Genomic DNA, 71,051 nt, shown 5'->3' on the forward strand with positions numbered 1-71,051 from the left:
CTGTGAGTGCAATTTGTATATCTTTTCTCACTACTCTCACTACATAATCCAGGATTATCAGCGTTTCCTTTCAATACATGAGCCATTGGATAAAGCCTAGTAACTCTTCTAGCAAGGACTTCATCTAATTTTTGTTCCATATACAGTCTTGATATTTCAGTTGCCAACCCATGATATTTTCCTTGATTTATGTGTTCCTATATGCACCAAGATCCCCTCCTATCCTTCCTGATTTTCTCATGCATCCAACTTTAGCTTTCTCAATATGGTGACTGAACTCACATTCTGTGACTCACATTATATGTCCATATCTAGCTCCATTTTTCACATTACTCACTTATTCAGGTACTTTTGCTTTCAGCTGACGATTGAAGAAACACTGCCTATATAAACACTTCACGTCGTCACTACATTGTGCCATATTTTTCATGTTAATATAAAAGTAAAGAAAGTGGAGCTTTATTGATTAATAAAGTTACAATTAGTTGCCAAGCTGATAGTATTGTAGGAATATCTTCTTGCAATCAAAATTTAAGCATGTTCAATCTCTTTTTTTTTTGATATTTTACTTGAACTCGTACATCTGAACCTAACATGTAGCTCTTTCTGTTTATATTGTGTTCAATTTGATGTTAAATGCACTTCATGGAACTTAAATTCTTTGATGTATTAGGTTGTAAATGCTGCTGTGATAGTTGATCCTTCATGTAGGCATATTATCGCAAGTGCTTGTGACCAAACATGCCCAAGGTCTACATTGACAAATGAAACTGGCTCAAAACTTGTCAGTTGCATTGAACGGGAGGCAAATACCACCTCCACTCAATCTGATGCAGATGGACTGGCAAGCAGTAAAGAACGGTTATTTCCAAATTTCTCACCTGATAAATGCAGTGACCTGTACTTTGGCGTTTCTTGTCTAAACCCTTGGGGATGGGCAGAACAAAGACCACACCATCAACACTCTGAACATCAGTGTGGAAACAACTATCCCTGGCATCCTTTGAGGCATGCTGCTCTTATTGCTATTGAAAAAGCTGCTGAAAGGGATAGGCAGCTATTCCCCAGCATAGGATCTTCAAAGAATCTGTCTATTCTGGATCATGATTTAAAGTTTGCTTCTGATAGCAGTTTGGCAAAGCGACAGAAGACCCAGGTTTTGAAAGTGAGCTTTAATCTTTTCACTTGATCTTATGTATGACATTTGGTAATGTCTTGATATGGACCATTACTAACATCATTAGAACTCACTTTTCACAATAGTTTATGGAGGTAAATGGCTGACAGCATTTCTAGTTATATTTCTGCATTCTGTCTAAGGCCTCAGATCCTTTTTTTGTTCGTGTTCCATACTTACTTGTTGATTCCCATATTGTTTGTTGACTCAATTTTATTTGATTATATTCCAGAACGAGCACAGCTTAGTCAACAAAGATGGTACCAATTCTTTGTCTTCTGAAACAACGCGACCTTATCTATGCACTGGTTTTGATATCTACCTCGTATGGGAGCCATGTGCAATGTAAGTTCCCAATCCATTTTTTGAAGCTTATACAGTAATCTGGCATGAAGCATATTGCAGTTCACTTGTTGAGCAATAGTCTTCGATTGCCTGTGAATGATTTCTGTTAGTTTCAGTCAAATCTTTTTGTTTTTCATCAAGATCAATGTGTTTCAGACAAAATATCATGAACTTATATACAAATTGTAACGACTTTATTATCATTTCATTGAACATTTGCCCGTCAGTATCTGTATGATCCCCTCTGTTAAATTTTTAAATGAAGATTGGAAATATGCTTTGATTCTTCCATATCTTGCTTTTACTCCGAGGCTTTAAATGTGAATTGGATGATTGAGTACCAAGAATGCTAAACAATTCTATTCTAAAAACTAAATTAACGCTCTGGTCATGTCATGCATGTCCAAACTGATTCTTTTCCAATTTTTATTCCAGTACACTATTTTGGCTCCTAGCCTTTATCTGAGTTTGTCTTTGAATATTTTGCCTTGTATATGTTCTGATATCTATGTCTTAAATTGCAGCATTCACACATTAGGATCTGTTCTGATCTCTCTTTATATGTTCTATATATGAAGGTGTGCAATGGCACTTGTCCATCAAAGAATTCAGCGCATTTTCTACGCCTTGCCAAATCCAAATGCTGGTGCACTGGGTAGTGTCTACAGACTTCAAGGAGAGAAAAGCTTGAACCATCATTACTCTGTATTTAGGATTTTGATACCTGAAAAAGCCCTTTACCAGGTAGAATCAAATGGTTCAGATGACTGTCCATTACAAAATTGATGACTGGTAAATCTTTTTTTAGAGAAAGGAGGGAAGAGCTATCTAAAGAAAATTATCAGGTCCAAATACTTGGGAATACACCAACTTTGACACACAGCCTCCTCCAAGGAGAGGTATGTGAACATTAAGGCACATCTCCAGTTCACAGTTTCTGACAAATCATTGGAACCTTTGTATTCTTTTCAGGTGTTATGGTCACCATTAATATGCAAGCAATTATATATTTCCCATCTTTATCTAGACAGTTTCTCCAGGGATGACAAGTCGATATATTATAATTGAATAGCTTCAGCATTTAATACGAACAATATTCATATCTTTTGCATAATATGATAGCCGGAAGCTTTCAAAATCCAACTGCTTCTTTAATAGCAAACCAATCATTTACTTATTTTATAATCCTTTTATAGCATGTATTGGAAGGGAACTGGTGAGTGGGTTTGGTAGGTTAGGTGGGACTGGATAACCTCACTTGAATTATGAGGAAGATATGACCACCTAATGATATGAAAATTCTCAGTTCATTTCTCGGTTTGTGTCATTAAGAGGTCGTGTCATCTAGTGGTTTATCATCATGCTTGCGCCCTATGATTTACATCATTTTTTTTTTTTTGGTTTAACTGAATGTCTAAGACTGATCGATTTTCAGCTTACCTAAACATACTGAAACTGCTCAAAATGGTGGTTTCCGACACTAATAATAAGTCAATAAGAAGACATTACCGGCTTATATTATCACCTAATCATTAACTTAATCCGGATTTGTCCTTGTAAGTTGTAACTCGCCCAACAACTTGAGTTTATGAATCTACTAACTTGATGAGACACTGGTAGATCGACCACTTAACACAGAGTTCAACCACATCAGGCATCACTAAGATCTCCCTCCTCTCCTTGCTAAAGCTGCCCTTTGTATTGTTGAGGGCTGGCAAAGTCATTACATAAGCCATGATGGGATGATGTGGTTGATTAAATGGCCTCCACATTGATGTCAGTGGTCCTTTACATCATTCGGATCAGCAGAGGAGATGATGATCTAACACCAACCCGTCCCTTTCATGATCCTGCCCCACTAGGCCATACTTTGTAGAAACTACTGCTCACAATCGGTTTGGCAATTGGTAGTTGGCTCTAGTTCGCACGAATCAAAGCAGTCTGTTAATAGGAGGATTAAATTCGAGTGAACCAAGATAGATTCATATGTTTGTTTAGGCCAAGTCATTGTTGAACCAAGATAAACCTAACCAGTTTGACAAGAGTTCCAGTAGAAGGTTGCAGCTGACGGTAATAATCAGCTTGATCCTTTGATGGTGTCAAAGGCTGTGCCCTGTACTTCACCACAATTTGATAGGAGAATATGGAGATGATGCTGACGATTTGAAACTTCACCCGGTTCATAATGATTGACCTTAGGCTCGTGGCAGCTCAATCCATTTCCTAAGTGAGTTAATGGAGTTTATGCTTATAGAATATGGGGACTTGTTTGTAGGTTGCGTAAAGGCTCAATCAGAATGCTGAAACTAGACTCATATAAGAAAACTCGAAAAAAAGAAGAAGAAAAAGACAATTGGAGACACTATAACAGGTCGGCAACTGAGTCGAGCAAGTGTTGCATCCGAGCTGGCATGATCAAAGTTCCTACTTCCTACCTAGTTCCGGCCATTGTGACCTTGTTAGATGAGATCCGAGACCTTGCGTTCATGCACCGACGCAGTCTGCATGGGGCCCCAGTGACACGAGATCCTTGTGTTGATCTAAGTGGTTGTCAAATACAAACAAACATAAGGTTCCAAGGTTGGTTAAGGTCCTGAAACAAAACCATAAAGCCTAAGTAGAGCAGCAAAGCTGGCAAAGTGTGGACCGCCATGGTTCGCATGAAAATAACAACAGGAGGATGATGAATGTTACCTTGTGAGAGATCCAAGGTTCGCATAACAGCCACCACGACGGCACCGCCATGGCCACCGGGCTCGTGGCCTCTATTAGTATTGCAGGTTGTGAACCCTTCACCAAAATAATAGCCAAAAAATCACTCTTATGAAAGAGCAACATCCTTCCTTAATGTTCAGAAAAAGGATGGCTTAGCAATGACTCCAACAGCCTCTAACCGAGCTCTCCTAGGCTTGGAATTTTTTTCACCTTTGGAGATCACTGAAAGTGAAAGATGAAAACAAACCCCAGAAGCGAACAGATGCAGAAGTTCGAATTTGAAAACTTCGGTTGTATACCACTGAGGTGGTAGTCCAGTGGGAGCGTGGCCTTACTTCCAACCAAGTGGTTCCGAGTTCGAAACGCACGGGCGTCAATTAAATTATGGAGACCGTATGCTCCCTGCTCGGACACGGGGTTTGGAAGGGCGTATCGCTCTGCTGGTAGCCTCGGTGGTGCCAGGTGTGACGTACTTATACGTGGTATTCGTACTGGAGCCCAGAGGGGTAATCGAGCCGGGCCACGGGTGGGGAGGATTTGAGTAAAACCGGCCGAAGTGCCCAACACACGGTCATTTCTGCCCGCATCGAACATTCTCCTGGCGGGGTGGAGGCTGCTACGCTGGGGTAGGCTTGTCCCTTCCTTCCCCCTTCTCCTTTTTTTAAGAAAAAAAAAAAAAAAAACTTCTGCTGTATCGCATGACACTTTGGCAATTGGTATTTTTAACAAACCTCAAAGTTTAAAACAAGTAGGAAATCCCTTTCTTTTTTCTTTTTTTTTCAGTTATGAAAACTTGTGGCAGGAGCAACAAACAGGAGTTTTGGAGCAACTAAATTTGTTCAAATACAGTTCAGTTTCCACATGAGAAAGTTTGTAGTAGAATGGTCTGTATTCGCACATATTTACTTGCAAGTGTGGAAGAAGAATCATCATTCATGGGGGGGAGAAAAGCAAAAAATTAACAAAGATATTGAAAATCTTTACGAACATTTCCTTGCCTATTAACTCTCCATGTTTCAGTCTAATAAATGGAAAATGATAAATTTTCTTTTTTGAGAAGAGGAAAACAGTAGTTTCTTTTGCTTCACAAAAAGTCTGTTCAAGAAACAGAAAAACTAATTTTTGTTCCAGTATTTATTTTTTTTCCGTGCACCCATTTATCTATTTGGACTACTCAGCACAAAAATAGAGTATTTGAAAGACTAAAATTCCTACTAGAGTGCAAAGAGAAATACAAGTGAGCATTTCAATCCAGAGCCTCATAGCTTGATCACTTTCTTTTTCAGTAAAGATTTTACGGTGACAAAAACATACAAAAGCAAACAATTCCTTCCAAAAACCCAGGCAAGAACAAAATAAGCGAGCATGAATTTGAAATAACAATAAGTAGAAACTTCTAAACTTATCTAAAATTTACACCGGTTTTTTGGTCTTCGAGGAATATGCCTGCTATTCACTCATCAACTGAAAAAAAAACCCAAAAGTTATGTTTAAAAATTCTGTGTGGAATTTGTATATTGCTGTTTTCTTCTTAAATGAAATAAAAAAGCTAATCCAACTCAAACATGGTTCATCACTTTGCTCTGCCTCCCCATCATCCAAAGAAGTGTCCTTCTTGAAAAAAGATGGTGGCTCCTCCACCCAAGACTTTATACTGTTATTGCAGCTCCCAACCTCCACATCCAAACCCATCTCACTGCCACAACCCTGCAATATCAAATTCCGACACCGTCCTCGAGCTGCCTCCACGCTCTATCCTTGGCACAGCACTTGGTTGATACAGTGGCAGCTGAAAAGCGGATGCCCGCCTTGGAAAGTCCTGAGCAATCAGTTTCCCTTTCTTTGACCGGAGCCAAGTCTTTGAAAAAGAGAAGCTCTCCTTCTTGTGTGCATTAGCACTGATGCTGGCGCTTCCACCATAACCACTGGATTCTGACTTGCTTGGTGGATCGAGTTCTTTAAATCTCGCACTTATGGAACGACCATGCTCAGGATTTGTGATGCATGTCTTTTGTTTCTGCGGTTTAATGGCTACTTGAAGCAGAGAATTCTCATCCACTACATATTTGTATGATCCCATAGAAAGACACCTTCTTTCGTTCATATTATTGCTGCCGCTGCTACTACCTTCTCCCCCACCAGCAACAAGATCCATATTTTTTAACTTTCCAAGCTTAACAGGAACCACCTTTTCCTCTGAGGCCTCTGAAATAGCTGAGCCCAAGTCTTCCTTGTCCCCTGTTTCCCATGGTTTTTGAGAACATTCATGGCTAGAAGTCCCAAGACCATCTTCTCCAGGAAAATCCATGGGCGCCTCTAGCCCTGACTCCACTCTATCAGAAGCAAACTCTCTTCTTGAGCTCTCACCCCGGGACTCGAGAGAAAAACAAGCAGGACTGCAGCCATTGCTCGGAGAGAATCCCGGCAACAAGTTTCTTCTACAGAGAGGGCAGGTGGAGTGGCACAGGAGCCAAGTATCGATGCAGTCCAAATGGAAGGCATGGCTGCACTTCGGGAGCAGCCTTAGCTTGTCGTCCGCCTTAAATTCACAGAGGCACACAGCACAGTCAAATGGGTCCCTGAGGCCTATGATGGCTTTGTAAGGGAAGACTGGCAAGCTATCTATGAAGCTCTGGTCCACCCCTGAGTCATGGAGGTGGAAGAGCTGTTGGAGTTGGCCTTGCAAAACTGTGGCATTGTCTCTGTATTCTGGGCTCCTGTCATTTGGTCTCCGAACGTATCTGACGTATTTCACAAGGAGGTGGAAGAGCCCGACAAGGAAGCCCATCCCTGCTAATAACAACATTACGAGAAAGATGGTGGAACTGATCTTGTGCCCTGAATCAGTTTCTGAATTAGAAGGCAGTGGAGCAGCAGGAAGTCGTGGCTGCGATGGGTGTGGAATTGGAGAAAGCAAGTCCTCCTCTTTGGTACTTCCAAGCATAACAATGTCCATTTTTTGCACTCGCGCGCGCGCGCGCGCAGAGAGAGACACGGAGAGAATGAGAGAGAGAGAGACTCACCAGTCACGGAGCCTCATCGGTTTTTGGGAAGCCCAAACAAGCGAACGTGGACAGCTTTCGGGCTCTCATATCATGATGTGGAATCCAAGGTTGAGTTCTTCTCCATGGACTGCAAGAAGAACAAGGGAAAAAAAATGAACATAAATAAGGAAGGGAGAGACAGGGAGAGGAAAGAGATGAGACCCTTTAAGGTGGACGAACGGATGGAATGCCAGCCGATTGGAATAAATGAATGAGCCCATTTCAGTTAAGGAGGAAATAGCAAGGAAAATAAAAAGAGATGCAGGAGGATTAATGGGCTGGGATGATAAATAAGCAAGGTTTTAATACTGTAACTCCAGTGATGATTAGATACAAATCCTCAAGGGGAGGTGAATACTAGGCGGTGTTATTTACCAAAAAGTAGGGGGAAAAAAATCTGAGGCAGTCTGTGTGAGATACAGTCTTTTGGATGTATATATCTGGTTTCTAGCCAGGAACCATATCTCTTTAACAGGAACCGCTTAAAAGATTTTAATTTGATATATCCAAAAGAATTTTTAATTAGTGATTGATCAAGAATAGGACTATGGTTAGTATTTTTCTAACCAATCCATAATTTAAAACTCGTACATTGAATACTTCTCTTACTAATGATGTAGGCTCAAGATATAGCATATTTGATTTACTTGATCACTTTTATGGAAGTTACTAATAGTTATAAATTGATGAGAAATATTTAATTTTGTTCTGTACGATATAGTTGATTGCATTGCAGTGTATACAACCTCTTCATCTATCGAGAAAATTGATTTTAACATGAATGGAATTGTTTGAGTTTTTTTAAATTTATTTTTGGGTATGCTTGAAGAAATATATTTGGTGATATTAGATTGCTTAAAACATGGTTGATTTTTTATTGGCTTCTACCAAAATTATCATATTATGATAGATTATTTCAAATCAATCACTGCCATGACATTTGCACATGTGACATTTATTTTCTTGATCTTTTAGTCTCTTTCCTTTAATAAAGTTAATTTTGTGTACTCCAAGTATAACTTAGTCTTGGCTAGGAGAGTGTCAACTTTTATAATTGGCAAAGTTTTGAAAATTGGTATCAAGGAGTTGGCCCTCACCTAGATTTTGGTTAGGATTTTTTTTTTTTTTTTTGGTTTGTCTTGGCTAGTCAAGGATTTCTTCTTTTTTTTTTGGTAAGGATTTCTTCATCCTAGTTATAAAATATTAAAAAAAAAGCATCTGATCTTGACCAGCTCTTATGCAAACTTGTGGCTGGCTCTCTCCCATATCAAAGCTTATATCCCTCTTTTAACCTTTCTAAAAGCATTTGCATTCTATGTTAGGCTTTGCTTGTGCATATAGTTATGCACTTATGCTTGATTCTGTATATAATTCGTTTGCTTTGTACATCAAAATCAAGGGTCCAGAAAGAAAAAGCTAAGACAATAGGTTTAAAATATCAAATGTTATAAATTTCTAGATGGAAATCTAAATTTTCCTAAAACTAGGGCAACATCATTTTCTAGTTGTCTTATACTTTTTGAGAAGTTCTAGTTGTCACATATGACTTTATGAAATAGTATGCAATTTATCATCTATCAATCTGTACTCTCTAAAAAGTTTCTATTCCGCAAATTGCAATGTATTTTGGACTTGTTCTAAATGTCTTGTGCTTGATAATTTATGCATAAGAAAAGGAAAGAAAACCTAATAAACACAATAAGATGGTTAAAAAGTATTTAACAAAATAAACCCTTTCTCTCTCTCTCTCTCTACCCAGCCCCCACATATGCACACATATTTCATCTGTGATGCATTTTACTACATAGATCCATAGCTTATAAATACATTAACCATTTGACATTATTGTAACAAATAGGGCCATTGTTCCCTTGCCAATCTTGCTAAGAAACAAAAGCAAAAAAGTCCCAATTCTTCCTTTTGGCCTGTGGACCACATCTGTTAGACGAAAGCTAACCCTGTGAAGAATGGAATCTACCATCTTGGGATGGAAGGGGTTGCTCATACAACTTGATTAATATGTGTAAGACTCACATGATCACAGGAAATGGTGAGGTCAGGATCTGATGACACCCTTTAGACCCCGGACTACACAATAGTTCTCTCTCTCTCTCTCTCTCCATCACAGAGACATGCTTGCGTAGGGTAAAGGAATCGAGTATGAGTTGGGTGGACCATGGCTTGTACCCATTCCGTATTTGCTTTTTTTTTTTCCTGAGGCATTCCGTATTTGCTTTGCGGCTGGGTGGAATATATAAAGTCTCGGAGCAAGGCAGAATGGATACACTTAAACGGTACGGATCGAGTAAAAATATAAAAATTATTATTAAAAAAATATTAATTTTTTTTTTTTATATTGGAGAAGAAATTTGTAAAGAGATATATAAATATATTCAAGTTGGATTCAGGGCAGATTTTATCATTACGCATATCCTCTTCGGATCTATATCGTGTCGGGTAAAACTCATACCATTCGGATCGGGTTGGATCGGATGTTCGATAGAACGAAATAAATTATTATCTCTATGACTTTGTACTTTCAATAAAAAGAGAGAAAAAAATAAAAAATATGCATAAAAAAGTAGTCCTTGTTTGGGGTTACTAATGCCAATAGAACTTTTGGAAAATAAAGTTTTTGGAAGTAGAGTTTTTATAAAAAACTATTTGATATTTGACAGCTATATTTTGATGTAAAACTTTAACATATGTTTAGTAACCACAATGAGAATGAGAAAGTGCTTTTAAGCTGCGGCCGACTCCACTTAAAAGTCACGAAATTTTTTAAGTAGCATTCGGATCCCTATTTCATTCGAAACAAGAGAACCCCGCGACCTCGCCTGCTGTGGCCTCCGCCGGCCCCCTGCAACCTCCGTTGGCCCCCTGCGGCCTCTGCCGACATCCGCCACCCTCCAACGGCGTCTGCCTCCCTCCCTCTCTTCCCCTTCTCTCTTTTTTCCTCTCTCTCCCATGGTATCGTGCCCTCGCTTGTCAGTACAGGCCCGGCACGGCCTGTACCAGCTCGTGCCACCGGAGAATCGGTACGGTGCCTGGTACTGGTTCTTCGATCTTGATCATAATATTATTTGTTAAATTAATATAGTTATCAATCTTCTAATGACTCATCTTCAAAAATGATTTCATGCAGGTGACTACGTCCCTGTACATGCTGGCACTTTTCTCTGCCCGTTATCCTTGTATGCCAGAAACTTTGTTTTAACCATATTGATGTTGCTCAACTTGTTAGGCTAATAACCCATTTTTCTGTGAGGTGCAAGATATTTTGATTGTTAGAAGGAATATTCTCATTTAATCAGAAGGATAATTTTACTTTGCATGTAATGATACCCATTGACCATAAACAATAGCCTCATTGCATTCCTTCTCCCTTTCTTCCTTTCTCCTCCTCTTCCTCTTAATTTTTAGTTCCTTCAAGTGTAATCCTAGTGCTCCCACCAAGATGAGAGCAAAAGAATTTTATGATTGAAATGGAAATGTTGACTATTAAAAAAAAAGGAAAAGAGCATTGCAAGGCTATTACAGTGATTGGTCAAATATGTGTTCTTGACAATAGTAGCACGTGAAAAGAATATATAATCTCCCCTCGCCTATCAAAGACTATTTAATTTAGGCAAGCCTTGTTGCACTTCTCAGATGAAGAGTGGATCTTAAACCTGCAAACCAAAGTTACTAGATTCTGGGTTAATGCTTTGCATCTGAAAACAGATTTTGAACACCATTGTTGATAATACCAGAGATTGAGGATGGATCATAGAACACTAGAAGTTTCCGCGGTGTATAAGATGATGATTATATGTTTTGGTTCTGATATGATTATGTTAAAGAGCTATAGTTTTCCTTTGAATATTTTTGTAAATCTTCAAATTTTTGGTAGTTTTTGGTGTAGCTTCATCCTCATTCCCATTCTTTTGTGCTAGGTTTCTTGAAACAATTACATGGATGTATATCAACGGACTCAAGCTTACTTCATCGAGGACGTACAGCGTCGGCGGAACCATCCCAAACCAGATGGTTCTAGCCGTACTAACCGTTCCGGTATCGGCAATAGAAACGAAACTCATTGCCGAAGAGAGAGAAAGAGAAGAAAGAAGAAAAAAAGAAAATGGAGGAAGGAGAGAGAAGAAAAGAGGAGGATGGTGGAGGACCGGCAGAGACGGATGCCCGAGCAAGAGGTGGAGGCCATGGCCAAATCTCCTGTTTCGAACGAAACAGGAATCCGGTCATTTTCTAATTTCATAATTTTTAAATAAAGTCGGCAAATCGCTAGAAAGTTATATACAATACTAACTATTATGGTGTTTGCTGGAGGCTGAAGTTGATGAAGTGTGCATGTATTGAACAGAAACTTATTGGAAAGAGAACATGAAACTTACTAGTTCGGATTTGGAATCCTATAGCAAGATCTGCATTGCACATTGCATCAAGTATGGTTTTGGTGAAGTTGAATCCTAGCTGAAGGCTAGATTAAGATATTTCAAATGAAGGCATGCCTGTTTTTAAGGGTCAGACATACTAAATCTCTGCGCAGTTGTTTTGCTTGCTTAAAATATTGGACGGCAGGGTCGGCATCCGTAAATTTATCCGTTGCTGGCCACCAACTACCACACGCTAAGAGCCTAAGCCTGAGGATATCCCGTTCCAAAATCCCGCGGAGATATTTCCCAAATGATTTTCCTCGATCCATATACAGGAGCCGTCGAGAAGACCACCTATCGGACGGTCAAGGATTCTCCTAATAATTGGAACGATCCGCGAAATCAATTAGCTTAACCGCCTCCGCGAGTTTGTACACCGTTGCGGCGTTGAAACATTTAAGGGAGGAAAGGCCCCAGGAAGCAATGCGGATACCGGACGGAGAGATGATGGCCCCGCTCCTCTCCCCGTCCGCCGCTCGCCCTGTCGTACGTCTCCCTTCCGCCCATCTCCTCTCCCCTTCCTCGATCCATCGCCGGAGCCAAAGAGGTTTTTCGAACCCTAACCTTAGATGCTCTACGTCTAGAAGGGAGCTCCGCCCCGGCTCCTTCGCTTCCCACCTCTGCGAGCGAGAGGCCCTCACGCTGGATGGGGGATCCCTCTCCGTGAAGGAATTCGTGTCGGAGGAGGAACTGTGGGCTGCCGTCCGCCTTCGTGTCCGCACCTTCTACGAGTTCAACACCCAGTCCTACGGCATCGAGGTGAGCCTCGTCCAGATCGGCCAAGAATCTTTCCAAAGTTTTTGATTCTTTGAGAAATTTTGTTGTTTTCCCCCTTTAATCTCTTTTCTTGATGGACTGCTGCGTTCCATATGAATGCTGAACGCCGTTGAAGTGTTCTGCATCAGTTGTCTTATCTAACAGAGGATTGCGGGAAAGAAAGTTATTTTTGAAGGCCATTTTATTATCTTGATTTATGGCATGCACTACTGCTTCCTACAGTAGAATGGGAAAGCGGGTATTTAAAGAATAGGGTATATTTGCTTTTGTTGGCTTTATCTCTTAACCTGCAAAACCCATCTTCCAGACATTATTTGTGCACAAACAGGTTCTCGAAGGTTCTGTTTAAGTAGCATAAATTGGGGGGAAAAAGTTCGTAGTGATATAACTTTTAAATCATCTGATGAGAGCAGCGGCCAAGAGTGCATTTGGATGCACTACTCTGTGATTTTATATGTTTCCAAAATCATATGTGATTTGAAAGCCCAAACTTATGCTGTTCCCTAATCATCTTAGACTTTAACAACCTCCTTATTTTAACAACCCAAAATCTCCATAAAAGAAACTATTGACTCTCAAGGTTCATTATGATTTAAATCTAGGATGATGACACAATTCATGATTTTAAAATTGGAGTCCTCCAAATATAGTATAAGATTGGATGGAGTGAAAAGATATAAGAACTCATTAGTCTCCAAAAAATTTCGAAATTGTTTCTTTAATTGCTAGGGGTTTAACTGATTTTTTAAATAGGCAGGCATTGCAGTGCAGAATAAGGAAAATAGCTGACAAGTTCGCTGTGGATCTTAATGGGGAACAAATTTCATCTCAACTTCAGATGAGTTTTATTTGAATTTTAAAGATCATCCGAAATGGTTCTAGTTTCATGAACATAACCATAACTAACAAATCAAAAATCATATTCAATATTTCACTATTTTGATAATAGTGCATCACAGAAAAGGGAACTCTTGATTTTATAATCTTTAACTATATGACCAAGAAGGTAGGTTTCCCTACCCATTCCTTATAGGATTTTTTGAGATAGCCCTCTCACCCTGTTTGTTTATTTATTTACTTATTTATTTGGAATGAGCGCCGCGTCATAGAGGATTGACTTTTGGTTCACCTCTCGTCACTCTGTTAATTCTCTGTGAAAATTCTAAATTTGGACTTATGCTCTATATTTGATTTCATTGATTATAAAAAATGAAACCCTTGCTCCCTAAACCACCCCTCATTCCACATACTTTTATTATTTTAAAATTGCTCAATGTGCACCTCTACAAATGACAGTATGCTTGCAATTTTAGCTGACAACTGATGAGAATATTGAAGAGTGGTGTCTTCTACCATTTTGATAATTTTTAATATGCTTAGCGAGGTATATCATCTTCGTACCAAGTCCCATACCGGGCCACCCGTTACTGTGTTGATACGCCCAATACGGGGCCAGATTGGCATACCGAGTGCCGGTATGCCCCTCATACCGTGTACTGGTACCGAATTGGTATAATATGGTATGCCATGTACCATCCGGTTTGGTATAGTATGGTGTATATTGATGATGCTTGCAATTTTAGTTGATAACTGATGAGAATATTGAAGGGTGGTGTTTACACTATCTTCTACCATTTTGATGATTTTTACTATGCTTAGCCAGGCATATCGTCTTGGTGCCGGGCCCCGTACTAGGCCACTCTGTTATTGTGTCGGTACGCCCAGTACGGGGCCAGATCGGCATACCGAGTATCAGTATGCCCAGTACAGGGCCGGATCGGCATACCGAGTGTCGGTACATCCCTCGTACCGTGTACTGGTCCCGAACTGGTATAATATGGTATGCCCTATACCATCCGGTTCAGTACGGTATGGCGTACATTGATGCTTAGAACTAGTGCCAATTGAACTATCTCTATTTCATGAAAACAAAAGATAAATTCTGACCAAAAACATCAATCTGTCTCATCCAAGTTGGCTCTGTTTTATGGATTAAGATATGAACCATCATAAGTTAGCAACATTTTAGCGATGACTATAAACATGATATCGACCCTTTGAATTTATTTGTGTATTCCTAAGCTAGGGAACTCTGGGTTTCCTATCTTTCTGTCATCATTGTTAAAGCTTATGTGAGAAGGGAAATGACACTCCTAGGTTTCCTTTTTACTTGGATGTAGTCTAAAAGGAAAAGGGGAATTGGCAATTCAAGAAAAGAAATGAATTTATTCTTGAGCCACATGTTATAAGCCCAAGAGCTAGACTAAAACAAGTTCCTCTTTTAACATGTTCATATTTTGGTATTACTTTCTCAAAATGCTCAGGAAATAGCTCCTTTTAATCCGAATTTATCTTATTATCTGCATTTTGCACAGATATGCATTGTTAATGTAGGTTTAGGGGGTTCTGGTTTAGAAAGTGAATTTCAATTGTATGATCATGTTTTCCTCAAAGACTAAATCCAATAACGATTCATTGCATGTATTCCTGTGGTCATTTATTCATAAGAATTCTGAGGGTTGACATCAGATAAATGAAAGGTTGCAAAAATCTGCTACTTCTGTCCATCATCCTTCTTAATTTTACCTTCTAAACTTAAAGTTATGCTCCATAGCAGACTCCCTATTTATGGAAAAGGCTTGGGTGATTTTGATCCATCTGTTTATATGTTCCTGTGCTTTTACATGTAATGGGAGGGACTAGTCCACACATCTTTTTGCAGGGCTGCATTATAACCTGGTTACGTCCCAAATTATTAGTCCATTGCTTTCTTGGATCTGTTGTTTTCCAGCATTCACATATATATTGTACTGATGGTATTTATTTATTGTCAAGTTCTATTAGGATTATAGGAGGTACTTAACAGAGCGGGAATTTGAAGCATTGAAAGATCGCATTGCTGGGAAAAGGATAGGACTTAAAAGAGTTTCTTGCATAAATGCTACATTGCCATTATCCCCATTATTAGGCTCCGCAGATGAATTATGCTCTGCATGTAAGGTATAAAACTCTTGATGAATTTTGAAGTTACAATGAAATTCTGTCATTGATGACTATATGCTAATGTTGTTTCCATCATTAATTACTAAAATATGTGAAAGGAAGGAATGGATTTTTATCATTTTTATTCTAGGATTTCTGTTAATGAAATGCCTTTTTGGTTAGTTCCTGTTTTTTACATTTGTTATCCTACAGGAATCGGGGACCTGTACATAGTTAAGTCGGCTGGTTTGCCAACACCTTTTCACAATGTAAAAGAAAAATGAAGAGCTATTACTGTTGTTTTGTCATTTATGGGTGATTAACTCGGAAGCATCTAAATATGCAGTTTTCTGATAATGGAGAGGAACGAGTAGTGGTTGGGACTTTAGATCTTAATCAATGTCTTGGGCTGACTGACGAGTTGACTGGAAAGAGGCCTAAGGTATATGTGCTTGCAAATTTTGCATCTCTGTATTTGTTATACTAATGTTGAGCTCATAAAAGATATATATGTGCTTGCAAATTCTATCATAAAAGAGGGTGTCTGTATATTCATGAATTATTTTTTTAAAATTTTTACACCAGATTCATCTCTAATTTAATGGTTTAGACTGCTGGTATATTAAATAATTCTAGATAATTTTACCAAATTTATGATGGTTGAACATGGGAAAGTTTGTTCTGAAAAAGGAGCCTTCTGAATTGGAAGCACTACAAGATTTGGATAGCAATGTATGCTAACATGTGAAGAACCAAATCTTTTTGTTAATCAAATTTGGAGTTGGTGTGGTGCAGAGATTCAGCAACTTAGCTTCTAGTTGAGATGCCAGGTGACCTTATTGCCCTAATTATCTGCCTAACGTGATACACAACCCTCATCCTCTCTAGCTTCATGATGTGCATAGCCAAATTGTGAGCCATTTACCAGCTATCATGGTGATCATATTGTCTAACTGTGAACTAATTTTTACTAAAACACCAAATGAAAGAAGTCTTCTTGAACTACAAGTGCATTTTGCATTCCCTGGACTGGTGCTTTAGTGATTGATAAAATGGGAACTCTTTTTATGGGACAGGCTAACAAAATGGGAGGCAAATGGAAGCTTTATGTTAACTATTTTACTTCGACTTATAAGGTCTTCTTTGTCATCCATCTTGGTTAAGGGCTCAATTTCTTCTTATCATGTTTTTCCCCCTTTTTTTAGGTGGGGTTGGGGGGGGGGGGGGGGGGGGGGGTGCGGGGGGTTGTTGCAGGCACTTTCTGTGCAGCTACCGTCCTTTTATCTTGGATCTGACATGTCGATACAAATCTTCCCCTCTGTTCATCGGGGCCTCTTGGTTTTTTTGTTGTACTTGCATACACCATTTAAATCTGTTCTTCGTTATCTTACATCAAAAAATCTGTTTTCAACTATCTCTTATCCTTTCATCTAATTTTTCTATACATGCACCTTATCAATTATACATTCCATACTCGCCTTATATACTTGGACCTTCTATGGGGGCAAATACAAGCATTGACTGTCCATCTAATTCTTATATTATTCATAATGCCACCGGTTTTTTTTTTTTAGGGGGGGGGGGGGGGGGGGGGGCGAGGGAGGGGGGTTGGTTGCAAGCTCTTTTTGTGCAGCTACCATCCTTTAATCTTGGTTCTGACATGTCGATACAAATCTTTCCCCCTCTGTTCACCGAGGCCTCTTGGTATTCTTGTATACTTGCATACACCATTTAAATCTGTTCTTTGCTATCTTACATCAAAAAAACTGTTCTCAACTATCTCCTATCCTTTCATCTAGTTTTTCTATACATGCACCTTATCAATTACATACATTCCATACTCGCCTTATATGCTTGGACCTTCTATAGGATCAAAATACAAGTATTGACTGTCCATCTAATTCTTATACTATTCATTAACCCCTTCCATGATTTTTTTCTCCCAGAAGGTTGACTTGCCCCGGTCAACTTTAAACCCTGGAGAAGCAAGCTATAAGGGAAACTTGAGAGAAAATGGCTACTTCTTTCAAAAATTGAAAAGGAAAGCCAAGATTAGCAACAATGCCAATTCCATATCAGTTTGTTTTTTTTCTCACGGCCACCTTTTCTCGTTTGTCATGTTCCCATAACTGGATGCTCTAGGGATCTTAACTCTTAACTAAATTTGTTAGTCTCTTTTACATTGGATAAGAAACAAACTTAGCACTAACATTGACACCTAGGCTTGTAGCTTATCACCCAAGTTGATATATTCTCTCTCACATAGCTGATCAACTCCTTTGGGGCTTACTAGAACCTCTGAAAATTAGCCTCGCTTGGGTACTGTCTAAATGTCCAGTGTCCAATTAAAGACTATATATCAGATGCAATCTTTTGCATCCCCGACAGGCCTACATCATCAGTAATTGGGTTTCTGCCAGCAATAAATATGAGTAGGAGTTTGGTAACTTACGCATCATTAGTACATGCTCCAATATATTAGCGAAGAAACAAGCTTCTTAAGGTTGCACTCTTGACTACTTGGCGTGCAATTTCATTTCAACTGATATTTTAGTTCTGTGGTATTGTTAGCAGCAAAATGACCTTCCATGCTATGCTTTTTATTTCTTATGAAGACATAGGCTTATATCCATCCCCCCCCCCCCCTCCCCATCTCTCTCTCACACACACAAACAGAAACACATGCTTATATTTATACATACGGTAGTATCGATCAATCTAAATATAAAAATATGGTAGAATTACGCATCAAAAGATCATCTTGCTTTTTGTATATTTGATAGCCTGCCTTTTTGATTTTTGTATCTACATATTCATTATGACCTTATAAGCTTAAGTAAAAAAGAAACATTATGTGTTTTTCTCAAATGCTATAATTGCATTTATACTAGTAACTTGATATTGTTTGCTATGATTTTTCTAATTAATTTCTTATAGAATTTTAGTTCTAGATGTTTACAAGCAAACAATTTGATAGGTACTTGGATCTGACCTCATGAGGGCATATCTGAGCAATGTATGTGTCGCTAAGGAGTTGCAGAGGAATGGTTTGGGCTATGCATTAGTTTCCAAGTCTAAGAAAGTTGCTCGTGAATGGGGTAATTACCTCTTCTTTTAATACATCTTGGTCCAGAATTTTCATATTTACTGCATCATTTCAATTGTCATTATAAACATGGATAAAACAAAACATTTGTTTCCCTGATTGTTTTGCAGAACAATTGGAGAATGAGAAATTTCTTACCAAGGATCATTTTAGTCATAGTTCTTTTAAGATCAAAGTTGAGCATAAAAATGATTAGATAATATCTAGGAGAGTCTGATCAACAGTTTGTATTGTCACAAATTATATGAATTTTAAGGACAGCTGGATATCAAATTACTCTTTGTAATCATTTTGGCATATTTATCCTATATTCATTTTTTTAGCCATCATGGTAATTGATCATTGCTTAGGGCTCTAGTTGGAGGTACCCTTAGTTTCCATAATGATGCTGTCAGCTGCATGAATGGTGCTTCTAGGATGCTGATTCATGGAAGTAGAATCAAAGAGAGATGTTTAATTGCCACTTAACCCCTGACAGGAGATAAATTTATTGTTCATATCTGATCTATATAAGCAGAATACTATCACAATTGCTATTATTCAAAGACCTGGTATAAGAAGATACCAAAACAATTCTTAGTGCATCTTCTTTACCTGTAAAAATCATGTGCGTTTAAGTTAACTTGCAACCTAAACCCTCTGTAACTTGTTCTTATAAAACCAAAGCTTTCTTCTCCAATTTCAAAAAGTATGTAAGACATCTTTCAGAAACATAAAATTATAAAATTTGAGAAGGAACACCTTAAACCTAGAATTCATCCAAACGAACTCCTAGTTGGACTCCTTCCTTCAGTTTTAGCTAATGCACTTGTTGCATCATGGTAAGTATAATTTCGTAAGTTTAAACTAGGACTGGTACAGGAAGAATGAACAGATAGCCATCAAATTATGCCTCCCGGGACACAGCAGATACAAGTTATTTAAAAATTACTCACTTTTTCCATGTGACAAGTTTCTTTCTACTTCATGGAAACCAGTTAAGAGTGGAGATGATTATTGAGAAATTCAAGGCAAATCTTCTGTTTGATTTAAGCTCGTGATTAGAGCGAATTCCCTTGCTTTTTCTGGGAAAAGGTTGAACTTTTGAAACACAACGTCTCTTCATTTACCTTGGGAAAAGTGTGCAATGCTTCTGTGCCGATATCCTAAATCTCATAGTTCCATGATTACTGATCAAAACTTGAAGAAAAGATAGTACATGACTCTAGTTGTATCTAATTGTCTAGCTTAAATTCAGTGCAATGCCCATGCATTATAATTGCAGTTGAATTTAGATTCTAAAATCTCTTAGTGTTGCCTGTTCTTGCGACTGATGTTCTAAACATTTCAGGCATAGGCGATCTATATGTTCATGTTGCTGTGGACAATGAAGCTGCTCAAAAGTTATATCAGAAAAGCGGTTTTGTTTATGAAAATGAAGAACCTGCTTGGCAAGCAAGATTTTTGGGTCGCCCTAGACGATTTCTTCTTTGGGCTGATCTTACACAAAACAACTTGTAAGTAAATTCATTGAATGTAACAATCTTTGGTTTTGATTCCTGGGTAATTTAGTTGGTTTTGAAGCTCAGTAATGTCAAGCTTGACTTGTGCATTCATGTGTATATCTTTTATGTATACATGATGCTTACATCACTTCTATGCTTCGTCAATTTGACAACTATTGAGTCGGATTGAGAAGAATATTGACTTGTAATCATTTTTACATACTATTCCAATTCTAGCTTTCTTTTTAAATAGTAGATAGACTATCATGTGACTTTTGATGACACCAAGGAAGCAGGATGAACATAATATTTAAATATTCAAGCATACAACATGTAGTTCATATCTAAAGAGTTGATATTAAAAGCATTAGCTTGACATTTGGTGATGCTAATGAAGTAGGATGAATAAACTTTCTAGATAGGCTATTCAAGTAGGCCGGTGTTCAGGTCATATCAGATACCCTATTCAAGGAAATAGGGTCTTTATGTTTGTGCAAAAAGGCATTGGTGCGTTATCTCTGGCTTGCTTTAAAAATAACTATTTCCTTGCACTACTAGATTTTTGTCGCAACTCTTCAAGCGACTCATAAAGGTCAATGTGTCAAGGCTTCTCGTTACTTAAATTGTCGAGGCACTACTAGATGCCCTTTCCTTCCCCATCACCAAAATGGGATTCCAGGTTCTGCTAGTGGCTAGCAAGGAAGCTGATGGTGACAAACATGGTGGAACCCATGGAGATCAAGGGTGTCAAGGGTGATCACAGATCATGGACACAACCTCGGCAAGGTTGAAGCTGTGGTCGAGATAGTCGTGGGCATCAGATCTGAGCCATTGGACAGCATTGAGGTAGGGATTGCCTGACAATTAGAGACACGGGAAGAGAAGGGTTGGTCCGAGATCATGATAGAATTACAGGTGAGAGGGGACAAGATTTTTTTATAAGTACAGGGGGGCTAGTTCAGCCCAGCCAAATCAGATCAGTACTGCCTTAATACAAGGCAGAACCAATTACTTTAGCCCAATTTGGCTCCGTTTGCACCGGTTTGTACCGGTTTCTACACAAAACCAGAAACTATGCCAGTTTGGTATGCCTCAAACCAGGCCCTTCGGGACGGTTCAATGAACCTTGCTAATGATATTCTCTAAATTATAGGGGTATATATGTCCTTGGGATGTTAAACTAGGCTTTGAATGTTAGCTAGTCTAACTCAATTAATCCAAAGAAAAGAACAAGGTAGTTTCTTGAGTTATCGAGCATGGCTTAGGCACATATATATTTGTGTCGATGTCTTAATATTTAGGAGGATGCTTGAAAGTTATGCTTGTTTTTTTGTTGGCCTTATCTTGAGGAGGATACTTCAGAGTTGCATGGGTCTGTAGATGCTTGGAGTTGGGGATTTTGTATCTAATTCCACAGAAGCACTTAGCTTTTGCAAAATATGAGTGCATTCAAATTGAGCAAAATGGGAAAAAAAGAGTAAAAATTGTAAATCCTGAAAATAATTCTTCCAACAACCATTTTAAATTCGTAACAATGATATAATTTCGATTACAAGGCCAGTCTACGAGCTTCTCTTAGTGATCCCATGCAATAATGGTAAAATGAATTTATGATCATCTACATCAACACAACATTGTACTCGAGCTTATCTCCAGCACCTTACTTTGTGGGAATATCTTGTCAAAGACGGACTTTAACATAATAACACTGCATGTCTTGTGGGTCGGATTCGGACAGTTTTCATTAGGTTATTCTCAGATGTATGTGGTGGTAGCAGGATGAGTACGAGGGTCAATGCAAGGCATCCATGGAGAGGAAAAAGAGAGAGTTGCAAGTAGGCAGTCCTTTAGGATGTATTTGAGAAATGTTGTCCCTCCATATTCTGTTTTTGTTGTCGACCTTTCCATGGAAATTTAAAATGAGAAAGAGCTGCTAAGCAACGGATCATATCAAGCAAAGAACAGGAGAGTGTTAATATATGCGAGGATTTAGAGATGAAAGAACTCTGGGCCCTTTTGGATGGAGAACAAGTTGGTTTGTTAGATAACCAATTGATCTAGAGGATTCAACAGCGCTGGTGGGGGTGTAAAGCGAGTAAAGAAATCTTGAACAAAGAAATCTAATATTGATTAACATATTCTCTATTTCTCAGAAAGATGCATGCAAAAGTAGCTAGCAACGTGCCTCTTGAGGATTATGAAGAGGATTAACTGGACTTTGGGCTCACCTGGGCCTGTTGAGGATTGCAGTTCTGTCTAAAGAAATTTTTTCGAGGCATCATGGTAGATTGGATATGAATAATGGTGGTTATTGCCTTGCTTGCAAGTTCCTAAGTAGTGAGTAAGCTCGAAAGTTATGTTGCATAAATTATTGACCCATATCTTTTGGTTGCTATCAAAGATTAAATTGAGGCTCCCGTAGAAAGATTAAATACCATATGCAAAGAATTATGTTGTGGCTCATAGACTGAAAATGTGTGTATATTAAATCTGTCAAGTTGTAGATTACTTTTTGTCTGTCGTATTTTCTTTGGCTCTCACAAATGGCATAAATGTTTAATTTGTATCTCGTCTTTCCTTATATAGTTTGCTTAGTTGGACTTTCCTCAATGAGTGGTCAGATCATGTAAAGGAAATTTTAAACTGTATCTATCTTTTTTTTTCTTTTAATTAACATAAAATATTAACATCACGGGATGGGCAAAAGGGGATGAGTAGAGATTTGCATTGAGTTTCATGATGATAGAAATGCAAATAATGGTAAAATCCATCTTCTTGTGACTATGTATTTCAAAATCTGACAAATATTTGAGTGTAATATAGAAAATAGCAAACCTTCAAACCTTGTGAGTAGTGTTTAATGCTGCTGGTTTAGGCTATTTTTCATCATGTTTACTTTCGATCCGTCAACCTGCATTTGGTCTACCTTGGATTGGGTACAGCCCTAGCAGCATCGAAAAAGAAATTTGAGTTAGGGTTGGACAGGAGCTTCCTGTTATAGTTCTGTTCGACCTTCAACCAAATCCAAACATGAATGTAGGATGACACTATATGTTTGAAACCAGAGACATTTTAATTAGGCTGATTGTTCTAAACCTGACCCAATGTGACTGACATAAACAGCAAGCAAAGCATAAGACCAAGACGAAAGAAATTTCAAATTGGTTCTTTAAGAAAGTATTGCCCTAAATGGAGCAAATCGGAGAAAAGGGATTCATACAGCCAAATCCAACTAGTTTGGGATTATGACTTGATTGAGTTGACTTGTATGATTTTGATTTGGTCAACCCTGGACTGACCCAATTTTGATCTGATTTTGATGCTCTATAGCAAGAACTTACATTGTCTAGATTTAGGGACCTGGATCCTACCCGGTTCTAACCCACTTTTAAAGCCCAGTTAGAATATAAGATTGTCTGAATTTGGAAATCTGGACTCGAAACTGATCCAAAACCCTTATGATATGAATCAAGATTGTTCTAATTCACATCCCTGAACCAAGTTTTGAATTAGGAAACCTTTTGTTGAGATCCAATTTTCATATATGAGTTATACTGTGTGGATCCGTGTCTACAAAATTTTGCCGCCCTAGATCGTAGTCATGGGGAAGAATCAATGAATATGATGGTAGATGCATATTTCCTGATCAAACCTGAAAGAGCATGTTTACGGCTTACTCCTACTACACACGATTGATCTAGTTCTAGTGCACGGCCACACATGGTTAACACATAAAAAAAATGAAAAATAGCATCATCGGCCGTAGATTGTAACGTGGTGAGAGAGTGGAAGCGTGGCCAAAGAAAATGGAGGAGTGACGCATAAGATAGGAAACTCCTAGAAAGCTCACTGGGGCTACGATGACTGATATCCTGCAGCACTGCACACTTCAGGACTTCCCAATGGTGTTTCTCCTAATACTCTTGCTGTCTATATAATAATAAACACTTCTTTGCCTCATCAAATCTATTGTCGCATGGTGCTTAAGTTTGATGTACATTGTAGATTCAATTTCTAGTAGCTTAAATTTTTGGGCCCAAGCAATTTACCAGGGCAAGCTAATTCTATTGTAGCATTTTATCCTGTATATGAGATGCAAAATACGTGAAACATACAATTGCGTTGTTCTTCATGATTAAAAAAAGCCTTAGGCATCAAAAGCTTTTTTTTTGGTTTTACCTTTTCTCACGCATGCTAAACTTATATAGGTTGAGATACCAGCATCTGTCTTTAACTATTACCAAAGTAGGATTATCAGTTTCCAATCTCCCAATTCTTGGCTGCCGATAGCAAGGATTTTTGACATTGCGTGTGGATTCAATGAACTGGACCGGCTTGCAATCCACAGAATCCCTCAAAGGAGGCTGCCATGTTGGCCTATCATTTCCCTGTTTTCATTGCAATGAGAGGGAGGAAGGAAAAAGGAGTCTTCCAATCCTCTTCGGGGCTCCCTTTATCGTTGATTTGTTGGGAATCTTCGACCCATCGCTACACCACAATTAACGAAGGATCGGTGGTTGACGACGAGCCGTGGAGTTGAGATGCTTACTTGAACATATACTTTCATAAGCAATATACCGACCGACCGTGCATGTGGTCTCCAGCCCAATCTTCTTAAAGTCGACTTAAACTTCTAAAAATAGGATTTTCTCACTCTTGCATATTGCAGTAGAAATCCGATTTGAGAAGATCAGCTACAGTGCCTGCATGCAATATGCCTCCTGTTTGATGGCTATTCATCTCCATAATCATCTGATGTAGTGGCCATTGAGGTATGTACAGCTCTCTATAATGCAAAATGTATACCACAGAGGATCTCGACACCGCCCAGTATGGCCTCCTTATAAGTTTCATCGGATCAACAGCCCCTGCTAATTACAAATTGATTTGGAGAGGGGCGCAGAAATTACGCCCAAAGATGGACCCGAAAATTGTGCAGCTACGAAATTGGTTTAGATTTCTATATATATATATAGGATGGCAACTTGCAGTGTCTTGGTTGGGTTGGGCCAATATGAGGCTTGATTTAGCAGGCTTGGATACAATTGTCGGCCCAACCCAAATTCCTACTAGATTCTAATTGAAATCTAAATCTCAACGTACTAAACTAGAGTTTTCGAAATATAGGTTCATTGACGGGTTAAATCGGATTTGGATGGTTACGTTGTTGCTCTGGTTAAAATCCAAGCTCAACGGAAGCACTGGACGTTGGCCTGCAACCCGACGGAAGCCGCCCAAACTGCATTCCTTTTGTCCCATCAACTACTCATTTCAAACATATTCTCCCATTCTTTTTGGGCTAATGCGTAGGGTTATACGTGCATATATTCCAACCAAGTTGAAGCTCCCGAGTTGTTTGTAATGAAGTACTGCAAGCGTTATCATTTCATTTATGGTGGTGAGATCGGAGATCCTCACCGTTTTTCTTGCGGGCAAAAAAATAATTGCTACGAGAGTTGATGATTACTATGATGACAATTGACAAAATTCTCAGAAGGAAAAGAGAATCGAGGTGACAAGTGAGGCTGGTAGAAAGGAGAAGGGCATATGAAGCATGGGGTTCAAGTATACAAGATTGTTGCCTCTTTTCTTGAGAACTACGGAGAAAAGATTGCTGCACAAAGCTGAGGGCTGAAAGATGAGCATTGAAGTGAATGCTGGTAAGGAAGTGATGGTCTTTAATTTTCTACTGACTATGCATCATGTTTTCTTTAATGAAGATTATCGATATCTAAACTAAAGCCGCGGTAAGTTGTTTAAGAAATATAAAGTTGGTTCGTATACGTGAGTCCTTCAATTAGAGTTATGGCAGTAGCTAGTCTAACAAAGTTCAAGAAGGTCGGAAGCATTTCAGAGACAGAAGAATGTGTTCATAACTGATGTAACATAATTAAGGTTGGAGGTTCCTACAAGACGAGCGTCAGACTCATATATCATAGCCCACCAAGATCTTTGATTTCTACGTCCGACACCCTCTTCCTGACACTGAAGTCACCACAACAAGCATATCGCATGGAGGCTTGATCTCCTTGATTTAATAACAGCATGCTGATACGCACGTAATAGCTCATGCTCATGATCTCCGTTTTGTGTTTTATATTATATAGACTGGTATTACATAACTCGTCAAGTGAAATGAGAAGAGCTGATATTTCATGGGCAAATTAGTTAGGCAGAGGGCAACTCATAGATCAATACAGCATTCTAGGTGGCGTTCGACATCATTTCTTTCAAACCAGCCCTAAAACCAGAGAGAAGCAAGTTGAGCAAGAAAGTCACCAGCTGAAGCAGAAATATCAGTAGCGCGAGGGTATTCGCACATTAATTACCAGCACCAGGGGAAAAAAGAGAAATTGGTTCTTTGTAAAGATGATTATTCTGCACTGCTCAGGGAATAAGTCGCATGAGATAATCATCTTCTTTTAAGTTGTCATATTGAGGAAGGTACTTGCATTTACTACAAAGAAGGAAACGGAAGAGGTGCTGCTATCCGAACAAGTAGTCATCTATATGAAGTCCTATTTGAAGGAGATCATAGCATCACGTAACAGTGGCTGTGGCTGTGCTATGTTTCTCAGGATCTTGTAGAGAAATGAAAGCCAAATATATAAGAACTAAAGCAAGGATATACTACAAACGCGCATGTCATCTTATTCTTCTCATACCAGTACTACATGGCACACAACAAGCTAATTATTCAAAGATGAAAGCAAAACAAATGATACTGGGAATTAATTCATGCTACACATGAGTACGGGATTGATGAAATCTAGCAATGAAGTCTGAAGCTTTCTCGTCGACATCTGGCTCACCAACCCATCGTTCCCGGTCCTCGTCGCTGGGACGTATCTTTCTTGTGTACCTTGGCTCCCAATCGACATCGTCGTCCCTGTAGCGCGACCTCCCACACAACTTGAAGAAGAAGCAGAAGAAGGAAGAGGACTTTCTCCCACCCATATCTTTTCTTCCTCCCTTTCCTCTTTGTTGTTAAGAGAGTGAGGAGCTTCTCTTTGTTTGAAGGGAGAGAGCACAGCGCTCCTGAATTTATAGGGAAAGGAACTCCCCGAGCTCATGGGGTGGTGGGAACTTTGCTGGATTCCACACCATTCAAAGCCAAATGAACGGCGCAGATTTTTGATTTGACGCATGGTTTAACGGGTGGTTAACACCATTCGAGGAGCCAAATGGTTTGCCAGCCCCTAAGCTTTTGAACTGGTGCCCGGACAGTATATTTCCAGCGTTATGCCCAATTTCCGGTCTAGCTTTCCTCTTGTGCTTTCTATAGAGGCTTGTGGTACAAGGATTATGTATCGAGGTTAACTGGGGGTGGCAATTGAGTCCATGGGGTTGGATACGGTGGGGCAGATATAGTCAAAAATTTACTCACTCGAACCTCACCCATTTATTCAAACCTGAACTTTTTATTAAACATGTAATTTGACCAGCATAACTAGTATAATAAATGAGTCGAACGAGGATAAATGGATTAAATGGATCTTAGATTGATTAAATTGATTTAAAATGGATTAAGTTGATCTTAAACTTGTTAAAATGGTTGCCATGGATTTTACATGGGTTAAGTAGGTTTTAAATGGATTAAGAGGATTTTAAATAGGTTAAATGGTTGGATTATGATACGGCCCTATTATCAAAAATAGATCAAATGAGTCAGAGATCTAAAACCTAAACTCAGTCCATTTATTAAACAAGTTCAGATGAGTTGATCCATGTATGACTTTGACCCATTAATACAAAACCTAAATCTGTTTAAAGCAAGTCGGCTACGAGTTAAGTTGGCAGGTTGGGTCATAAACTTCCATCTCAAATTAGGTCAATATGGATGAGTGAGCTCGATGACCTTTCAATAATGTGGTAAAAATGATTAATGAGAGCAATGTGTTTGAACCGTTTGCTTGCAACGGCTGTAGCTAGGCTGCTATGCCCTATGGTCCAAGAATCTAGAGTCCTATATCTTTTGTATTGGGAAAAAAAAAAAGAGTCCTACATCTTTGAGACATGCAACCCACAATGTTAGAACCACTCTTTTAGCTTTTGAACACCATAGGAATATTGCAAGAAGCTTTGGTTGTCTAGAATGTGTTTTATGACCCTTCACTTGCCTACAAATTAACTTTGTTAAAATATATAATGTGCTGTTAATACTTGCTGTATTTTAGGTGCAATTATCACCTAATATATTTTGGGGTCACTAAAGTTTGTACAGTTCTGATTAAGATATTACTGTTGTTTCTTATGGACATGCACACATTGGTAATTTACATGGGAAAGGAAAGCTGGTCAAAAGGCCACTTTTAGGTTCTCTTTGAATCTGTGCTTTTGAGCACTAGCTGGTTAACGTTGGGTTTGGGTTGGTGTTCTCCAAAAGCTTCCCCTTTCAGCATATAATGCAAGCTGTCTTCCTTTTAGTTATCTTAAAGCCCTGCTGAGATCCATTAATTGCTTTACGGCACTTAGCGGAGGAAATCACGGCAAAATATCTTCCTTTAGCCTTTTCCTGTTTGTTTACTCATTACTTAAATCTTTTCTTGGTGTAATCACGTTGCTTATTAAATTATATAACTAGAACCTTAATCATTAAGTGTCTTCAAAGGTTTGATGACGCCCTTTTTATTGTGGGCTGTGAGATTCTTTCGAAGTGCAGGCACTTCTCCATTAACATATATCTACTCACCAGTGGAAGAAAGAGCAAATGATGGAATCCCATGTCAAGGAAAAAGGTCAAAAGAAAAATTACTGAGGCTATTTTTTATTTCCTGAGGGAAGTATCCATGCGGTTTCATTGGCCAAGAAAGGTAGTTTAATTTAATTCAACCTCTGCTGCTTTACAACCTCATCTGTCTTTTATTGGAGCTGTTTCGAAAGTACATTACAGCATTTACAGGAAAAAAAAGTACATACAGAGATTTTTTTTTTCTTTTTCCTTTTCTTTTTTTTGTTCATATAGAACTATCATCTTTAGCAATTAAACTACTTAGATATTTTGAAAAAGTATCAAACCAAATCAATATTTTAGTGTCAATAGTTGCTGTCCACTTAAGAGCGTCACAATAGAGCTATCATCTTTAGCAATTAAACTACTTAGATATTTTGAAAAAGTATCAAACCAAATCAATAGTTTAGTTTCAATAGTTGCTGCATGTCCATTCTTAGACGTTAAGGCTTGCCATCACATCTCCTCTTAGCGTACTGTGGACGATCGCATCACCAAAGTGTTGATAGTGGTTTTGACATAACTGCTCTTTCCTGATCTTACAGTGCAGCATACAAGGAAACTCTTCTGTGTCATTTAATGGCCTAGTTGCAGTTCCCCCCGATAATTCTTATACTTCCAATTTCTACGTCTTCCTATCATTCAAAGTATCTCATCTTTCGTCGTAGTTTCGCCAAACTAAAATAATATGCAAATCTTTCTTTTAAAAAAAATGCGAATATCCTACATATCTTGGTGTGTGAATTGAACCAGATGCTCTCATGAGTTCATGAAGCTGATTGAATTCTTTAATTAAGTTGCAAACAATTACTAGTTAGTTCGTCATGAGAAATGTGACCCTTATGATAAAGTTGCACGCCATATTTCATTTTTTAAATCGATGATGGAAGAATTAAGCAAAGAGAAGTTGATGCAAGCATGCAAAGGATAAATTATTTAACCAGGTTAGGCTAAAAGCGGATAGCCGCTACCAACAGAGCCTATAACAATATATTAGGTGATTGATTGAGTGGATTGTTGCCTGCACACACTTGAAATGGGTTTATTTTTCAGAAGCATGATAGGGGGAAGCTCAAGCAAGCAAGGTAAGTTTGGGATTAAACCTATATTAGAACACTAAGGGCCTATTTGGATATTCATATAAGATTGAGCTGAAATCTTGTAGAAGCCGAAACTATTAGCCCATCTAGCTTACACTTTAAGAGCCTATCCAAACTTAACCCAAGTTCTAACCTTTGGGCTGTAGGATGAAGATCTTTTTTTTGTCCCACGAGATTTAGGTTGGATGGTATTTAGTTGATATAGAGTCATATACAGAAATGGGTAGCCTAATTCATAAATCTTATAGAATTTTCAGTCCAATCCTATAAAAATATCCAAAGATGCCCTAAATTACTTCACCAACTCAACCATTGGCACCCTCCTCTTGAAATTGTTCCATTCATCCATAAAATCTTTCAAAATAACTAGGGGTGCAAATCGTTTGGGTTGGGGCGGGTGATGGGTGACCCCGACCCAACCCAATTTCTTGTTGAGTCCTAATTTTGAACCCAAAGCCAACCCAATAGAAAATCGGGTTGAGACGGGTCCACCACTATAATTTTTAACCCAACGGGTCATTCGAGTCAAGTCAGGTCCATGTATAACCCGGATCCAACCCAAAAAAATTCGGGTCCGGTTCGGCTCAACTCATCCATAGATTCAGAACTTGTTTGCACCCCCGCGGGCTGTGACTATGAGCCCAAATAATTTTACAGATTTCGGTCGGATTGGATCATAGGATTGAAAACCGAAAATTATCCAAATCTCAAGTAGCTCATGTCGGGTCGAGTCTAAATTCAGTAAACCCAGACCCAATCCGAAAAATTGAATGAGTTCAATTTTAGGACCTAACCCGGCTCTATGGGTCTTCCAAAAACGGATCAGGTCGGATCACGAGTCAACCGGACCTATTTATAGCTTTAAAAATAATATGAGAATCTACTAATTTACTTCAACAAAGACTTATTAGATATCTTCCAAATAAGAAACCCAAGCTCCCAAACGTGTGACTAGTGGAGGCATTCAAGAATAAAAAATTCTCTATTCCCCATAGTTGATTCTATATGTCAAAACCACAGACGCCTCGTTAGTTAAAACTTGGATGCCACAAGATGTATGAATGATTGAAATTTTAGAAAGACATAATTGAAGATCACTTTGGGTTTATGCAACAGGCACACCATGCATGAGATCACCCAACATGTCCATATTTTAAGGTCAATAGTTGTTAGCACTCAACTCTTCATTATATATGTGTATGTACGTATATAGAGAGATGCTGAAGGGGCAGGAGGGGATTGGACGAAATGAGAGGACGCTTTGCTCCAATTTTTGCACTTGCCATGGTATTACATATATTACAAAGTACATAAGAAACTAATTTCTCAGGACATACACATGCGCGTCAATATTTTTGCGGATCTCATCTGATTCACACGTGAAGCCTTTATGCAATCCAAAGCTCATGGCGCATGCGAGTATCTTCGACCTACAAATCTCTACCTTTATATATACCTATTAAATGGATAAGATAGAGAAAACTTTATCCTCTCCAATAACTACAAAAATTCTATATATTTTTTTATAAAAAAATAAGCAAGCATTACACGTCACTAATTTCTAATAACTTCGTTCTTCTTTCCTAATCCCATCACGAAGAAATATATATTGTCTAAAATTCTACCAAAATAAAAATTTTCTAATATATGTTTTTTAATCGAAAGTTTCACTTATCGAAAACTCTTTTTGACTAGAACCTAGCTTCTATACTCAAAAGATTCATGAATTAAAAATACAAATAATATATATTACTATTTAAATAAAAAATTTTGTATAAAATATTTTTATTTTTGCACATGTGGAATGCTGGTGGGTGTGTACACACCTGGTTTTTTGCGACACAATAAAACTCTAGACTTGCAGAGATAGCAATAGGTTAAGTTGTGTCAAGACCTTGACTGACCCAGATTATTGGATAGAGAAGCCATCTTATTTATTAAACAAATCAAAAATTTCCAGCTAAATTTACAAACAAGCAATCCAACCTTGTTCCTGTAACCTACTTGATAAAGAAATTAAATCAGATAGGGCGTATGATAATAGGTTAGACGGGACTTAAACTTTAGGCTAAACAAGTCAAAATGTAAGTATTTTGACACGATCTAATGTCTAAATGGGTCGAAACGAGTTAAAAAGGTTAGAATTCGGAATCTGTACTTAACCTATTTAACAAATTGAATAAATCAAGTCAATCTTTTTAGGGCCTGGATTCATTTATGTCAAATCCAAGCCCGCTCATCTTGGGTCGGTTGCTAGATCGGGCAGCCGGGTCATGCCATTTCTATTCGTGGCACTTTGCGTTTAATAATTATAAATCTATGGGCGCACGTGAAACAGGGTCAGCCCCGATCTTGTACCAAACTGGGACCTGACCCTATTCTCAAATTAGGGGTCCAGGCTGATAAAATTGAAACAGACCAAGAAAAGATAGCCGGACCATTGCAGGACGGCTATTGCCCGTCGTATTCCGCCGAATGCCCTCTTCGACGGGATCAACCAGAAACCAGTGTTGGTTAGATCATTCTGTGCTGCAACAGGGCCCGGAGGATATTTGATCTTTGATTTCAGAGACTACTTATTTCGATTTTGTGTAGAGTAATTGTTCAAATAAAAAAAAAATAACGGTAGCAATTGATCCTAACAGGATCTGATCCGACCCAAATATTACTTGAAATGAGGACAACACTAACTTAGGCCAAAAAAATAATAATGGATTGTAAGGGCCGTCAGCATGTTTCTGACAATAAAAAAAGAACAAGAAGATGGGAGTCTGATTACAGGCCCAGCATTGCAGGACAGGTCACGTCAGATCCTGGTCTTGGATCATGGTTTGATCCAACCTACTAGCCAGTTCTGACTATGATCATCAAATCTAGGATTCGAGTCCAGCTTGCGAATACAAATCTCTACGCATTAATGACTTGAGTTTGGCTACGCACACTGAACAAACTTAAACCTTGTCGGCTTTGTTACTAAACCAGGACGGATTATCCAGAACTTTAATACATATTTGGGAGTTGGTAAAACATTTGGCGGTTGTACCAATGATTTGGGATTCAATCCCGCCTTCAACAGGGTTTAAGCGATCATCGGTATTTAGAGGAGAGCATTCCTCGTTGTGCAGTGCATCGTCTATGAACCTTTTCTTTAATCAAAAAAGAAAGAAAGAAAGAAAGAAAGAAATCATCGAGATTTAGTTGTATGTAGGATGAACCAGGGCAAGATACATCACCAAAGGTTCACTGTATTAGTACATGGACTAGGAGACTCGATTTTAAGGTAAGGTTTTATTATGCAAAACAAGAAGTTCCCCAACTCATCAAGAAAAAGAAAATTTGTGCAAGACAATGTTCATGACCGTATCTACGAGAGAAACATGTTCCATAAAACAAGAAATCGGGTATCATGATGTAGCTCCTTGTGTTACCTTGGCTTCCCATCTGTTACTAGATGAATTGAAGCCCTTAGCAATGAAAGTCAACTCAATGAACTGTGCGTTTAATTGCCGGACATGTTAAAAGATTGATAAAGGACTGAGGATATCCCCTTTAAAAATAAGATGCTATTGGGAAGACAACGCAGCCAGCTACTCTAAATAATGATCCAAAAGCATGGAGTTATTCATTAGTAAATTGCAGCATCCACAAAACCAAGCTAACACCAACATATACCTAATAGACTTCTACTTATCTACGAACATACAATGGGGAAGGACTGAGGACCGTATCTGCAAGCTCCAAGGCCCCAACTCCACCATTCTTTAACCATCATTCTAGTGAATACTTCCATCTTTAATAAATATACCCACCTTTATTCATTTTTGCTGGGTTCAAGGGAAAGAGCAGCTTTACCACTTAAAACTGGAAGCATATTCATCAAGTTATAGACATCAGAAAAAAAATTTTAATCAGATGCTAGATGGAAGAAGTTCATGTCTTGACAAAAATGTGTAATTTGCATCACATACCCACCATTAATTTAATTAAATCTAGGCTGGGATTAACAACCAATGACAGTAGATGATGCATTTAAGAAAAAAATCACGGGTGGCACTTCCCGTGCCAGTCTAAAAACTGTAAAAAGATGTTGTCATTTGTCTTCTTTTACTTTTCTAAGACCATGATGACCATGTGTAGGTCTGCCTTGGTGTACTTGTTCAACACTGTTACCAGGTATCTTCCCTCTGGCAAGTGCATTTTACTTTTTTCTACTTGATAAAACTCTGAAAATGTATTGTCTTTGTTTTATCTGGGAAAGTATGTGACCTTCCCTCGGTCAGATTTTAGAAAAGGGTACATCCACTAGCCTAAAACCTTCATTTCATTGTTTTGTCAGATTGCTAACAACGGACTGGATGAAACAAACTATGTGTAACACATAAGCACCAGTAAGACGAGCTACAGTTGATCAACTTTAATCCAAATTCCCATCTCAAGTAAAGGATTCAAAATTGCCAGCGAAAGTTACAAACAGATGCAGCACACAGTAAACAGAAAGCAATGGAGCCCAATTCCAGCTAGTAACTTCATCGAGCAAGACTGGAACAAAATATGATAACACTCAAGCTATCTCTCGAGAAAAAAGAATTCAGCAATCAGCAAGAAATGACCCCTTCAGAATGCATCCAAGGCAAGCCACAAAATATTTGGGCCTCTCTTGTAGACCTACAGCAGACTTCTTACTTGAGATGAGTTTGGTCCAGTACCTTATTTCCATTCAGAATGCAAACTTCCTTGTATCAGCAGCTATGGAGATCTGAAAGCTGCACCAGCATACCGCACATTTCCGAGCTCCTCCTCAATGCGCAAAAGCTACACAACAAAAATACAATTGTATTTTACAAGATGGAAATAAAAAAGAATGTGGCATTGGTTACAGTTGTGTTACAGTTTACTGACACAAACAAAGAGGCTCCTCCTACTTGCTTCAGAAACTATAAGTCTGTAATCTTTAAAATGGACTTCAGACAGCCTACTCAATTAAAAGATAGCACAGCAGGTTGGTGGGGCAAGGGGATTGTGGAATTCTTACAACATATGAAGTAAAATAACCTCTTAGAATACATCAGTCTGGATACTTATATATGTCTACATCCATGCTGTGCACCCACATATATTTGCAAGACAGTGAATACCTTCCTACCAATCTACTCTAGTATGGCCAGGTGTTCATTTTAAGTGTAGAAATTCATACAAAATAGACAACCTCCTAGGAGAAAATCACATAAAAGAACAGCAATATCTTTATTACCTGATTATACTTTGCCAACCGCTCACTACGGCAGGGAGCTCCAGTTTTGATCTGTAGGTCAGAAGAGGCAAGCAAAGGTCAAACTGTGTAACCATTGAAACAATCAGCTGCAACAATAAGATATTTTTTTAACAAAGATCTGGAGTATCAGAGATCATGCCTGTCCACTTGCCAGCCCAACAGAGAGATCTGCAATAAAATTATCTTCTGTCTCACCACTACGGTGGCTGACCATTACTCCCCAGCCAGCAGCCCTTGAATCACGTGCAGCTTTCATGGATTCGGTAACAGTGCCAATCTGATTAACCTGTATGGTATATCGAATTTAAGTGCTCAACACCAAGTAATTGATCATATTTAAGAACCAAAAGTTGGCTAGTTATCCCCAGGCTGAGATAGTATAATTATTCAATGCATGAGTAACTAGACTTTAAATACAGACATACCATGAACATCTGAGCAGGCATTTACCTAATATTACAAAAAAAGGGCAGCCTAGTGCGTAAGTCTCCCTGCTATTGTGGGATTTGGGGAGAGTCAAGTATGTGCAGCCTTACCCCCGTGAAGAGAGGTCATTTCCATGTTTCGAACATGGCCTCTAAGTACCGTTGCACCAAGGTTCAACCACATTTATCTAATATTATAAAATAACCACTAATCTTTCTGTTTCAAGAGTGTATTCATTTGTTGTTGTTTCCAAAAACAACAAATCTCTCCTTTACCGAATATCTTATCTACTACAAGTACAATAAAGATGAGCAGCAATGCAAGGCGTCATTTGTTAATGGCAAAGAATAAACTGTTCAACTCACTTCATAGGTATAACAAAATCAAACATAAGTATAAGGAGGGACTGCTCAGTTATAGAAAGTCATTCTGTAAATTTGTTCAAATCCAAAAACTATGTGCAACACAATGTTACATTACTTGGTAGCACAAACCTTCTAGAGAGGTCCTGTACCGACCTATATTTCTAGATACAAACATGTGCAAATTTATGATCAATACACTCTTTTTGAAATTATTAAGAGAAAAAAAGAATGGAACGAAGAAAATTGACCCGGGGGGGGGGGCCGCACAACATATCTATTGTTTCCGAGCAATCAAATTAAACTTAGGTATTACACATATTTCAGCAAAGCCTTGCAATTTTTAACAAATATTAATAAATTCAGGTCAATCCCTGTATAGCTAAAAATATACGCATTTATGTAATCAGAAACTTGATTCGATAGTTATATAATAGATCTAAAATGCTTACTTTTAATAGCAAACCATTGCAAGCCTTCTTCTGAATTGCCTCAGCAATCCTCTTCGGATTGGTAACCAGTAAATCATCCCCCACTAGTTGCATGTCGACTGAAGACTGCAGTGATGCCCAAGAGCTCCAGTCATCTTGGTCAAAGGGATCCTCAATAGATACAATAGGGAAATCTCTGATAAACTCTTTATACAGTTCACCAAGGCTTTGAGCCGTGTGAACATAGGCTCCATCATTTGGCTGCTTCTTAAAATTCAGATCATATCTCCCATCCTTTGTGAAGAACTCTGAAGCTGCTACATCCATTCCTATTTTGATCTGCTCTCAGCAGAAAAAAACTGGTAAGAGGAAAAGTTTGCTATAATATCAACCACCCATCCTAGATGACAAGACATACTATCGTGCTTCTACCTTTCCAGTGTAACCAGCCTTTTCAATAGCATCTATAAGCAGGACCAGACCCTCCCTGTTGTCTTGAACATTGGGTGCAAAGCCACCTTCATCTCCGACATTGCAAGCATCTTGCCCATATTTTGCCTTAATAATGCCCTTCAGAGTATGATAAACTGTCACAAGTATACAAATATATTTACTACTTCGGCTGCTTTTCAGCAGCAACCGCTGAAATTCAATGAAAGAACTAACCAAGCGACAATGAGCAGAGTTGCAAAATAACAAAATATTCGACTAAATTAGTGGGATGATGTGAAAAGCAAATAATAAACACTTGTTGTTTCTTGACACGGATGTTATTGAGTCGATGAAGAATTAAAGTATAACATGGAAGTAAACTTGATTACCTTCACTGCCCATACGGAGAGCCTCGGCAAATGAAGTTGCACCTACTGGCAGAATCATAAACTCTTGCATTGCCAAATTGTTACCCGCATGACTACCACCATTTATCACATTGAAAGCCGGGACAGGCATAACAAGTTCCTTCGTTCCAGCCAGTTCCTGAATGTGCCTATACAAAGGAACTCCCTTGGCCCCTGCGCCAGCCCGGCACACACTCAGAGAAACCCCAAGAATGGCGTTAACACCCAGTTTCGATTTATTTAGAGTTCCATCAATCTCAAGCATGATCCCATCAACATCAGCTTGGTTCCTATAAGGATGCGCAAGAAAAAAAAACTTTAGAAAAGAAATGAAAACAAAAGAAGAAGAGGGGGAAAAAACTCAAGCTGAGAACAATTTTCAAGTTTGTAATCAAGCAAGAATCTTTGGAGCTATTTTATTTTCATGTTCCATCTTCCCTTCTTGGTAACGTAATAATAATAATTCAAGATAGATTATGAATCTAGACTCGCCTGACATCGACGCCGATGAGCCTCGGGGCCAGGACTTCGTTGATGTTCTTCACGGCATTGAGGACTCCTTTGCCGCCATAGACGTTCTTGTCGCCATCCCTGAGCTCGAGCGCCTCGTAGATCCCAGTAGAAGCCCCGCTGGGAACCGCCGAGCGGTAGAGAGCGTCGGTGACGAGATCGACCTCGACCGTGGGGTTCCCCCTACTGTCTATGATCTGCCTCGCCTTCACCGATTTGATGGCGCACTCGTTCACGGCCTTGGCGGCCGGCGAGGGGGCAGCGGCGATGGAGTTTCTGATCTCGAGAGGGCGAGATCTGGAGCGAGAGAGAGACGGGAGGGAGGAGCGAGAGGAGGATAGGAAGGGGGAGGGGGATTGGGGTTTGGAAGAGAGGAAGGGGTTTTGGAGGAGATTGGATGGGGTGAGAGCCATCGGCGAGGGCGGAACGGAGGGAATGAAGAATAGGATTTATGGGATACAAAGAGAGAGAGAGAGAGAGAGAGAGAGAGCTGGGATCGTTTTGTTTTGTAGGAAGAGAGGGAGAAGTAAACCGGGGAGGCGGCGGCTTCGATAGGTCCGTCAACGGGCGATCATAGCAGAGGGGCTGGCGTTTGCTTTGGGCGAAGTACGTTGTATTGTGGTAGTTAGGTGGAAGGATGCTGACGGTACCAGAAAGGAATGGGTAGGTGAAGAAACGAGGGGAGTTTTTGAGGCCCGGTACATCACCTTGGAGGACTCGGTGAAGAAGATGGTTTGAATTTCACAGGAGCCGGAGGTGTTCGGCTATCCATTTTTAGAGGACGCACGGCAACTACCATGGAAGTGTGATATTTTTCCTATCATGCAGCCGAATAAAGTTGTTGATTTCTTTGCTGTTCATTACTTTGAAAAAAAAATTAGAACACATTTTGTATTTATTTCTTCATTTCTACGAAGTATAGACAGTGCTCATATGTAACTAGTGTGAGCTGTCTGTGTACCAAAAAAAAAAAAGAAAAAAAATTGTAACGAGAAGAATGTGGGTCGGGACTCAACCAGGATTGCTCGTCCCCGGCTGTGCTTGACGAGAAGGGCCGTCATCACGTCACGTTGCTCCGAAATTTAAGTCCGTCAGTAGATCCAATGTATTAAGCGAGTATATTGGTTGAACCTGGACCTCCAGCTCATACATCTGCGGTTTAGTTCCTATTTCCATGAGAACGTTCAGCTATGGATTCAAGTGCACGATTTCTCATGGTTTGCGCCACAACAAGCGTAGCTATGATAAGAGACGGGTCCAACCAATCAATAGAACAACCCATCAGACCGTGCAAGACCTCAAACTGAACAAAGTTTGTTTGTATCTGTTTATGTTCACCATGTTTATGTTGCACGCTTTTGTTATTTGTCCCGAGAAGAAAAAAAACTACTAATGTTAATACCAAAGTCTACGAGCGCGAGTCTAGCACTCGTGAAGTCCACAAAGTCCAGCTGCTGCTGCCTACTGATTGTGCTGAAAAAGGAGGAAGGCTTCCATCGAACAAAGTTATTTTGCAGGGAACTTACTTTCTTCGGAGCCTTCTGCACATATGATATTAAGGGGAATCAGCTTTGGGTCATCAAATTACAGCTACAATGCCTGGAGCTGGAAGCATGTAGTGGGCAACTCAACCACTCAATAGACCAATTGAACTTGCCTGCGACTGGATCGAGTCGAACTGACCTATTAGTCAATAGTTCAGATTGGGTCAAATCTCTCTTTTAACGTCTGGCCTAGGTTTAAGTTGTTGAATCAGGATTTCTACACTAAAGATTATCAGATATATTTGGAATTTTAGGTTAATTTCCGTCTGTAATTGCTAGTAAGTGGTAATCTCGCTCTTGGCTCCTGACTATGTTAGACTCATCGGTCTAATCCTTGATATATATCACGTTTCAAGTCGGATTGAGCGCCCAAAACACTGGCTGTTATAGCCCCATGGATGATGCAGAATGCTGGGTGGACAATTTCAAAGATCTAGCCCCAAGTGGTCGCAACAATATCATGATCCTTGCATTTCCAGCTTTCAATTGATTTGTCTGAGTATTTTTTTTTTCATGAGTAGCAAGTGAGGATTACAAACTTTTGAACAAATCGGTGTGACACTTAATTGACTACAATAAATATAAAATAAAAATTCGAAAAATAAAATAGAATGAAAACATACATTTTTTGGATAAAGTTCAACATCTTCTTCTTCATAAGGCAACTTCGCGTCCATAGCTCTATTAATGGGCGCTTGCTCATCCAAGGGCAAGTCAGATCCAACCCTTGTAACTAGTTCAACCAGCGAGAAAAAAAGCTGGTACGTTCACATGTCCCAGTCGCTTACACTCCTCGCAAGCCTTAAAAGCCATTGCCCTCACGATACCATGAAAAGTGTGAGGATCTGTGCGGACATATATTTAGTCCCATATCGATTATTCACTGGATAGATCTTCAGTACTTATACAGGATCAAGGAACCCAAATAATACCTTTCGGCTAGCTATTTTAGATTAGATTCTGAGTTGTTACAAATGGCATCCAAGCGGACACTGCAGCACGGAACCATTGAGACTGACCACAGATCTATCGTGGCGCATGTGCTTATATTTATATAAATTTAAACTCTTAGTCCGACGAGGACGTCAATGCTTAAACGAAGAGAGTATGTTAAGACCCCATTTTAGATGAGGTCTTGGTTTGTTACAAAAAGCATGAGGCCCAGATTCAACAACCATTTTGAATGATGCAGTTGTGTAAACATAAAAAGGAAAAAACAAATATAGTAAAGATATAAAATATTTCAATTTCATGATTTAAGATTTTTTTTTTTGATAATTTTATTGCATACCAAATATTCTACATTACAAAGTTATGCTTAATAAGTACTAAAAATATGAAATATCAAGAAATCTCAATACAACTGGACCAACAGCAAGATATTGTTCAGAGTATATTCAAAAATTTCAAATAAGTCTAATTTGAAAATCCAATCATAAATAAAGTAGAATCAGACTTCTTGCAATCAATTTCCAGAACCAAGAATAACAAAACTGTTGTTTGGTAGCAGGACTATAATAGTGAGTGACATTGGTTGAAAATCTGTGGCATTGTAGATATATAATGCCTAAACTAAAATGCAAAACCAAAAATTTGACCAAATCAATCACAGAACAAAAAAAGTCTCAACCAAGTATCTGGTTTTTATAGGATGTACTTATTGGTTTACATAGGAAACTGGCCTAACTATTGAATCATTCTTTTCATAAAAATAAAAACTCTAAAATTCTAAATCCAAAATATAGAACAATAAAATTGTTCTACAATTTAGAAATATTTAACATTTCTATAAAATATTTCAGAATATGAAATTCACGCCATACCCATCACTAGAACTTAAAATGAGATAAAAATGTCTCATCATCGAGATTCAATTGAAATCAATGAATCATACGGAACAAAAATGTAAAAAGTGAAATAGGAATTTTGTCACTAATATATAGGATGGAGATTTTTCTTCTTTTTTTTTTGAGATTAAAAGGATCGATATGGATTTTTTTTTTAACCCTGTATCCATCGCTCGAGCTCCAACTTCAGCCGAATCCACCACCTTGCCCAAGTGCGCAATTTGATACATGAGCTCACAAGGACCAGCAGACAACCGTAGAGCTAATCTCAGACCCTATACCTAATGATTCTGGGAAAAGCTTGAAGTCAAGCTTGGAACTTGGAAGTGTTGTGAAGCAAGTTTCATACATGAGGTCAATTTTGATGGATTGGTGCTGGATGGTGGCACTAAGGATGGAGCGGGTTTCGTCATTAAGGGTCCAAACTCCAAAATTGTGGTAGCAGGAGGCTGTCAGTTATTTGATTACATGGTTCCTGGTGCGGAGCTGAGAGCTGCCTGGGCGGGTTTTCGACATGCTCAATGTGTGCTCTCAGCTAGTTCAGTCATCTTGCAGGGTGACTCGGCTACGGTCATCAGCTGGATCCAGAGAGGTTTGAGAGTTGTTGATGCTGACCATCCCTTGATTCACGATATCTGAATAATGATGAGGGATGGAGGGGTTGTCCAGGCAAAGCATGTGTTTAGAGAAGCCAATGGGGCTGCGGATTGGGTGGCCACGTATGTGGCTAATCATGCCAGTAACATCATGTGGACGGGGGATGGAGAGCTGCCTTGGAAGCTCTGTGATATTTTGTTTTTCTATTTTATTGGGCGTATCTGTACTCGTATTGTATGAATCATTCGATTTAGCTAAAAAAAAAAGAAGAAGAAAAGAAGAAGAAAGTAAGAGAAGCGTCGAGCCAGGCTGGTCAGGCGCAGACCTAACTTTGGTTTGGGTAAAAAAAAAAAAAAAGCTTAAAACTGGCCCAGTCCGGTACAGGTGGAAGTTATTTCGAACCGGGCCTCTCAATTCAGGGTACCAACATTCAGGCCGACTCTAAGGCCTCAACATGTGCCCAAGTTCGGTTTGTTTCAAACAGTATTCTAACGGCTTGGGCCGGCTCGGCCCATCGACATCCCTATCACCGACTTGGCTCGCGACGTTCTCCCGGGTGCGTTCGGTGAACTAAACCCCGTGGCCACCCCACGCGGTATAAAAACCCTAAAACCCCTCCGCGACTTCGCTCCGCAATTCTCCGGGCGAAAACCTCCACTCCTCCCCTCATCCCGACCACGACGAGATCCGGAGATCTCGAAACCGGGATCTCCGTGTTCTTGGGCCCTCTCGTTAGGATTTCTGGATGGAAGCCATCGTGGATCAGGACCAGAAATGGCTTATCGACTGCTTGACGGCGACGCTGGACACCAACCGCGAGGTCCGATCCTTCGCCGAGGCCTCGTTGCAACAAGCTTCATTACAAGCAGGTAGGCTTCACTCTCGATCTTTTCCTTCTTGTTTCGCTCGTATGTCTTCTTAGCTTCTATACTTCAAGCTTCCTTCAATCAAGAAACCTTGAATTTCTTGATTCTCTGATCAAGAAAAGTTCAAATTCCTAATATTTCCCGGAAGGCACGATTCTTGATTATTTTTCAAGAACCTCTTCGTGATTATGTCCAAGAATCCTTTTCTTCTTGTTTTGCTCATATGTCCGTCAAGATTCCTCCAACATCAAATACTTTCCTGATTATCTGATCAAGAAAACTTCGAAATTCCAATGCTATAATTACTCGCCCCCCACTTAGATTGTTTTTTCCTGATTATATTGCTGGTAATTTACAAGAACCCTCCTGGTATTTCTTTTTCTCTGGCAATTTCGTCTTTTTTTTTGGCAAAAAATGTGCCGTGCTCACGGCCAGGTTGTGAGGTTCTAATGTCATCTTGGTTCTTGTTTTCCCGGAACACAAGATTATTGATACCTTAGTCAATGGCTGGTTGTTTTTTTTTTTCGACTTGTTTTCTTGATTGGCTTGGACCATCCAAGTCTGCGGTTTTCTTTGTGCTGTTGGATGGCAAGCGTTGATTAGCTGGTATTCTTTTGTTAATTCTCGGTTCCTGTTTTCCAAACTTTTGAACCACGTGTATTCGTGTCTGTTCTTCCTTATATTTGCTCCATGACAAGTGTTGCTTTGTCCCTTTGTTGGCTACATTGTTTTCAAATTTTCTTTGTCTCCTTATGTGCTCGAAAGTCCCAAACTCATACAATGTGCTATATTATATTTTTGGTTTCCTTGAAGGATTTGGAGCTGCGCTTGCCAAGATCACTGTGAACAAGAAAATTCCATTTGGATTACGTCAGATATCCTGGTCTTTGAAGTACATAGAGATTATATATGCATACTGATACATGCATGCACATACATCTCATCCTCTTATTCCGTTAAGAATTCTGCAGAGCTTGGACTAACACATTGTTTTTGATGTGCTGTGCTAAGAAAGCCAGGTTTGCAGTATTCATGTGTAGTGCTACAGACCGGGCATACCGAACTGTACCCATACTGAAATGATACTTGGTACAGGGGGCATACCAAGTGTCGATACGCTGAACCGCCCCCAGTACTAGGCATATTGATACTGTACAAACATGTTAGCAGTGAACATACCTTGCAAACCTTGTAAGAAAGAATTGTTCATTGTGAGACTTAACATTCGCTACCTGGCAGCTGTCTTGCTAAAGCAGTTCATAAAACAGCATTGGCAGGAAGATGAAGAGACTTTCATACATCCTGTTGTTTCGGCTGCAGAAAAGGTCTGTTTTCAGTTCCTTCTGTTTTTATGATATATATTATACCAATTCAAGGGGCTGAGCATTTGGAAATGTGCTTTAATGTTAAAATATCTTTGAAAAAGTTTGACCCCATGATGATCATATGATGATCAATGCCATTTTGTTTTTTTGTAGAACTTCTTGACACTATGGATTTGGCATTGCTACTTTATGTAGTTCTCTGCATGTGGTCACTGCTTTGCTGAAGCTTTTACTACTGCTTTCAGTTTCATGAGAAACAAATGCTTCGGGCTATATATCAGCTCATTTGCAAATATTATTGGCATTAATTTCCATATATCATCAGATGATCTCTTTCTAAATTATAAAAAATATCAGGGAGTTATACGTCAACTTCTGCTTCCCTCATTGGATGACTCTCATGGGAAAATTCGCACTGCTGTTGGCATGGCAGTGGTATCGATTGCACAATGTGATTGGCCAGAGGATTGGCCTGAATTATTGCCTTTTCTCCTGAAGTTGATAAGTGACCAGAGCAACATCAGTGGAGGTAAATTCTCAAAATTTCATCAGGTCCATAGTTGGAATAGCTGTAAACAATAGTAAATCATCGTGAAATGCACAGTATAATGTATGTTGGTCTTCTTGAGTTGAATCTTATGGATCTTTAATAAAGAAACATCTATCTATTATATTTTTTGTTTTTTTAAAATTTTGATTATGGCTATTTTACTGTTTTTTATCATTCTTCTTTGCAGTTCGTGGAGCTTTAAGATGTTTAGCTCTTCTCTCTGGTGATTTGGATGATAGTTTGGTTCCGAGATTAGTCCCCACTCTTTTCCCATACTTGAATACAATTTTATCATCCCCTCATGTGAGTTTCTGTGGCATTTTTTTAAAAAAATAACCATGCTAATCATCTGAGTGAACTGGCTTCATACACTTCTTTTTCTTGTTTGTTATTTGTGATGAAGCATGAAATTGGCTGCCAACATATTAAAATTGCATTATTATTTGCTTTACTTCATTGCATGATTTTCTATTTTTTATTAGCAGCTGTATGAAAAATCTCTGCGTGCAAAAGCTCTTTCAATAATCCACTCCTGCATTTCTGTCCTGGGGTCAATGAGTGGTGTATACAAGGTAGTCTGCTTTTCCTTTCTTTCTTGTTTGTGTATTATGAATGTTTTTGCATGTGTTCCTATAAAGTGACTCAAATTTTGCTGGTGCAGTCAGAAACTATTGCATTGATTATGCCAATGCTTAGTTCATTGATGGAGCAGTTCTCCATCATTCTACAACCTCCAGTGCGGTCTGAAGATCCTGATGACTGGAGCATTAGAATGGAGGTAGCTGCATCTTTTGATCTATTGAGACTCAAATCATTGCTCAAATGAAAATTGGCTGCTATGTGGTGATCAGGCTCTGTTTAATCATTCCTCAAAACAGGGAGAAAGAAAACTGTCTGATATGTATTCTTCCTGTATCATCAGGTGCTCAAATGTTTACTCCAGTTTGTTCAGAACTTTCCAAGCCTCACTGAAGCACAATTTTCTGGCAAGTATATCTTTTTTTCCTTTTTTTTATTCTGTAGGTTCCATGTTTTCTTATCTGGAAAATTGACATCTGGTTTTGGTCCAGTCATTGTTGCACCTTTGTGGCAGACATTTGTTTCTTCTCTAGAAGTATATCAGTTATCTTCAATCCAAGGTAGTGAGGATTCCCATTCTGGGAGATATGACTCTGATGGTGTTGAACAAAGTCTTGAATCATTTGTCCTTCAGGTATTAGTATCCTTTGGGGAACAAGTTCTTATTTTATCATCCAGATAACTCTTATTAAGACAAGTACCTGTTTGAGTTTTGAAGCAAAACTTACAGAAATGATGAGTCAAATAGTTATGTAGGACGTTAACTAAACAATCAATTTTTGTGATGATTCCTTTGCATGTTCATCTTTTTGCCTTTGTTAATTGAGAAAAATAGCCTGCTCTTCTCTTAATAAGAGCAATGAGTCGATCTAACTTTGAGTTTTTCCCTGAACCTCAATTTGACAGTTTCAGGTGATTTCTTTTGATGCTCAAAACTAACACTCAAAACTAATTGTTGCAATTTTGTTTCGTGATCTAGTCCTAGTATATCAAGGTCTTTATTTGCCATTGATACAATTAATGGGTTTATTTTGATGCTCTTCTCCATCATGTTCCTGGATTGTAAAATATTTTTCTGTGCAACAAAAGTGAGTTATATCACTTCTTTTGCTAACAAATTTTGGGCAAAATCAGTATCCAGGCATTGTCAATATAGGCAAAAGTTGTTACCTTAGGAATGCTGCTTGACAAATTCTTCTGCTCCATCTTTCTTTGAAATGTGATCATCATAATATCTTTGAGTCCCGAAATCGATTGTTCTCCAAACTCCTACTTCAGTCCATGCTTTTAGCTTCTGGGTTCAATGATTGTGGGTCATAGTGTGAAAATAATAGCATTATGGTATCTTTTGTAAGTATTCCTGTGAACTCGCAATTTCCTACCAAACAGACTTTCAAATTTATTCATGTTAAAACAGGATAAAGTCGCATAAAAAAAGAATATAGAGCAATAAAACAACTTTATTCAGGTTTTCCTTGTTTACAAAATATAAACATGGCCAATGGTTTTCTTGCACAATATAAAATATAACCTGTTCATGATTTAAGCTGCTGGGACTCAAGCTTTTGCCAGCTAAAGTATCGACAAATGACTTTATTGCAGTTTTGTTAAGCATATTACTTTTTTTAATTTGTTTTTTTAATTAAATCAAAAAATAGTGAACCACTGAATATTGCTCACTGTAGATAGAAAGTGATACTAATCTTATTCCTACATTATACATAGGGTGCATGGTTTTGATTCTTTTGAAATCCATTGCCACGAGTTTTGATAAGATTTTTTATTGACATGTAATAGATAAATAATATTGCGACTGTTGAGATGTTTAACTTATTTGTTTAAACGTTGTTCTTATTTTATATTTGGTTAAGTTACTTTGCATTATTGAATCTGTTAGCAGCTTGTCTTTTTATCAATTAAAGTTTTAAATTTCTGAAATGAATTTAAGTTAATAGCACTAAGAGAAACAAAGTTCAGCATATGCTTCGAGTTTCTCAGTGATTATAATATGCGCGCGCGCGCACACGTTTCTATTTCATTTATATTCATTCTTGTATATTTAGTCTTATCCTATTTATTTGATATTCAGTCTTCAAAAAAAAGTTAGAATCTAGGCCAAATCAATGAGTTTCCTTTGTTTTGTTTGTGTATGTGAACTCATGACAATTTCATTATTTGTTTTTAAGGTTTATTGAAGATATTAATGTATATACTTGTTGCAACATGAAGTATTCTCTGTTACTTCTATTTTAAATTTTAAAAATTCCTTAAGAACTTTATGATTCATCACTGACATGTTGTCGTTAATCCTAGTTATTCGAATTTTTGTTAACCATGGTGGGAACCTCTAGATTGGCAAAGGTACATTGCTCGAATGCTTTGTATAGTCGGGTTTGTTCTTTGCATGTCCATATAATGAAATAATGTTTTGGGGATTGCTTGTTGTAGGTCATCAGGATGAACATCAAAGAGCTGGTGTATTACACTATAGCTTTTCTGCAGATGACTGAAGAACAAGTATGGTGGTTTTCTTTTTGCTTAATTTGCTTGATTGTGTCATGTTGTATAAGATGCATCTTTAAATGATTGAGTCAAAAAATATTGGGTTGCACATGATCAAGATTTTCTAGATTTATTAAACTAGGTTTTGTGGATTTGTCGGACTTGTTAACATGTGTCCAGTCATTCAATCTTTGACAGGCAACCTCAAAAATATCTTAATTATTAATCAGCAGACTTTAGTTTTTTCTCCTTAGATAATGAAGGTTGGATACATTCATACATGCATACACACACACACACATGAACCCATGCTTCAATAGAGTTGCTGGAAGGCTGTTTGCTTGTTTTATTCATGTAAAACAAGTGTGGATAGAATAGCCATAAATGCTTAGTTATGATGGCATAGGTAGATTCAAATCTAAATGGAGGCAAAGCTCTGTCTAATCCTTAGTTTTAGGATCTTGTTGGTCGCCCATCTGGCACGTTTTAGGAATTGGTTGCTAGTGCATAAAAGCCATGTATAAGACTAGCATGTAATGGCTTGTGGCAGGGTCTATTTGGGGGAACAAGAGGTTGGTTTAGAGCATGGTGGCAACTTCCATCCAATGTCTGTATAGGTCAGTGTGGTTAGTTGTTAAGACGTCCTAGAGTCAACTTTTATGAGTTGAGGCATATGAAAGCAAGCAAAAGCTATAAAAGTCAAAGGTTGTTTGAGAATAGAAAAATAATTGATGTTCATCGAGGAATAGTGCATACTAGACGAGGATCACCGAATCGGTACTGGGTGCCATACTGGTCGGCGTTCGGTACGGTTCGGTACCGATTCGGACTAAACCGGTTCAGCACGCTGGTTCATGCACCAACATGCCCTAATTTTTTTTGAAAAGTTTTCTCTTTTTTCGATTTTTTTCTATAAATTTAAGTCTAATTTGATTTTTTTTTTTTTTTTTATGTTTCTATGATTCCGGTTTAAACTAGATGGCGCATTTTATTGCTTTGAAATGATACAAATCATAAAATGAACAACATAAAATATCTCCAAATCAAGATATAATCAATTACATACTTTTAAAGTCCAACAAACATACATAATGATATCTAAAATCAGGTCGAGTGGCGATGCCTCTCGTAGATATCCGGATCATCAGCATAATCAGGAAACACATCAACCCTCCCCTCTGACCAAGCGACATTGTAGTTTTGTATGTTCATCCCATGAGGAACGCACGCCGGATTATAAGCACTCTCGGATCTTTCGCTGGAGTTCTGGCTCTGAGAGGTGTCCTTTTGCTGATAGTACGACTGTGGAGGGGCCCATCTGAATATTTCGGCAGCAAAATTCGACCCATGAGATATTCCGGGCTACATAGGATAGTAGCCACCGGAAAATACCTCAGACACACCATATCCTTATCCGTATTCGTAAGGGTCATAGGCTGCTTGTGGCTGCAGATAATGATATAGTATAAGACTTGAAACATGATACATCTATGGATTCTACTCCACATGCAAGGTCATCTACAGCTACATCGTGTCCTCCTAAATGACCTCGAGGAGCCCGTCTTCTATATGCAATCGTAACCTCGCGGGCTCTGCCAGATCGTCCACCGTGGTTTCGATCTTATATAGCTTGTGTAAATTGGAACTCACTGGTGCATCGAAGGCCATCTTGTGATTGTCTCATAAACAGTGGTCTTCTTCCCTCCACTCCTTCCATGGCCAACATATTCACGACCATCAGAACTGGCATCGCTGCTGCTCCAGGACTCCTCGACACTCTTCATTGGGGCTGCAGGTATTTTTTTTTGGTGTGCTGGGCAGCTGCCTTCTTACCCTTCGTGCTTATCTCTGCCTGGCTATGTCATCCTCTTGACCGAGTCGATCGAAAAGCGTAGTGGCCTCGTCTAACCATTTCTCGATCATATCTTTGAGAGGATGTCTCGAACAAGGAGTCATGTGGTGACTGGCTTTCCTATGGCTATTCAACTGTAGGAATGCATGGAATATTGTGCTCAGCCCATTGTCCTGTATCGATCCTTGTCTTGCTGGCTGCGAAGCTAGCCGGTCGTAGAGGCAATCTTGGCTCATCAAGCTCCGGCTCCTGCTGTTGGTCCATAAGCCATCCAATCATAGGATCATCGTCATCATCAATGAAAGAACTATAGATCGGATCTGTATACTTAAGCTCCATTTTCTCCTGAATGCACTTTAGCCTCAACCTCAGATTGCAGTGAACATATATATACAAGGTCGTTGAGGCACTTCTGTGTTAAACAGTTTCTCTGCTTAATGTGGATGAGGGGGAAGGTGGACCAGTTATGCTCACAGCCACTTGAGGAGACCATGTGAAAGAGGATCCGAATAGCTAGTCGCTTAAGATTTTTCGCGGACAGCCCAAAATAAATCCACCATTCAGCTGCAAAAATAGAAGAAAAATAGATATAAGATATTACCACATAGTAACCATCTAATGCCAGTTGAATGTCCTTCTGATGTGTAACATACCTGGATTCATAGTTGTCTGACTCATGACAGTTGCTTGCTGTCCAAAGTTGTTGCTGCCCTCTAAATAATTTGGTCTGTGAAAAAGAACTGTGTTGTACTGTGTTAATAATAGAAGATACCGGTTAACTTACATATGCCACTTAAGTTAACTTACCTCTTCTAGACATAGGGTCATGACTCATAACTTCTAAATCAAACTCCATCTTGTAAATGACATTACGCAGAGCTGCCAGAAGTTCGTCATTTATACCAATTCCAGCTACACTGTACTGGAACGGGGGGTTCAGATAGTATGCTGCACATAGAGAAGATCATCTTATTAAAATTATACCAGTACAGGAGCAGTCTAATTTTCAATGTTCTTGCTTATCTACTACATGCAAGTTTCTATCCATTTGGTAGTTCCACTGCCACTCAATGATGTTGATGTACTCCTGAACATGAGCTAGATCTGCCTTCATGATCTGAGCCTTTGCCTTCTTCATCATGTGATACAGGAAGGCCATCTGAGGGCACCTTTCGCTATCTACGACCCGAAGCACTTCATATAATGGTCTGATAGCCTTTACTATCACAGTGGTCCGCTGGCAGAATGTCTTCCTCGTTACCAAGTCTTCAATCCTGCTCCCTTCAGTGTCGTGCTAGACATATCTACTTTTCTGCCATTCGGGTCTGACAAACATATGATAGGGCTGCTTTCTTCTTAAGAAGGCTATCAAATGCAACGTAGTTGGTAGCAAACCGTGTGACTTCTAATCTCAAATCTCTTCCTCTGCAAACCTCCTCATCAGTGAAAAGATCCAAGCATGGTTCTAAATATACTTGGTGATAATTTGGGCTGTCTCCATTGTATGCTACACCCTACGGATCTTCGCAATGTCCATCAATATGAGGTCAATACAATGTGCCGCACATGGGGTACAAAAAATATGTGGCCGCCGCTCCATCAAGATCCCTTGGCGGCCTTATATTGTGATCCATTATTAATGAGGACCTGTACGGCTTTCTTTTCTCCTACCTGATCAATCACTCCCTCCATATGTTTGAGGATGTACGTGGAGTTGTGCACCTGATCAGAAGTATCAGCCGACTTGTGGAAGAAAGTCTTCGTATCACAGTATGTCAGAAAGTTGATGCTCCGTCTGGTAGGACCGGTCCAACCATCACACATCACAGTCAGTCCATATGTGGGCCACTTGCTCTTGTAGGAGGCAATCCATTTCTCTAGCTCCTCCTTATTGCTGTCAAGAAGCTCACCGTAGATGTCTTTTGGGCTCGAAGAATCTACACTGGGATTGGCAGCCTGTATGGCGGAAATTACAGACATGTAGTACGTATTGTTTGTCATATTCGCTGGGATGTGGCTAAAGTGGAACCAGAATCCAATAGCTCGCTACATATCCTTCTTCTTATCCTTCTTCCGCATTAAGTCAACTCTCTGCTACTTCGAATCTCTGCTGAAGAAGGCATGCAGATCTAAATCATGGATTGCTACTTCTGGTGAAATCTCTCTGAATGACTTTTTTTGGCTACCAGAGTAGATGGTGGTAGAGTTGATTGACTTGTTTGAAGGTTTATGGGTACTTACAGACCTACTATAGATGTGCTAGGAAGGAAAATATAATGAATTGATATCTGATTGGGCTATTAGTTTACAAGCTTTGTTATATCAACACTGATAAGTTGTTTGTTTTGGTTTTGGAGATACTTGGTGCTATTGATTTGGAAGAAATGAAAGAAGGCCAATGAAAAGAGTTTATAAATAATTAAAACTTCGATTAATATCAATTTCCTTTTGTAACATATGCACTTGCTATTTAACACTGTATGTATTACATGGAATTATGGTATGAGCAGTATTGGTTCAACTTCATACTGATACTTTGTTGATACATACATGTGAAACTTTTAGTGCACAAATGCCTGATTTGTTCCGGCAAAAAATTATTATTTGTTTCATCACAATTGTAGGTGGTGGATGATAAATCTAAACCAATGACTATAGTACTTGCACCTTCAGCAAGCTCTCACCCATAGTTAAGATTTTAAAACTGAAGTTGCTATCACTAATTATCTCAAGTTAATTGAAACATCGAATCGGGCTAGTTAGTTTCATTATGTTGTTCTCTTGTTCTTCATTTCTAAGCATTCTCAGTGTAATAACCAACTTTTTCTTTTCTTTTTGTAGATACATACATGGTCGTTAGATGCTAACCAGTATGTTGCCGATGAGGATGATGCTACTTACAGTTGTCGTGTGTCAGGTACTAATTCTTTATCTCATGAGATTCTTAATAGGTTGCATGAAATATATTTGTCTTTCATTTGAACTTTATGAGGTCATGGCTTAAAATGAGATGACTTGTCATTCATTAGATGGTTGTATTCTTTGAGAATTTCAGAGAGCATAGTATTTATTTGTCCCCTTTATTTGAGTACATGCATACAAATCCATCTAGTCATGCAGTATATGTTAATATAATGTTGCCACATTGAATTGTTACTTTCTTTTATTCATGTCTAAATTTATCAATCTTGTTTTGTTTTATCTATGTATTCATGTGTATAGAACAGCTTTTCAGCTGATTGTTTGCTTGCTTAAAAGAATTTTATCAATCTTGATGAGTTTGCTTGTGGCCTTTCTTTCTATCTGAAATGTGAGGAGCATAAAAGGGCATCTCACCTTATTTGGTTTTTCCATATTCTCGACATGGGCCCTCTGTTTGATAGAGATAGTGGGATGCTTGTGGTAATTGCGAGTAACCTAAATAGGTCATGAACTTGCTATGTTATCATATGATGATTTTCTTTGATATACTACTGTTAATTAAATCAAATCAGAAGTTCTACTTTCTGTCTTACTAATTTGGTGAATAAACTTTGGAGTGTCTCATGCGAACATTTATCATTGTTTTAGATGTAATGGTTAATATATTGATGCTCATACGAGCTCAAAAGATTTTTGTGCCCTAGGTAAGCTGATTCTTGAATGTACTAGTGTTTCATACCTATCAGCTCTTGTATACGGCACCTTCTTTCCCTAGAATATGTAACAATTTGTGCATGGTAACCATGTTCATTGTCTTCCCTGGGCTTATGCTTGGTTGTACCTTGCCGTATGTTTTTTCTTTTTTACTTGATAGGGCAAAATAGAAACTGGCAGTAAAATCTTTCTCATTAAAATGAACTAGATGTTCTCGACTGTCTCCTGCATCTGTTATCATTCTTTTCTTTCAATTTTTTTTTGATATCTTTTAACTATCATTTCTTGAAGGCTCAATGGATTCTATTCTTTCATTGTTATCAGAGTTTGTCTTCATGTTTTTGACTAGCATGTTAATCTCATATTCTTATGGCTGTCTTTTATTAGTTCGATCAAAATTTGATGCATGCTATAAAGGACTTTTTATTTAGTCTCATATTGTCAAGTTGTATCATTGACACCAAATGGAGTCTTAGAACTGCATTATCTTGTGTCCCCATAGAAGTAGCTCTTGCCCCTTGCTGAACCAGTTGGATGAAGTGACATTTTGGCTTTTCTTTTTTGGCTCAATCCTAGCTGATCTCATATTTCAATGAGTTTGCCATGAGGAATTCGTGTGCCAGTCAAGTAAATTTGGTTGGATTTTAAAATTGGAGACTTTTAATCACAGATGCTGGAATCTTTTCTTGTCTTGCACATGATGATGTGTAGCTTCTTGATATTTACTTGCCTCATATATCACTGTAATGCCATTCTCCTCTGGAATTTATATGATTTTGTCAACTTTCTTTGAATTATTATATCGACTGTTTTCTTGTTATGCCCTTAATAATTAACCATATTTTCAGGCTCTCTCCTGCTGGAAGAGATAGTTAATGTTTTTGATGGAGAAGGAATTGATTCTATAATTGAGGCTTCTGAAAAACGTTTCAATGAGTCACGTCAAGCAAAAGTTGCTGGTTCTGCAGATTGGTGGAGAGTGAGTAAATGGAGCTTGCAGCTTTTTTTACATGATCCGGCGCTTCTTATTTTTCTGCTGGCTAGCTCTCTCTTTCCATGCATCTGACAAATATAGTCAGTTCCTTTCTGATCATGTGTTGAATTTTTAATGTTTTTTGAGCCAAAATTAATGACTCAGAGGGTTATATATTAACTTAAATTCTTTCAATGAAACAAATGCCTTTTTTTGACACTTGGGTAAAAAGATGGTGCTCTTGCCATCTGGCACATGTTAAAGTTATTCTTGCTTGAATTAAACTTTACCAATTTTTTTATTTTTCCTCGTGTAATGAACATATCTAGTAAATATCAACCGTTACTATTCCAACTTCCAAGGCTTGAACTAAGCATGCAAGTTGTTGATTTCCAAACAATGTATGTCTTGTAATGAACAACTAATCAAACAGTTAAAGGTTTTGGAAACTTTTTATGCTAATTGTTCGATGTTTTGAATTAGTTTTAGGTATCTGTTTATGAATATGTCATATATGTTTTCTGTTTGCTATTAATTTTTCACTAATGTTTGCATGGACATGGTTGGTGAGATTACTAATGATAGGCTTTATTGAATTCAGTTCGTTGTTGTTTAGATCCAATACTACTAAAGTTCTTTTTCTTTAATTGTAGTGATTTTGGTTATCATTATTTCATCCTAAGTGTCAGTAATCTACTTTGAGTGGGTCTGGACAATGAATGGGCTATTGTGTTGCATGCACCAAACTACATATATCCTTGATATGGATGAGAATATTTTCCTTTTCTAAATTGGACATAAAATTGAGTTATGCTCCTTTCCTGCCAACATATGATAGGTATTGTGTGATGCATGTGATTCACAATAATCTTTCTTCCATACTACATTATCAAGTTTCCCTTATGCCTTGCTCCAATAGGTACAACATCTTCTACCATTTGTCCACCACCAAGTCCTCTCCCTTATCCTACTTCTTTCACTTGTTCTATTGAGTCGCCTTATGATAGTTAAAAATGCCATTTGGCATGCATCACACAACGTCATATGTACTGTGGGAATGTCTTGCTTGCACACGGTGTGAGGACCTGTGTGAATGTGTATTTAGTTCTGCATTGATTGTGCGCTGGGAAGATCTTGGCACTTATATAGGGCCAATGAACCTAAACAATACCTTTTAGCTAGTTTTTTTGGATGAGGTTCTGGGTTGTTATACATGGCACATGGCATTGGCATAGTTCTAATTTTGTGCAAGTGCTTGGCGCTCAATGCTTTGCATGCAACTCTGGTAAGGCACACCATGATATGGTATATAAGATGCTAATTCTAGGTCGGCACACCACCAATGTGCAATACTGCAGTCTATTGTCCTTCATTCACTTTCGTTGCAATGATCATGAAATTTAAGGACTAAAACTTGATCCAATTAAAATCCTAACTTTCCAGTCAAGTCTAGGTTCAACGGATCCATGCTTCACCAAGTTCCTGATCAGATATGGATCCTGCATAAAGCTTTTCGGGTTTGAGACTCAAATCCTTTCATCAGCCAACCCAAATCTGATTTGGTTTTCCTACCTACATGTCATTTTTTGTGTCATTTTGAATAATAGTTGTGAGAGCTGTGATGTGAGCATTTAAAGTAGCCTATGCTTAACGGGCACTACAAATATGTTATTGGCCATAACAATGACATGAGGAATGCTAGGCAGCCTTGCCCAGGTCTCCCATGCCCTTGATTGGCTATTGCCAGCCTGGATAACACAATAATTGGAAGAACTGACCTTTGTGCTTTCTTAGAGGAGACCCAAACACATAAAAAACTGAATCCCAATTGTACCCTCCTATAACCACATCAAACCGGCAACTCTCTCTCTTTTTCTACTGACATCTTATCATGTCACTATCTCTTTACCCTCTTCTCTCTATCTTCTCTTCCCCATCCCTTTCCCCTCTCCCTTCTACTCCCTACCCTGCACTCTTTCCACCTCCCATCTCCTCTAATGCTCCACCATCTCTAATTGTAGAAAGCTAGTGGTTCCATGGGAGATGCAGTTTCTTTTCCTTCATTTGTCAAAGAGAAGGAAGGTTTATGCAGCCAGGCAACTGGTGCATTGCTAATGTCGAACTGCAGATGAGTCAAAAGTGCAATATACTACAATCTCTACTGCTGTAGGCTGTGAGTTCGGTCCCTTCTCGATAGCAGCAAGTTACAGGAGGCAATGGGACATGATCTCGAAGTGTTTCTTCAAACAATGGTTAGCAGCAACAGGAGTCAAGCGCAAATGTGCCTTGTAATCTCTGTAAGGTTGTGGTGTTTTCAATGTAGGTTTGCTTGTTGCATTTGAAATTTTGGCATTTATTTTAGTCTAGGATGTGACAACTGGTGCACTTCTTTGGACATTCCTGTCAGTTCTATTTTGTAGCTTTTATTTCATAGCCTCAAGGAAATAAGCCAGATAGTCTCTCCCTTCTTTCTCTATCCCCCCACACCCCCCAACCCCCCACACACACAAAAAAAAAAACTCCTAGGCTTCAAGTACCATATATTTATATTTTGTGAGCCTTATATAATTATTTTAGTGGTTTTGTGGAGCAAAAGTTGGACCTTAAGATGGGAATTAAAAACATTGAGAAGTGGATGTGGGGTCTTGAAAATGGGTGTTTTGGGTCTGTAGTAGAGACCAGAGAGGAAGGAGAGAGGGGTCTGCTGGAGATGCATGGGCTGAGCAGGTGTGGAGGGAGAAAGAAGGTTGATTCTCTTGGAAATATATAGGTCTGAATAGCAGGGAGGGGGAGAGAGAGAGAGCTGATCAGGGTTCCAGGGGTATAGTTTTAATAATCCCTCTTGATATTGGCTTCTCCGTTTTGCGATGGCATAGAAAAGTGACGTGAGACAGCCAGGCATGGCTCCCTAGCTTTCCTCTTATTACAATATATAGAATAATAGCAGCTTCTATTTGATGCTATCACTATTTATATATTTTTAAGAAATATCTATTGCATTTGGTGTTAAGTGGCTTCTTTTTCTATAGAGTAAGGGTAGTATTATTATTATTTTTTTGTTATAATCCACTACATATCAATATAGACTAATAACATTAGATATAATGCAGCAATTCAAAAGTTCCTCTTATCTTTAATTAATTTTTTAGCCAAAGAAAGGTTCATTGTGATGGCACAATGGCCCAAGATGTTTTCATGACATGGACATTTTATTGCCAACATGATTATGATTACGGCTCTGCAATCCAAAGACAAGCCGAACTTGGTTAATAAAACACACCGTAGTTATAAAATGTGAGGTAAGAAGACACTAGAGACTGTGTGACCCTTATTTATCTTGATCAGCTTGTTTGTACCAGCTAGCATTGATTTTCCACAAGTGCCCTGTTCGAATTTTGCAGATCACTATGATGGATGAATGTATGCCACTTTGAATGGGTTGCTGTGTGACCCTTACTCATCTTGATCAGTTTGTCTCTACCAGCTAACCTTGTATTTCCACAAGTGCCCTGTTTGAAATTTGGAGGTCGCTATGATGGATGAATGTATGCCACTTTGAATGGGTTGCTAAAACTAACTAGGGGCAATAAAATTCTTAGATTATTATAATGCCCATTATACTTTCTAGGAACCTTAATCACATTATAAATGTGTACTATCTTGCACATATATCTTTATGTTAATGTCTTGATCATTATTAACAATATTGCATGAAGGGTGTCACACATGCATGAAGCTCCTACTACCGTGGGCTCTGGGGAGGGATATATATACACAGCCAGCCTCTTATGTGAAGAGACTCTTTTCATGTTTCAAATCTATGACACCTAGATCATAATAGAGAAACCTTACCATTGCGCCAAGGCTCGTCCTCTGTCACCAATGCTGTATAATGATTAAAAATTTGACATTTTTTCCATTTGAAAATTTCCATTTATATCTAAAAAAATATATTTATTATTTATTTAAAATATATATATGTAGTATTTATTTACAAAAAATATTTTACTTATATGTATTATGTCCCAAAAACTATTATTTTGTTGTTTAAATCCACAATAACAGATTACTATTGGCATAATGCGGCGATAAAATAATTCAAAGAAAATTTCAGCCAGTAACACTTGTCTTGCAGTGTTAGAGCAATTTATGATGTTTTTATACTCTGCCGATGTGTCAAGCTAGACAGTGCTTCTCTTAATTAAATATAACTATAGTTAGTCTCACATCTCTGCATTCCTCCAGTAACCCTCCAACCAGTCCTTATTTTTCATTTTCTTTTTACATGTATGTACATGTGTTTGTATGTATGTAGATAATTAAGTTAGAATCCTATTGGTATGATATTCCAAATCCTTTAAGTGCAAAATTAGTGGTGAGTAATTGTTGAATATGATCTCTAACGTGGAAATTCTAACAAATTGAAACACACCGTTTGAAAATTTTTCACTTGTGCACCACATAGACTTACAAAAGGATGGTGTCAATAGGGTAGCATGCCAAAACCTTTGCTGGTCCGTCATGATTTAGACGTCTTGAAATAAGTACAAACCAAAAGTCATGTCTTTGGATGATTGTAAACCATAATAAAGTCAAATGTATCTTGTCATTTATGATAGGTACAAAATCTTTGGAGAGTATGTTTTCATTTCCATGTATTGTAAATCTTGTACATCTTGCTTCAAAGTGAGGACTTTCTTTTTAGATCGCCAAACATCAATTTTGCACTGATAGAATTCAGGTCAAATTTTATCACTACAATCTCTCTCTCTCTCTATGTATCTCTGTGTGTCTGTCTATCTATTTATTTGTATATATATGAGTTTGTTGACAAGTCCAAAATGAGTGACTGTGAGGACTAGTACTAGCTGGCGATGGCCTTGAAAATTTTCAGATATCCAACAATGTTGTATCATGGTCATATTTGGGTCTGCTAGAAGGACTAATACTAGCGAGGAGAATGTCTTAAGGCTGAGCGATGATGTTACTAGGTGGACTAGGATCAATGTTAAAGAAATGTGGAAAGAAATAAGTTTGATAGCTGATGAGGGTTGAGACTTGAGACTAAGAACTAAGATAGCTTCTTTTAAAGGAGCGGAGTCAAGGCTTTGAGCTTTTTGTAGAGTACAACTAACCTTGGCTTTTGAGTATTGATCTAATGATTGAAATATTTGCTGGAGATTTCTAGCAACTGGGATATATTCTCCAATCTTTATTTTTAAAATAAGTTGTTATTATGTATGCACACATGCATGTATGAAGTAAAATGCATGCTGGCTGGGATTAGGGCTGCTGATGGACCGAGCTGTTCATGAATAGCTTGGACTCAATTTGGTAATGGTGCACTTGAGCTCAGTTCGACTAGAATATGAACCAAGGATGGACAGTTTTAAAATTTGGCTTGTAAATGAGCTGAGATTGAAATCCTTAAGTTGCAAACTCGAGCGGAAGTTTGTCTCAGCTTGATCTAAATTCTTGTTCAAGCTCAGTTCAAATGATAAATGAACCAAGCTTGAAAATACTATGTCAAGCTTGTATTTCTTATAGCAAGCTGAGTCTGAGCAGCCTACTATTTGGCTTGAATTGGCTTGTTTGCATCCTACCGGGGATTACCAACATAGATTGATTAGCAACTAGCGACTTAATGTTGAAAGAGTTGCTCCCAGACAGCTCGATTAATTGATGACCATGCTCATCAATTAGGTTGTTGAATTTCGATGACATATCTTCAGTTTGATCCAAATTTTGAGATTAAATGTGTCTGTTGTTATGACTTATCGGTTTGGTCCAAATGGGTGTGCTGTATATGGAGAATGAAATGGGTTAGCATTTGAAAACAAATCTTATCGAATCTTGTTATGGATTTGCCATACAAATCTCAAGACCAAATCTTAAACCATGGTTGGCATTTGAAATTTTTGTCATCAATAAGTGTGGAATTCCTTGCAGTCATGCTTTTCTACTAATGGGCTTCCTTCTTGCTAATTCTCCTTGAAGCTGAAGTTATATGATTTGTGCTGTCCTTTTGCACATCTATACTTAACTTGCAAAGTTCATTGTGGCAGTTACGTGAAGCATCTCTTTTTGTGCTGGTTTCTTTATCAGAACAGTTGCTTGAAGCACAGGTCTGTTTCTTTTCTGGTTTTGATGGTGAATGACATTTTCATTAAATTTATATGTTTTGGTACTGTCATAATTATGATGACAATATACGCCATTTATGGCCTGTTTGGATTCTGGAGTATGTTATCTGACGATAATGTCTCCAGATGTTCAAGAGGTTAGAGCAAAGAGAGTATTAGGAGAGAGGAAGTTAAGAGATTCATGATGGCCAAGAGTCCTGCCAATTTTGATAATCTCAGATGATCCGCTTGGTTAAAAAAGTGATCTGCTGTATTACTAAATTTTAGGGATAACAGAACCCATAAGCCTCCTAAATCAGAAAAAATAATCTCCCTGTCTTCCCCACTAACTTCTTCCTGGCCCCACCATGTATGGTATAATCCATGGATAGCTTGCTGGGGTGTCCAAACAGGCCCTTAATGGTAAATTTATATTCAAGATTTAATGCTGGTTATTTTTTAAGTCGAAACTGTTTTGTGCTTCTTGATTCCCTTCTCTCTCTGATATTTGTTGGTAATAAATTTTTCGATATATTTCCAGGCTTCAGGATTGACAAAATTCAATTTAGGAAATCTTCTTGAGCAGATGATCACCGAAGACATGGGAATGGGTAATTGAAGCTTTCATCCACCTAAACATTTGTTGACTAGTAATGTACAAATATTTACCAATATTAATTTCCTAATGCCAGGGATACATGAATATCCATTTCTTCATGCACGTGTATTCTCCACGGTGGCCAAGTTTTCTTCAGTGGTATCTACCATTGCCTTTCCTCTCCATTTTGTTCCAATTTTTCTGCTGCATTTTTGGACTGACCTATTCTGGAGAAATATGTAGATTAATCGGAGAATCTGTGAACAATATCTCTACAGTGCTACTCAAGCTATAGCTTTAGATGTGTAAGGACTTTGTCCCCATCTTCAGTCTTCACATGTTATTTCTAATAGGAAAGCCTTACTGCTTAGGACTTATATTCCGTCATTTGGCAGCCCACCACCAGTTAAAGTTGGTGCTTGTAGGGCATTATCCCAACTCCTGCCAGAATCTAATCATGAAATTATTCAACCGCACATAATAGGTTTACTTTCATCTCTTACAGAACTTCTAAGGCAGGTAGTTATGCTTTCCACAAATTTTAAGATATCTTATTTGTCATTTAAAACGAACATCATTAGCATTTGAAATCATCTCCTCAGGCATCGGATGAAACACTATATCTTGTTCTAGATACACTTCAAGCAGCCATCAAAGCAGGTTTGTACCTAGCTAAGTTGTTTTGATCTTATTTTCTGAGTTGTTTATTCAACTTCATGGGATTTTTTGGATTTGAGTTTTTTCCCCCTTTTTGTGGATGTATTTGTGATACTATGACCTTTACTTGTGTCTTTTGCCGGAATTACAGGTCATGAACAATCAACTTCCATTGAGCCAGTTATCTCTCCTATCATCCTCAATGTGTGGGCGCAAAATGTTTCAGATCCATTCACCAGTATCGATGCTGTGGAGGTCTTGGAGGTAAGTTTTCATTGTAAATGTTGATATTAGTTAGAAATATTGATCAAAATCCTTGTATTTTTTAATATCAGTGGCGGTTAGTACATATGGAGCACATTAGTAATTTGACAGGAATGAGCTTAGATTGTGGAAAAGTTTGGCTGTGGGTTTATGAATCTACTGTACATCTGATATCTTTTTCTCTAGTCAAATTATTCATGTGTTGTGAGATTTGATTAAGAAATCATGTTCTGTAACTACGAAATCTTTGCCGGACATTACTAATATGTTCAACAATTAAAGATGAACGGTGATCTCCAGCCTTCATCAAAACAGAGTGGCGATCATGCTCAATTTATTTAGCTATGTATTAATGTACAGGGTTCTTTGATGTTTTTGTTGCCATCATACCTTAGTACAAGATTATGTGGTGAGAAATGATTATACAACATATGCAAAATATGCTTAAGCTATATGATCACTTATTAGTGTTTAACTTTTGCCCAATTAACAGAAATAAGGCATGTAGCTTCATCTCCTAATGTATCAGGAATATATTACTTTGAAGTGTTCCAAGAGATGAGACATCTATTGACAGAGATCCCCAAACTTACATTGGGATCAACAAGTCTCTAGATCCCTCCTGTTCAAACTTCTGAAAAGCAGTATGTAAAGGAAGTGCAGGTGTTGATATGTTGGAGCGATGTGCATAAGCATTGAATGATTAGTCATTCATTCTTGATGGATTGATGGTCAGTGGTGGCATTTAATAAAAGGCACTATTGCAGGGATCATGGATACATTATTCATTTATATATTATTGGATTTAATTTTTTTTTTTTTATTTTCTTAAGTTGTAGGACAACTTGTTGCTCATGTATTTTTTGTATGTTCACTTGAAACAGTTAAAGTTAGTTCACTCGCTGACTTCTCTAGCTTTTCAGGCTATCAAGAACGCTCCTGGATGTATACGACCATTGGTGTCTCGGATTTTACCATGTGTTGGATCTATTTTAGAGAAAGTAAGTTATGTTTGAGTCAGTTAAGGAAATGTTATCACTGATCAGAGTTTATCTCTATCGGATTACATACTTGTATTGTCTCTCCCTGAATGCATCAGCCACAGTCGCAGCCTGCTGGATTAGTTGCTGGCTCATTGGACCTCTTGACAATGATACTGAAAGTATGTTTTCTGATTTTCCTGATTTGCGTATGATGATGATTTTATACAATGTTATATGTTTTGTGTCCAGTATTACATCCTTCCTCTCTGGCACACATTAATTTGAACTTAATATATTACAGAATGCTCCTCTTGATGTAGTGAAGGCAGTCTTTGACATCTGCTTCAATCATACCATCCATATTATCCTTCAAAGCGACGATCACGGTGAGATGCAGGTAAAATTTGATTATACGATTCCTGTTGATGGTGCAGTCAGTTTATGAGCATTGAATTTGTGTTGTAGATGCGTATCAATACATCTTGCTTTCTAATACTCCATTTGTGAAATTTAGAATGCAACAGAATGTTTGGCTGCATTCCTATCTGGTGGAAGGCAAGACTTGCTTCAATGGGGTGGTGATCCAGGGCTTACAATGAAAAGTCTGCTTGATGCTGCTTCTAGGTAGATTTTGGTGGTTATCTTTCTTTTGTAGCTTGTGGAGTATTTGTTTGCTATGCGAACTTGTTCCTTCATGCTTATGATTTAATTGTTACATCTATTGTTTTACTCTTGTGCGTGTTTTAGTTTGTTCTGTTCCTGAATAGTTCATGAAAGGTTCTTATTGATGCATATTATATCAAGATTCTAATTTTGATGTTTGCTTGCATGGTGAGCCAATGAAATATGGATGAATTTCAACCTCATACATGATAAAATGAATTATACAGAAATTAATCCTTAAGCCAATATTTTGCATTATGTAAGTGCCTGGATATTTTGCATTGGTATTGCACACGAGAACTGAAAGATGCTTATTTATGTAGCTTAATGTACCATGGCATGTATAGAAATGTTTGATGTAAAAGCAAGTTTGAGTCTCAAAATCTCAGATAACAAGGTAAAGCATACTAACTATATGACGCCAGTTATCCTTCACCATTAGTGGAACAACAAACATGCATAATGCCCAATACAACTGCTCAAGATACCCGAAATACATTTCCATGCACAAAAACATGATCCTTATAACAACAATCATAACAAATTCTGTGTAAAATAATGTGAGATACGTGATTGATCAAATCTTAAGCACTAGCTAGATGATTGACTACGAATTCAGAAAGTATTTGGTATAAGATACATTCATGTATAATTTGATTTATATTAAAGAATATAATGTAAGTGTAGCAATATAAAATATGAATGGCTTCAAAAGTATAGTATGATATGGCTTCAAAAGTACGGGGACATAATTTCATGAACACATCTAAATAAATAAAGAAATAGGTCAAAATCACAATTCGTATTTCAATTTTTTAATTAAGATATCCATGTAGAGCTAATAATAAATTCAGAGTAGGTTACTCAATATTCAAATTAAATTGTCCATGACCAAATACGAGTAAATTCAGTGGCATCAATAAGAAATCCAAGAGGATCATGCCACTCCCACAATATATAGTTAGTAACATAAACTATGTGAAAAAAAAAACTAATGAGAAAAGGTATCTATTCTAAGTACTTCATCGAGCCATGTGTTGTCTATCTTTCCCTTTCATATTCAAACTCTTCTGGACCATTAGTGATGTCTTTAGGAGACTATTCAAGTTGGTCAAGATTTATTGCCTTGGGATATCACTTTGCAAGGCCTCGAATTTTAACCATATAAGTAAATTCATATTTATATGTATGAAGGCTTCAAGCATATCTGGTGAAACTTTATTGGTGTTCTTTGTTTGCTCAACATCGAAAGTATTCCAATTTCATTCCCATAGTAATGGACTTCATGTGTTTGAAGATAAGCAGACAAAAAAGGGTACTACATCTTTATGTATGCTTGGAAACTTGGTGTATATAAGAATGGACTCTCGTATAATGGAAAAGGCCCAAGATCGTGCAATGCGAGAGTCCTAGGTGATAAATCTTGATAAACTTGAATGGTTTTCTCAAAACATTATTAATGGTTAAGAGGAGTGTTCACATAAAATAGAGGCTACAAATAATGAAGACAATGCATACGGACTTCTCATCATACTTTTGTATTACTTGGTTAATATTACCTTTTATCTTGGGAGCTAAAAGGTTATATTGGTTTGCAAATTGATGCTATTAAACTACTCATTTTGTAATTGATGATTTAGTTAGAAGGTAGAATTTAAATTTTGAATTTATCATCAGCTTTTCTTCCATATGGATAATTGTCATAATTCGGAAGCTAAAATTAGACTCATGAATAAATTTAACTTCTATCTCTACCTATGCACACCCGCACACCCACATATATATGTGTATATGCCTAATTTAGCCTTGAACTTTTGAAGTGATTCCATATTATACTCAAATATGTCCATCTTCAAAATTTTGGCTCTTCATGTTTTACATGGCTGAGTTTGTAAGTATATTTTTCAAAGTTGAACCATAGACCAACATTCCTACTTTCTTGCCATATGACAAATGATTATTTGGTGACCATAGGAAGCACAAAAAAATTGTGGACAAAAGAGTTTGTCTCGTGGCCAAGGAGATTACAGTAGCAATGATGTTTCCACCTAACACTAGAGTGGTGGGGCTTGAGTCGCCATCATGTCAAGTGCATATACTTCCATAAGATCTTTTGAACCTCGGGGTGGCAAAGTGCTAGGTATTAAATGCTCTGGTGTAGCAAGGAGGTGTTCTATAGCTTGGTGCGTGGCCTCATGGAACTAAATTTGGGGCTTATAGTGACCAACAACTACGATTATTTGAGATCTAAGCTGACCATAGGTTTTTCTGGATGGGTTGCAAGCCTAACGATATTTGCGATTTTTTTGCTTATATGAATTTTTCTAATATTTCCATGTTGGTATTAGTTACTAATTCTAATTTGATACAAATTGATGTTTTTTGGGAACTAGTGGGAATGTGTTCATATTTATTAATAGGGTTTTGGTTCACACGATCGATTGCCGCAAGTGCTTGTCAAAAAGCTTTTGTAACTAATGGTGTAGGAGATTTTGGTTTATTATTAAGAATCTTAGGTCTTTATTGGATAACAGATAGTTTGGAATTTTGGGATTTGTTTGAAATAACTAATAACTTGATCTATAATAACGAGGTCAGTTCCTTATTTGCTACTTTGTGCGCCTCTTTATTATTTGTCGGTGCAATTGCTAAATTTGCACAATTCCCCCGCCACGTACCTGATGCCATGGAAGGAAACCGCTAAAAAAAGATTGAACATGTGAGAGGGAGGAGAGAACGAATTTTGCTTTCATTTCCTCCGTTTTCAAATCACAGAGTTACTTACGGAATGTAAAATCTTTCTTGACGCCTACTAGGCTGGACGTCAAATTGAGGGGGCCCACATCACCTCTCCCTTTTCCCTGGTCAATGGCACCCAACTCCCTTAAGCTTGTAGGAGATGAGCCCACCATAGCATGCTTGCAAGGAAAATGGTGGTTTATAGAACATCTTTTGGGGCTTAGAGACCAACAATAAGGATTATTCAAAATCTAAGCTGATTTGGATTTTAAGGATGAATTCAAGCAAGGACATGAAACCATCCCGAACCACCCTATTCCTGGTGTATTAAGCCATACCGGTCCAACAAGTAAAACGAAAAATCGACAACGAAGGGGGAGAGGGAGAAGGAAAGAGAGGGGGGAGGGAGACGGAGAGGAAGGATGGAGGATAGCCGGCAGAGGTCGGCTGACAGAGGTCTGCGAAGGGCTAGGGAATCTATCGGAGGGTCGGAGGAGGGGCTTCGCCTCCGGTTCTTCAGTTTTGTTGGAAACAGGGGCTTCCGAGAGGGGCCTCCTTTAATTTTGAAAAAAATTAAGTGAAGTCGGCAAGGAGTTTGGCGACTTCACTGAAATTTTTTAAAATAAAAAGGAGCCCCCTCTGGGATCCCTGTTTTGAATGAAATAGGTAAAGGTGCAAATGGCTCGGGTTGGACCGGGTCCTGAGTGACCCCAATCCGATCCGGTTTATTGTTTGGGTCCTAACTTTGAACCCAGACCCGACCCAATAGAAAATCAGATCAGGTCGGGTCCACATGAGACCCAATGGGTCATTCGGGTCGGGTTGGGTCTATGTATAACCCGATCCCAACCCAAAAAATTCGAGAGCTGGTGAAGCAGGTGGCCAGAGAGGTTGTCGACTACCGCCGTTCTTGAGGATGAGGTAGCCGGTCTCGCTGAGGTAAGCGGTTGTGATGCCCTTGCTGGAGGTGTTGGACTGCCAAACGATGGAGCCGGAGCCATTAGTTAGGCGGAGGTTGCCGTCGGAGCGGAGCTAAAGTGAGGCGGCGGAGTCGATCGCAGCGGGGGGTCGAGACGCGGATGGCAGTGGAGTAGGTGATGGTCGTAAGGAAGAGGGAGGGGTTCTCGGAGTCGGAGACGAAGCCAAGGGAGAAGGTTCAGTTCTCAGAGGTCCAGGAGTTGGAGGGGGTGAGAGTGGAGCCCAAGGGGATGTCGGCGACGGCAGCGAGGGGGAGGCGACGGAGGAAGAGCATAGAGGAGAGTTGGCGGAGGAGGCGGTGCCAAATCTATTTTTCTCTCGCTCTCGACTTCTCTTCTTGCTGGGTGGAGAGTTGGAAGAAGGTTTTTTTTTTTGCTAGGAAGAGGGGGGAAGGGTTAGCCCTAAGCCCGTAGGGGAAAAATCTCCCGGCAAGACCGAACAAGATACTTAGAACAAGCAAAATAGGTGTGATAAATGGTAATAAATGGGTCCTAAATGCCCCTGTACTTGCCCCTGCTATGCATTTATTACATTACGTGTAATAAACGGTAGCCATAAATACTTACATTTATTACATTACAGGTTGGAACTTGTAACTAGCAAGAGTTATTATTTATAGTAATATTTTAATATTTTATATACGGGTCGGTCGGATCGCGTTGGGTCTGAATTTAGTAAATCCAGATTTGACCCAAAAATAGAACGGGTTCAATTTTAAGACCCGACCCAGCCCCACGGGTCCAAAACGGATCGGGTCGGGTCTAAACGGGTTTAGTCGGGTCGAGTCACAGGTCAACCCGACCCAATTGCAGCCTTAGAAATAGAACTGAAGTTAGAGTCCCTCCACCCCTTTGTGCAACTCCCCGGCCTTCTCTCTCCCTCTTTCTCCCATCCCCTCTCTCTCTGTTCTTCCTCTCTCCCGCCCTCTCTGTTGTATTAGTACGGGCCTGACACAGAACGGCACGAGGGCGTGATGAACTATGCCATCAGGCAAGCATTCCTGGTCTCGATACTGGCATAGAAGTCATTGTGTTCAAGCCTTCTAAAAATGGGGCCCAGCTCTCTAAAGCTCGTAGGAGATGAGCCCACCATGGCATGCTTGCAAGGCAAGATGGTGTGCTGCCTGGACATGCTTGCATGAAGACAAATGGGGTTATATCGGTTGGGTAGTTAGCCGTATGGTGTAGAGGGGGGTTTTTTTCCTCAGAGTTTACTCTAGCTATCCTATGCACGCCGAAGTGTACAAAAAGGTAAGAGATGATCAAATAAGGATTTGGCCTACCTTAATAGGCAACAATCATGACTTTGTGAACTATTGTGGTGCTATGAAGGGGTCCATGAAGCAAAGTATGGCTAGTGAATTCTTGACATTTTAGCATGGTGAGCCTGAGCCATGAGTTGGGCCAAGTGGCTGGATGTTTAGTGGATCGTTCCAAGGAATGGAGATTCGTGTAGAGATGTTGTCAATTTTGGTTAACATATATTTCGTGGGCAAATTTGGTTGCAGAGCATCCTAACAGTGTACAGGTCTGTGCAAACAGGTCATGAACGTTGAAGTGTTGAGTGGTATGGCTATGGAGAAAAGCATATCAACAACACGAGCGATATCGTGATATTAGTGCTTGAGGGTGTTTGGATGCGAGCGATCTTCCATGGCTTTGAGGAGTTGCAGCTCATGTGGACTTGGTATATTGTTGCCCTTGCAACATTTGCATTAGGCCTGTCGAGGAGCCATGCATAGAGTCATGACATTGCATGGCCATGCTCTATGGATTTGGAGTCTGGATATTTCAACGCGGTGGTAGGTTGCATATTGGTGGAGTAGTTGATAAATCATGGCATGGAGGGTACTTTGCTTGGTGTGGTATGCTGTTAAGGAGATTTATTCTATTAGATGAAAGTGCACATCGGTTTTCTACTTGACTCATGGTCAAGTTGTTTATGAGCATTCGGGGTTGTTACAAGAATTTAGATTTACCATGTTGTTTTGTAGGGGTAAGGAGGATCACTTTTAGGCCCTGTTTGGAGAAGCTTTTGGAGGGCCAAAAAGCACTTTCTGGCCCTCCAAAAGTACTTTTGAATGAAAAAGGATGTTTGGTAAAAATTTGGAAAAGCTATTTTATCTTTTTCAAAAAGCTAAAAACAGCTTTCTGGAAGAAGCTCCATTTTGGAGCTTTCCGAAAACGCTGTTTTCAGCTTTGTCGGGAAGCTTTTTTTTGACCAAAATACCTCTACTTAAAAGTTCATTTTTCCTCCCAAAATCCTCCATCCCACGCCTCTTCCTCTCTCTCACCCTTCCTTCTCTCTCTCCCTCTCTATCTCCTCCTTCTCAACGCCGCTGCCTGCTTTCTTTTTTCTTTTTTTGGTGGTGGCCGGCGACCCCTCCTCAAGTCGTCGCGACGCCACCCGTGGCGCGCAGCCTGCCCGTGGAGCGGCCGGGCTCGGCCGTGGGGTGGCCGAGCCTTCGCCAGCCTTGGGACAACGACGTCCCAGCCGCGGGACCGGGGAGGCGAGCCGCAGCAAAGCTCCTATGGCGGCCGGCCGTGGGGTGCGTTTTTGGGCGGTGGCGTCCGCCCGCGGTGACGTGTGCCCGCGGTGGTGGCGGGCAAGCTGCCTCGGCTCCCTTCCGCCGAGACTGCCGTTGGCCAGCCGCCGCCGGCCATGGCCCGACCCCCTCCCGCGGCCATTGCGGCCCGGGCCCCTTCCAGCACCGCCGGCCTCGTGGGAGGAGAAGAAAAGAGAAGGGAGGAAGGAGAAGAGAAGAAAAAAGAAAAGGAAAAAAAAGAAGAAAAGGGAAGAAAAGAAAAAGAAAAGGAAAGAAAAAGAAAAGAAAAAATAAATAAATAAATGCATAAATAAGGAGAAGAAGAGAAAAAAAAAGAAAAGAAAAAGAAAAGAAAAAAAGAAGAAAAGGAAAGAAAAAAAAGAGAAGAAAAAATAAAGAAAAGGAAAGAAAAAGATAATATATAATTAAATTAATAAATGCATAAATAAATATGTATATAAATGAACAAATAAATAAATATGTATATAAATGAACGAATAAATAAATAAATAAGATAATATATAAATATATTTCAATGAAATAAAATAATAAATAAATAAAAATATTAGTAATTATTTAACTAATTTTATCACCTAACTAGAAAATTTGTTAGAGAGATAAATGGTCGTCAGAAGGATGAACAATGAATTTACACTAATAATTATAATATTTTATACATTTATTATTGTATTATACTATAAATATAATATTATATTATATTATATCATAATACATTGATATGTTATGTTAAATAATTTAATATTATATTAAATTATTATTCTATAGTACATAATGTTATAGTACTATATTATAATAATATTATATTACATTATATTAATATTATACTATATCATATATTTATGTATTAATACATTATATTTTATTATGCTCTGTTGTATAATACTAGTAATGTCCTTTATGGTCATTTTGTCACACAAAAGTACTCTCTCAGTTTGTTTACCAAACACATGTTAAAGTCCCACAGCACTTTAAAAGTGTAGTTACCAAACAGTAAACAGCTTTTTATAAAAGCTCTACTTCAGATAGCTCTACTTCCAACAGCTCTACTTCTAAAAGCTCTACTGCCAACAGCTCCCCCAAACAGGGCCTAGATCGTTGTACAGTTGTGTGATATATATCCAGGTGGACTCAAGAGGGTTGGCCTTGGTGGTGTAGAGGAGCTGCACAATTGGATTGTTGGTGCAACATCAAATGGGCTAGCTCTAGTGAAGGTGATGGTAGCACCAAGGTACTTGGTGTCATATATGTCAAAATATTGGACTTTTGCAATACAGCTCCTAGGGTTTAGAGGCAGAACGGGGACAAGGGTGTTTTCTCATCATATAACATTGTAGTGTTGGATCACAAGATGCAAAGTACAATTGCTTATATCTGAATAAGCTTTATAAGATGAACAAAGTGGCCAAGATATGAAATTGTTGGTTTATTGAGATTTTGGGAAGGGGTTAGATAGATATTGGCTACTTTGTTTGTTGA

At 38.6% G+C, this 71,051-nt stretch overlaps 5 protein-coding genes across 12 annotated transcripts in view; 3 read left to right on the plus strand and 2 right to left on the minus strand.

Annotated features, from left to right (window-relative positions):
• Positions 1-2,609, plus strand: part of LOC103701681 (tRNA-specific adenosine deaminase TAD3) — a 7,383-nt gene extending 4,774 nt beyond the window's left edge. For all 5 annotated transcript variants that reach the window (XM_008783838.4, XM_008783840.4, XM_039129114.1 and 2 more), the window contains 3 exons: positions 674-1,165; positions 1,410-1,522; positions 2,101-2,609. In XM_008783838.4, the coding sequence (XP_008782060.1) occupies positions 674-1,165; positions 1,410-1,522; positions 2,101-2,308 (813 nt within the window). In that variant the 3' untranslated portion in view covers positions 2,309-2,609. The remainder of the gene's footprint in view (positions 1-673; positions 1,166-1,409; positions 1,523-2,100) is intronic.
• Positions 2,610-5,475: 2,866 nt separating this feature from the next.
• LOC103701732 (RING-H2 finger protein ATL13-like) lies at positions 5,476-7,648 on the minus strand. The gene has a single exon (XM_039129117.1). The coding sequence runs from the start codon at positions 7,191-7,193 to the stop codon at positions 5,931-5,933; it is 1,263 nt and encodes a 420-aa protein (XP_038985045.1). The 5' UTR covers positions 7,194-7,648; the 3' UTR covers positions 5,476-5,930.
• Positions 7,649-12,145: 4,497 nt separating this feature from the next.
• Positions 12,146-20,315, plus strand: LOC103701680. 3 transcript variants are annotated; one of them, XM_008783836.2, is made up of 5 exons: positions 12,146-12,473; positions 15,336-15,491; positions 15,820-15,915; positions 18,451-18,571; positions 19,910-20,315. In XM_008783836.2, the coding sequence occupies exons 1-5, from the start codon at positions 12,159-12,161 to the stop codon at positions 20,077-20,079; spliced, it is 858 nt and encodes a 285-aa protein (XP_008782058.1). In that variant the 5' UTR covers positions 12,146-12,158; the 3' UTR covers positions 20,080-20,315. The 3 variants fall into 3 exon arrangements, with proteins under 3 accessions (XP_008782058.1, XP_026658257.1, XP_026658258.1); XM_026802456.2 differs by lacking the exon at positions 19,910-20,315 and adding an exon at positions 18,690-19,252; XM_026802457.1 differs by lacking the exon at positions 15,336-15,491.
• Positions 20,316-34,273: 13,958 nt separating this feature from the next.
• On the minus strand, positions 34,274-38,533 carry LOC103701678 (enolase 1, chloroplastic). Its single transcript, XM_008783835.4, has 7 exons — positions 37,717-38,533; positions 37,207-37,514; positions 36,818-36,972; positions 36,407-36,724; positions 35,306-35,452; positions 35,146-35,196; positions 34,274-34,706 (listed from the first exon to the last, which is right to left on the minus strand). The coding sequence occupies exons 1-7, from the start codon at positions 38,145-38,147 to the stop codon at positions 34,641-34,643; spliced, it is 1,476 nt and encodes a 491-aa protein (XP_008782057.1). The 5' UTR covers positions 38,148-38,533; the 3' UTR covers positions 34,274-34,640.
• A 3,791-nt stretch (positions 38,534-42,324) lies between these two features.
• The window catches only part of LOC103701677 (importin-9), a 35,015-nt gene continuing 6,288 nt past the window's right edge, over positions 42,325-71,051 (plus strand). The window contains exons 1-24 of one of the 2 annotated variants that reach the window (XM_008783834.3): positions 42,325-42,591; positions 43,402-43,463; positions 43,821-43,913; positions 44,271-44,442; positions 44,651-44,766; positions 44,949-45,035; positions 45,125-45,241; positions 45,386-45,449; positions 45,534-45,676; positions 47,356-47,403; positions 47,491-47,559; positions 52,238-52,313; positions 53,881-54,011; positions 60,071-60,130; positions 60,669-60,738; positions 60,820-60,884; positions 60,969-61,030; positions 61,121-61,244; positions 61,328-61,385; positions 61,534-61,646; positions 62,570-62,647; positions 62,746-62,808; positions 62,931-63,026; positions 63,144-63,253. In XM_008783834.3, the coding sequence (XP_008782056.1) occupies positions 42,468-42,591; positions 43,402-43,463; positions 43,821-43,913; positions 44,271-44,442; positions 44,651-44,766; positions 44,949-45,035; positions 45,125-45,241; positions 45,386-45,449; positions 45,534-45,676; positions 47,356-47,403; positions 47,491-47,559; positions 52,238-52,313; positions 53,881-54,011; positions 60,071-60,130; positions 60,669-60,738; positions 60,820-60,884; positions 60,969-61,030; positions 61,121-61,244; positions 61,328-61,385; positions 61,534-61,646; positions 62,570-62,647; positions 62,746-62,808; positions 62,931-63,026; positions 63,144-63,253 (2,201 nt within the window). In that variant the 5' untranslated portion in view covers positions 42,325-42,467. The remainder of the gene's footprint in view (positions 42,592-43,401; positions 43,464-43,820; positions 43,914-44,270; positions 44,443-44,650; positions 44,767-44,948; positions 45,036-45,124; positions 45,242-45,385; positions 45,450-45,533; positions 45,677-47,355; positions 47,404-47,490; positions 47,560-52,237; positions 52,314-53,880; positions 54,012-60,070; positions 60,131-60,668; positions 60,739-60,819; positions 60,885-60,968; positions 61,031-61,120; positions 61,245-61,327; positions 61,386-61,533; positions 61,647-62,569; positions 62,648-62,745; positions 62,809-62,930; positions 63,027-63,143; positions 63,254-71,051) is intronic. The other variant, XM_026802453.2, reaches the window with a different exon arrangement.

This window comes from Phoenix dactylifera, chromosome 1 (genome assembly GCF_009389715.1).
Source record: "Phoenix dactylifera cultivar Barhee BC4 chromosome 1, palm_55x_up_171113_PBpolish2nd_filt_p, whole genome shotgun sequence".
Lineage (NCBI taxonomy): Eukaryota > Viridiplantae > Streptophyta > Magnoliopsida > Arecales > Arecaceae > Phoenix > Phoenix dactylifera.

Bases quoted from the DNA above. Each gene is read 5' to 3' on its own strand.
- LOC103701732 (XM_039129117.1), bottom strand. From the start codon at position 7,193: ATGGACATTGTTATGCTTGGAAGTACCAAAGAGGAGGACTTGCTTTCT.
- LOC103701680 (XM_008783836.2), top strand. From the start codon at position 12,159: ATGATGGCCCCGCTCCTCTCCCCGTCCGCCGCTCGCCCTGTCGTACGT. The intron at 12,474-15,335 runs GTGAGCCTCGTC...AAGTTCTATTAG, and splicing joins CCCAGTCCTACGGCATCGAG to GATTATAGGAGGTACTTAAC. The intron at 15,492-15,819 runs GTATAAAACTCT...CTAAATATGCAG, and splicing joins AATTATGCTCTGCATGTAAG to TTTTCTGATAATGGAGAGGA.
- LOC103701678 (XM_008783835.4), bottom strand. From the start codon at position 38,147: ATGGCTCTCACCCCATCCAATCTCCTCCAAAACCCCTTCCTCTCTTCC. The intron at 37,515-37,716 runs GCGAGTCTAGAT...GCATCCTTATAG, and splicing joins CTCATCGGCGTCGATGTCAG to GAACCAAGCTGATGTTGATG. The intron at 36,725-36,817 runs GTAGAAGCACGA...TGCTGAGAGCAG, and splicing joins AGGCTGGTTACACTGGAAAG to ATCAAAATAGGAATGGATGT.